The sequence below is a fragment of the Oryza sativa genome, chromosome 7, assembly GCF_034140825.1.
Source record: "Oryza sativa Japonica Group chromosome 7, ASM3414082v1".
Lineage (NCBI taxonomy): Eukaryota > Viridiplantae > Streptophyta > Magnoliopsida > Poales > Poaceae > Oryza > Oryza sativa.
This window is the reverse complement of record NC_089041.1, coordinates 6,349,207-6,421,295: the sequence shown is the minus strand read 5'-3', so window position 1 is coordinate 6,421,295 and position 72,089 is coordinate 6,349,207. Positions and strand designations below refer to the sequence as shown.

At 44.5% G+C, this 72,089-nt stretch overlaps 4 protein-coding genes and 1 long non-coding RNA gene across 8 annotated transcripts; all 5 read left to right on the top strand.

Annotated features, from left to right (window-relative positions):
- Positions 1–5,621: 5,621 nt before the first annotated feature.
- On the top strand, positions 5,622–6,420 carry LOC4342727 (seed allergenic protein RA5-like). The gene has a single exon (NM_001403035.1). The coding sequence runs from the start codon at positions 5,729–5,731 to the stop codon at positions 6,209–6,211; it is 483 nt and encodes a 160-aa protein (NP_001389964.1). The 5' UTR covers positions 5,622–5,728; the 3' UTR covers positions 6,212–6,420.
- Positions 6,421–25,635: 19,215 nt separating this feature from the next.
- LOC4342726 (uncharacterized) lies at positions 25,636–27,972 on the top strand. The gene is made up of 6 exons (XM_066312511.1): positions 25,636–26,441; positions 26,728–26,883; positions 27,089–27,187; positions 27,268–27,379; positions 27,524–27,624; positions 27,710–27,972. Exons 2-5 carry the CDS (start codon positions 26,774–26,776, stop codon positions 27,530–27,532), a joined length of 330 nt encoding a protein of 109 aa, XP_066168608.1. The 5' UTR covers positions 25,636–26,441; positions 26,728–26,773; the 3' UTR covers positions 27,533–27,624; positions 27,710–27,972.
- A 19,272-nt stretch (positions 27,973–47,244) lies between these two features.
- On the top strand, positions 47,245–49,405 carry LOC4342725 (chalcone synthase 2). The gene is made up of 2 exons (NM_001422062.1): positions 47,245–47,572; positions 48,054–49,405. The coding sequence occupies exons 1-2, from the start codon at positions 47,383–47,385 to the stop codon at positions 49,073–49,075; spliced, it is 1,212 nt and encodes a 403-aa protein (NP_001408991.1). The 5' UTR covers positions 47,245–47,382; the 3' UTR covers positions 49,076–49,405.
- Positions 49,406–52,848: 3,443 nt separating this feature from the next.
- Positions 52,849–62,680, top strand: LOC136357378 (uncharacterized). 4 transcript variants are annotated; one of them, XR_010742712.1, is made up of 4 exons: positions 52,849–53,438; positions 53,756–53,836; positions 54,967–55,081; positions 62,181–62,680. It is a non-coding gene; the product is annotated as an uncharacterized lncRNA (long non-coding RNA). The 4 variants fall into 4 exon arrangements; XR_010742715.1 differs by having other exon boundaries at positions 62,238–62,645; XR_010742713.1 differs by having other exon boundaries at positions 54,967–55,103; positions 62,181–62,639.
- A 4,170-nt stretch (positions 62,681–66,850) lies between these two features.
- Positions 66,851–67,594, top strand: LOC4342724 (alpha-amylase/trypsin inhibitor RA16-like). The gene has a single exon (NM_001422061.1). The coding sequence runs from the start codon at positions 66,968–66,970 to the stop codon at positions 67,439–67,441; it is 474 nt and encodes a 157-aa protein (NP_001408990.1). The 5' UTR covers positions 66,851–66,967; the 3' UTR covers positions 67,442–67,594.
- Positions 67,595–72,089: the final 4,495 nt, after the last annotated feature.

Below are 72,089 nucleotides of genomic sequence, written 5' to 3'. Positions count from 1 at the left end.
CAAGATAGAAAGACAAATCTTAAAGAAATGCCAAGCAACACTAGCTAAACACCCAGATTTGCATGTACGGCCAAGATATGGCCCTAATGGCACAAAGATGCAGGCACCTGAGTTTTTTTGTGCAGTTAAGGCATGCTTGCTAGCTTCCATCTCTTTGAGAAGGCGCACTAGACGTCGTGGAGCTCTGGCAGGTTGGAAGATCTAGCTATTGTCTGGTTGACACCCAAGCTCCAGGGGGTATTGGTGCCAGCACCCTCATTAGCTACTACCCGATGGCATTGCCAGTTTGTCAATCTTGACCATGGTGCACTATCAATATGGATGGAACCTGGGTCAGCATGAGATCTAGATAACCAAAGGCCATGTCTATGACTGAGGCGCATAAGCTTGGTTCCCAGTACTCCTAACCCTACAAGAACTCAAACCAACTCCACTTGTTGTATGGTACCCGTATCTATGTGTTCTGAAAAGAGGACGCGGTTTCGAAACACTTAAGGTCCTTGACTGCCCTTAATGTGCACTTCAGTATATGAGAATTTAGTTGCTCCTTTAGGAGTAGTTCCTCCCATGTGTTTTGGTTTGGTGGCAACCCTTCATCATCCGCACACGCAATCTTTTTGCACCCTTTATATTATTAGGGTATATTGCTACATTTAGGGATGAAACTGGTTCGGATAGTTTCCGTCCGTCCGGACCATTTTTCGGATTCGGATAGTTTCGATCAGAACTATCCGGAAATTCTCGAATTTGGAAACAAATTCGGATTTTTTTTTCTCGGAAACGAAAACGAATACAGTAAGGGTACTATCCGTCGGAATCAGAAAACGGTCGGAAACTATCCGGAATTTTTTTCGGATATCTGCAGACATTGATAAAATTTTAGAAAAAACATGTATATATACATAACTTTTTCATACGGAATTAGATAAAGACAAACTTTATATCAATATTGTAGAGCTCGATGAGATCTACAACTTTCTTATTGACTATTTTATTATTTGAGATCATTTAAGGGTTTAAATATTTATTATAATATACCATATTAATTTTTACAAATCTCAGATTTACAATTCAAACGACATCTGATGGAGATGTGTTCTATATCAAAGTTGTAGAACTCGACGGGATCTACCACTTTGTAGTTTATAACATTTGTATTTGAAAGCATTTAAAGCATAAAACAAATATTGCAAGTTTCAAAGATGTAAAGTAAAATAAATAGCATCTCCAATTTATACAATGGCAAGTAAGTTATACATCTAGTAAAAGGTCTTGAGAATTGAAAATGATAATCATATTTGCATATGGAGGAACAACCATTAAAATTGATTTTTCACATACGGTTGTGAGACCATCTACAAAATTGACGATATAAATGTTAGAGATGTTAAACAAAAATAATAAGTGATATCTCTTTCTTGATCAAGAAACTCAATTTGAGGGGCTTTTTATATACCGGTAAATATTCGCTGCCGTATTCATTCTGTCTCGTATTCGCCCCGTATCTGTATTCGATAATATTCGATTTCATTTCCGTATCTGAGTTTTTGATTCTGATTCCGATTCCGAAAAAAAATATGAAAACGAATATGATAAAGCTAGTTTCCGTCCGTTTCCGATCCGTTTTCATCCCTAGCTACATTCTCTTTATAGGGAAAGCCCTCTTCTAAGAAACTAATAGAAAAGGCTGACAATCAGCGTGAAGATCTGTTCCCTTGTTATTATTTTCATACAAATTGTATCAAGCAACTTTTACGGAACAAATATTAGGTTTTTTAATTCTTTTGTTCAATAAAAACATCAAGGTATTGAATGGTTTTGGAGGGAGTTCTTTTATTTGGAGGGGGGTGGGGGTGGGAGAGACACTGTGCGCTGACAACAATCACAAAAATGCTGCACCAATTTGAGGATGATCTTTATACTCTATTGAGCACATCCTCTTCAAAAGAAATAATCATGTACCTCCCTCAATGTATACATTTAAGCTCCACTAAAGATTTGGATTAGTTAAAAACTTAAATATGATAATCACCTCAAGATTGATCTACTAATTAAAACGTGTCTTGAATGTTCTTAATTATTACTACCAAGTTCCAGTAGAATTCCAGTCAATCTAGTTACTAGTTAGTACTACTCCATACTCATGAAGAAAATCGTTTAGAACAATGTTTAAGTCAAACCTTGGGAATATAAATCATGAATAACTCTCAAGATGTTGAGTTTGAAAATGTAAAAATTATATATTTAGATTTGTCTTGAAAAATACTTTCATAAAAGTATATATATATATCACTTTTCAATAAATATTTTTATAGAAATAAGAAGTCAAAGTTGTGTTTTGGAGACCGTGTCGCTGTCCTAAACGACTTTCTTTACGAGTATGGAGGGAGTCTAGTAGTATGGTTAATTTCGATGTCGGTGTGTATTCCTGCAATGAACTTCACCAACTGTCCTCCAGACAGGTGTGGACAAGCACCTCTCCTCGATCCACACATATGTCACGCAGTAGAGAACAACACCAAGCTTGCTCGATGGCCAAACACTGTAATGGAAGCTTCATTCCCGATGCATCCTACCCCTAACAAGTTCATGTTAGTGATATATATGTTTGCAACATATTTTTGAATAATCAACTTAATAAGATTTCATCATTGAAGAAATTAAATTTAGCTACTGAGCATGCATATAAGACAAATGGTAAGTCCTTATACATATTGTGTCTGTGGACATATGATAATGGATGGATAAATGGATGCAGTTCACTACCTTCCATATATAGTCTTTAGAACTATATATGGCCAAATAGGCCACCCGGGCTGCACACATGGCCCAGGCGTGGCCAGTAAGACTCAGACTGTGCTGGGCCAGCCTAAAGGCACAACAACCCATCGTTCTTCTCCACAAAATAAGTGTATTTTTCCTCCCTAAACTCTGTGGGCCGTATCCATATGGCTGGAAAGAAGTCTATTTTGTATTCCTCTTGTCTTTGGGCATTGTCTTATATTGTTAATTAAGTCTATTTTATATTTCTCTACTATTTTTTTTTCGATCGTGCCGTGTCAGGCCGGCCCACCATGCCGAGGGGAGCGGCCCAAGCACGACCCCAGTTGGGCCGTGCCGTGCTTGAGCTGGGCCAAATTGGCATGCCTTGGGCCGGGCCTCAGGCCATATTGCTATCTATATTCAGAACCCATCCACTAATTTGCTATCTGACTTTTTTTTTCCGTCTATATATTAACCGTGGCATGGTGCCCGGGGGTGGGGGGGGATACATCTCGATGCTTTGCTAGGTCGCTCTAGCTAGCTAGCCAGCCAACCGCTCCATTCCAATGGCTATGCATCCACGCCTCTTGCCGCCAGTCACCATGCACGGCTGCAATTAAATCTGCAAGTGAAACATTGATTGACGCTGACGATCATCTGGTTGCATCTACGTGTAAAAGAGAATGTGAGAAGCAGCACCAGCACATCACGTTCGTCGTCCGATCTTTCTTCATCCTTGCCACAGCTCAATCCAATTTGCCATATGTTGTTAGTGAGTAGTGACAAGCGAGGACCTTTTAGCTTACTTTGTTAGGTTTCTTTCTCCGATCCTCTTCTCAGAGCTTAGAGATTGAGCTTGGATCATTGGACGAAGCTGCATCAAGCCCATTTTGCCGACTCACTTGCCATATGCATCCATGATCAACTAATTGTTGAATGGTAAGATTTACACCAATATTTGTAGTTTTGCAGCCTTTGTAATTTATATGAGTTCAACCACTAATTAAAAGCATTACTCTTTTCATTAGTAATTTAACCTGCCCTTAATATCATGTCATTGAGAAAGTTTGTATCGGTTGGCAAAAAAAGGAAAAGGAGAGGGAAAACAGTGGATGATTTGATAGAATCATAGAAGAGGGCAATGGATAAATTTTAAGGTAATATTATAAAGCCTATTACGTAAATATTGTTTTTGACGTAATTCAAGTGCTAAGCAGTAACACCTTATATATCTATATAAATTATTATTTAGATGTTATATTAAGGGGCTCCTATTTTGATAGGAACATTAATAGCTCACTTCGACGGTAGAAAATACTCACCATACTTTGTGGAGAAAATATGAAGGAGGAGAAGAACCGTTCATCCTCACTTCATTATCTTCTTAATTAAAAGTATATAGTGTTTGTGTATATGCGCTGAATTCGGAAGTAGATTCAGAAATGTTTTCCATTGGTTACACCTTTAGACATTGTTTACAAATTGCTTGTTCAAGAAACAACCGAATTTTATTGTAGCACACAAGGACTAGTCTGCTCCCTGAACAGATAATTGGACTTGGATAGGGGCTTCTTTCCTGATGCATCCTAACCCTACCGCACACTGATTTACTAGCTAGAGGTTATCTTTCTGCATGAACAGAAGTCATCACTGCAGAAACTGAATTAGTTCAATGTGAGATGAACTGGTGAGGATCAGTCTTTGTGTATGGATGTACATAAATGGATGTGGTTCACCGCATTTCATGGGCTTCAACAGCCTTCAATTAGTTGATTTGATATATGATAGCTTTTCATTTGGAGAGTACTATTGGTGAAATGGAAGAGAGACAGTGGAGAAAAGATAATTGTTGCTACATATGACAACAGTGAGAGTCAACTTTTAGCATTTATCAAAGGAAATTTTGATGTATGGAGTGAAGAAAAGAAAACAAGAGTGATAAAAAAAATTATTTCGGTGCAGTAATAATTAAGAGGCTTTGTTGTGTCAACTATTATAGAAAGATAGTTTTTAAGTGATATTTATTAGATATATAAGAGCTTTCCTACATGCCTTACATTAATTCTGCAAGCTTGGTTAGTTTCTACCCTGCTCAAATAATTAAATATAATTAAATTATAACTAAATTAATACTTCGTTGTAAAAAGGATGATGTACTACAGTACAGTGTGTAGGCAAACACTCAAACTATAAATCATAAATAAACACAAAATATTCAGGATTTAAATCACCAAATATCAAATCCAATATAAATTAAATGTCTCATTTTGTTCATCACAAAATATATAAATCAAAACCATTGATTTCACAGGATTGAGCTCAATTTCAAGCAAGAGAAAGGACATGAAGACAAACTCACTCGATCACTTGTATTAATCGATTACCTTTTCTTTTGTTGTAATAGTTTTTTTTTTTTTGCTTTCGTATAATTATGTTCGATTCGCTTGGCTTTGATACGGAAAAGAACCCATACACTAAAATCACACGTTTCTTAATTTTGTGCAATCTAGTGTGTTAAAGCTTCATTGCTGAACACTTTTTAACTGCCAGAGCATATTTTCTAACAATATTTGTTCTGAGCTCTTCTTTTTCTTTGTCTTGCAAATTGGATCACTATACAAGCCATGGAAATAAAGATCAACAGATTTTGTTACCTTGCGTAACTCGACGTCTGTTGACAGTATACGCATTAATTTTCTTGCACGGAAGAATCAAAACAAGTTGAAAAAATGTGGTGCATACAGTCCACTTTAACAAACTTTTATCCATATCATGTCCAAATCGATTAGGTGTGAGTCACAATAAATGTTCTATGCAAACAAGCTAATCACAATTATGAACAGCAAAAAAAATTGTGTCCGTTCTTGAGATCACTTTAGTCTTTATAGCTATATATAGAAACCACCCATAGATAGCTATCCCTCTCATAAACAAATTGATAGTTAAGATTTTCTGCAACAAAAATATGGCTTCCAACAAGGTAGTGTTCTCAGTGTTGCTTCTCGCCGTCGTCTCCGTGCTCGCGGCGACGGCGACCATGGCGGAGTACCACCACCAAGACCAGGTGGTCTACACCCCGGGCCCGCTCTGTCAGCCAGGAATGGGCTACCCGATGTACCCGCTCCCGCGTTGCCGGGCGTTGGTGAAGCGCCAGTGCGTCGGCCGTGGCACGGCCGCCGCCGCCGAGCAGGTCCGGCGAGACTGCTGCCGGCAGCTCGCCGCCGTCGACGACAGCTGGTGCAGGTGCGAGGCGATCAGCCACATGCTGGGAGGCATCTACAGGGAGCTCGGCGCCCCCGATGTCGGGCACCCCATGTCCGAGGTGTTCCGCGGCTGCCGGAGAGGGGACTTGGAGCGCGCGGCGGCGAGCCTCCCGGCGTTCTGCAACGTGGACATCCCCAACGGCGGAGGTGGTGTCTGCTACTGGCTGGCGAGATCTGGCTACTAGCTAGGCTACTGTAGCTAGCTGTGCATGTATGTGGTGTGGTTACTAAAATAATTAGTGTTTTCCTTTTGTTTGGAAGCATATGTGTGGTGAATAAATGATGAACTCCGATGTTCCTCTCTATAAATCTTGATGATTCGCTAGCTATCCGTACGTCGTTGTTCTTTGATTTGATGATGAGATTGAAAAATGGAATGTCATGCTAAGGAGGGTGCCCATGTCGGTGGCCGGAATGGTGCCGCTGCAGGGCTGTGGTGGCCATAGGGTCGTCGGCATGGTGACCGTGCCGACGGTGTATTGCTATGCAGCCTGAAGATCCCCCTCTATAGTAAGGCCACTTATTTTAGAACGAAAAGAGTGATTCTAATTTTCACATCCACGATTGCTGCGTCCCTATGTATCTGAAGACAATCTATCTATCTATTCTATATCTATACTAATTGGGCATTTTCCAGAGCTCTCACGTTATACTAATTGGGCACTTTTCCAGAGCTCTCACGTCAATCAGATTAATCTGACCATTGATTAACTAGATCGTAAAATCATGACCGTAGATTAAATATTATAACTATGGACCTTTAATTAAAGCCCAACACGTGTCTGGGCCACCATTCAATCTATACAGGCTTCCTTCAAGGTCTACAAATTGTACCCATATCGGTCTCAGCAGTCGGACTCGACTCTGCACGCGACGAGATCACAACACGGCAGGCTACGTCGATCTACTTGACCCTGCAGCCGAGGAACTCCGTCGACCGGATGCATTGGCGAGGAAGTGTTTTATCGATCCAAGATATTGATCTCTGCAGGTACGATGGCTATTTAAAATACTCAAGTGAGCAAGATCTGATTCAATCTTTTTAGGGTTTCATTCAGTTGTTTCTTACATGTTTCTCATCTAAACTAACTATAAATTAATTTAAGATTAATTAACAGGATACCTTTGTGCATTGTAGATGTAATGATGAATCATCTTATATGCATCAGTCGATTGTAGATGCGATGGTCACCGATGGATAACCTAGATTCAAACAGAACTTTGGATTTATTGATGAATATGTAAACACCTGAATTTAATTATAGGGTCAACTCCCACATCATGTAATATGATATTCTTGATTTTTTTATTTTAATTGAAATAAAGAATTAATTATGTTGCTGATCTTTTTTTTATTGCTAATGAGAAAGTTCACTATAAATTAATAACAAGTTTTAAGTGGACATTTCCTTTTTCCAGATAAGTTAAACATATATCGCTAACAAATCTGCTCCATGCTTCATCCAAATACATTTGTTTAAGTGAATCTATGATTTCTCGAAATTTTAATTTAGCATACTAATTTAATGTATGATGTAAAAGTGCTAATTAAAATCGCGTATCTAAAAACAGGAGCATAGTACCAAATTAGGAGACCAACACAAGGACAATATAGGTAGTGATTAATTCCAAAATTCAAAATTATTAAAACATGGAAATGACTTATGCTTCAGATGTGTGACGATATATATTACTTTCGAATTTTGTTATTTTCAAATCTACCTGGAAATCTGCAGATGATCTCAGCAGTTAATTAGCAGCTCAAGCTACCTGGAAATCTGTAGATGATGCGCGTGATCATGGACTTCTACATATGTGCTATACTTAATTTTTGTTTGTAAATTGTGTGTCCATCTGAAACATAAAAATATGATACCCTTAGAATACTCTAGGGTGAAATGCTATAATGGGATATCCGTACGTTTGTGGATGAAATCTGTAACCCTAATATACCAGAAGTATTTATGCGCTATTGCTGGGAATTATATATTTATAGTAATGCCGTTAAGAAATACCAATAGCCACCGCACCATCGCCGCCCCAATCTGGTCAGGGTCGTGGGCATCGACCCTGCGACCTCGAGGGAGAAGGAAGGCCCCATTGTCACCATCCTTGCAGCTGCGCGGTTTTCGGCTGACCGCTCGGGCGGCAGCGAGGCGGAGGAGGGTGGAAGACGGGGGTGAGGAGGAAGGCGCTGGTTGCCGCCGACCGTGTCGGCCCTGCCCCTGGAGCGACACGGGGCCCCCGTTAGTCCGACATATGACAAACTTTTTGTGTATGGCTTTTATTGATGTCATGAACGAACAGAATGTCCAGGAAGCAGATGGACTAGGGAGTCTAAGGCGAACTTGGTAAGATCTGGAATGGACTGTGCTGCTACAAGGATGGCAAGGGATGCTATTTGACAGGTCATGAAACTAATACCTAGTTATCATATTTAACAAGCCACGTACGTACGTAATAGAAATTACTAAGAACATTACATAAAAAAAATAGAATTTCAAGAACAAAACTATAGAAGAGAGGAACGTCGTCCATTCCACCTTTTATTACTTATTACTAGCGGTCAACCCGTGCATTGCACGGGTTACTGTGAATGACAAAATATTAAAATTTCACTGGATAATGATAAAATATATTGTTAAACTCATAAGTAAATTTTGTTTAAAAGAAGTTGATACAAAACACTTTCATTTAAATTATAGTGGCCAAAAACATAATTAGTAATTTCTTATATAACCCATTCTAATATTTCTTCTATTACTTTATGTTTTTTTTGAAATTACATAATTTCAAAATTTAGTATTAGAAATATAGATTTATACTCGTTTTGCTGTCTCTTGTGAGCATTTTGCTATAAAATAGTTTAGCAATTTTGAATTAATATGTACAGAAACAAACTTGGTTTGGATTTAACCTTTTTCACGATTTGATGATTCCTATTGTGGAGATTATGGGTACCCCATATCCACACGGCATGGTTATCCGACTAGTAATAGGGGATAACATATATGTATGAAATATGTAACAGATCATGACTTGGGTATTACGTTTCCCTGTATATTATGGAACGGCCTAAAGTCCTGGCTTGATAAGATTGTAAAGTAGATTTAGGAAACCGATACCGTGTTGGTTAAGGTTTCTATCTTGTAATCCTGCCCCCCATCCTATATAAGGTGGGCAGGAGGCCCTCTAGGGGGCATATGACACAACCTGATCGTCAGATCTATACTACACCCGGCGGATTCAAATCCCCAAACAGGAGTAGGGTATTACCTCTCATTGAGAGGGCCTGAACCTGTCTAAATCCTTTGTCTCTGCATCCATCCACTTTTAGGTCTCGTGTGCTACCCCCTTTTATTATTGCCGAAATCATGTTTCGACAGTTGGCGCGCCAGGTAGGGGTTGCGTCGAGTTTCCTATCAACAAGCGCGATGGAATCAATTTCATGAGTCGCCGACTTCGTTTTCGCTTTGGGAGTTTTCACTTCCTTTCCGTCGACCACTTCTTCAAGCTCCTCTTCTCTAACTTGATCCAAATCAGTCAGGGGGAAACTCAATCTGATTTTTATCATTATTTATCGTATTGATTTTTAATCCCAGATTAATCTCTTGCTATTTTTTGTTGTTGTTCGCATATAATTACGCGGCACTATTGAGGCGATTGATGCTGGTCATGGACTCGAGGCGTCTCAGCTTTCCGGTCGATCGGCCGCGAGTCCACTCTGCCGGCTTGTCTTCGCCACCGCCATTGCTGATAACAACAACGACTTCACCGCCGGCCTGCCTCCGTCGCCGCCGATTGGTGCCTCCGCCTACACGGCTGGCCTATTATACCGCCGCTGTTGCGCGTCTACGACTTCACCGCCGGCCTGCCTTCATCGCCGCCGACTGGTGTCCTCGCCTGCACGGCTGGCCTATTATGCCGCCGCTATTGGGCGTCTACGACTTCACCGCCGGCCTGCCTCCGTCGCCGCCGACTGGTGTCCTCGCCTATACGGTTGGTTGGTCACACCACCGTTCATGGGCATCCACGTCTTCACCGACCGGCTGGCCTTCGCCGCCGCCGACTGGTGTTTCCGCCTGCACGGCTGGCCTATTATGCTGCCGCTGTTGGGCATCTACGACTTCACCACCGGCCTGCCTCCGTCGCCGCCGACTGGTGTCTTCGCCTATATGGTTGGTTGGTCACACCACCGTTGTTGGGCGTCTACGTCTTCACCGCCGGCCTGCCTCCGTCGCCGCCGATTGGTGCCTTCGCCTACACGGCTGGCCTATTATGCCGCCGCTGTTGGGCGTCTACGACTTCACCACCGGCCTGCCTCCGTCGCCGCCGACTGGAGTCCTCGCCTATACGGTCGGTTGGTCACACCACCGTTGATGGGCATCGTCATCTACACCGCCGGCCTGCCTCCGTCGCCGCCGACTGGTGTCCCCGCCTATACGGTCGGTTGGTCACACCACCGTTCATGGGTGTCCACGTCTTCACCGACCGGCTGGCCTTCGCCGACTGGTGTTTCTGCCTGCACGGCTGGCCTATTATGCCACTGTTGTTGGACGTCTACATCTTCACCGTTGGCTCACCTTCGTTGCCGTCGACTGGTGTTTCCGCTTACACGGCTGGCCTATTATGCCGCCATTAGTGGGCATCTTCGCTTTCACCGTCGACCGCCTTCGTCGCCGCCGACTGGTGTCTTCATTGTTATTGATGGACGACTTTGTTCCCTCATTGGCCACTTCTGCCATCACCAAGGGGAATATTACAAAGCTAAGTCATCATTTATTTTATTCTTTATATGACATTTTTCCTTTTCCTCTGCCTCACGACATCAATTGGTCTTCCATTGAGTAGTGAGTCGGGGGCTACAGATGTTATATCATATTTTTTATAATATTTATCTTGATTGCTTGCGACATAATCTGAGTACAAAAGTACCTATCGAGTTATGGAGTTCTATCTTCCTATGCTTTCCATTTGGTTTGCCAATGGATGGTTGCCTTTGGGCCGATTCCTAGCACCCGGGAGCTCGTTGGATGGACCGAGTAACGCAAGGTGCTAAGTATTATTCGGAATAAATCAAAAGCATAGAGATGAGATAAATTTATTTTCTGCTCTTAATAATTGCAAAAGTACCCGAGTAGTAAATTCTGATTCGTGAAACTTTGTTCTATTAATGGCGAACTCATGTCACTCATATGCATGTCTGGGAAGTGCCTAGGCCGACTCCCGATGCTTGGGGGCTATGACTAGTCGGACAGAGCGTTTAAACGTAATGAATCATCTGCTCGGGGAAATCAAAATTGACAAGAGGAGAAATACATATTTATAAATATTTTAAAATACTTGATTTTTTCTCGAGTATTATATTTATATCAGATACTACTCATCCTATATGTTTGTTCTGCAGGATCCAGATCCAGATATGCATAAAAGGGATTCATGGCTTTAAGCTTATCTCTTACGCTCCAGGAATGGATCAGTCAGAACATCACCACCGGCTCGCCTCGACCGCCGCCGACTGGTGCTTCCGCCTGCACGGCTGGCCTATTATGCCGCCGTTGTTGGGCGTCTACGTCTTCACCGACCGGCCGCCTCGTCCGCCGCCGACTGGTGCTTCCGCCTGCACGGCTGGCCTATTATGCCGCCGTTGTTGGGCGTCTACGTCTTCACCGACCGGCTTGCCTTCGCCGCCGCCGACTGGTGTTTCCGCCTGCACGGCTGGCCTTTATGCCACCGTTGTTGGGCGTCTACGTCTTCACCGACTGGCTTGCCTTCGCCGCTGCCGATTGGAGCTTCCGCCTGCACGGCTGGCCTATTATGCCGCCGTTGTTGGGCATCTACGTCTTCACCGACCGGCCGCCTCGTCCGCTGCCGACTGGTGCTTCCGCCTGCACGGCTGGCCTTTATGCCGCCGTTGTTGGGCGTCTACGTCTTCACCGACCGGCCGCCTCGTCCGCCGCCGACTGGTACTTCCGCCTGCACGGCTGGCCTATTATGCCGCCGTTGTTGGGCGTCTACGTCTTCACCAACCGGCTTGCCTTCGCCGCTGCCGACTGGTGTTTCCGCCTGCACGGCTGGCCTTTATGCCGCCGTTGTTGGGCGTCTACGTCTTCACCGACCGGCTTGCCTTCGCCGCTGCCGACTGGTGTTTCCGCCTGCACGGCTGGCCTTTATGCCGCCGTTGTTGGGCGTCTACGTCTTCACCGACCGGCTTGCCTTCGCCGCTGCCGACTGGTGTTTCCGCCTGCACGGCTGGCCTTTATGCCGCCGTTGTTGGGCGTCTACGTCTTCACCGACCGGCTTGCCTTCGCCACTGCCGGCTGGTGTTTCCGCCTGCACGGCTGGCCTTTATGCCGCCGTTGTTGGGCGTCTACGTCGTCACCGACCGGCCGCCTCGTCCGCCGCCGACTGGTGCTTCCGCCTACACGGCTGGCCTATTATGCTGCCGTTGTTGGGCGTCTACGTCTTCACCGACCGGCCGCCTCGTCCGCCGCCGACTGGTGCTTCCGCCTGCACGGCTGGCCTATTATGCCGCCGTTGTTGGGCGTCTACGTCTTCACCGACCGGCTTGCCTTCGCCGCTGCCGACTGGTGTTTCCGCCTGCACGGCTGGCCTTTATGCCGCCGTTGTTGGGCGTCTACGTCTTCACCGACCGGCTTGCCTTCGCCGCTGCCGACTGGTGTTTCCGCCTGCACGGCTGGCCTTTATGCCGCCGTTGTTGGGCGTCTACGTCTTCACCGACCGGCTTGCCTTCGCCGCTGCCGACTGGTGTTTCCGCCTGCACGGCTGGCCTTTATGCCGCCGTTGTTGGGCGTCTACGTCTTCACCGACCGGCTTGCCTTCGCCGCTGCCGACTGGTGTTTCCGCCTGCACGGCTGGCCTTTATGCCGCCGTTGTTGGGCGTCTACGTCTTCACCGACCGGCTTGCCTTCGCCACTGCCGGCTGGTGTTTCCGCCTGCACGGCTGGCCTTTATGCCGCCGTTGTTGGGCGTCTACGTCGTCACCGACCGGCCGCCTCGTCCGCCGCCGACTGGTGCTTCCGCCTACACGGCTGGCCTATTATGCTGCCGTTGTTGGGCGTCTACGTCTTCACCGACCGGCCGCCTCGTCCGCCGCCGACTGGTGCTTCCGCCTGCACGGCTGGCCTATTATGCCGCCGTTGTTGGGCGTCTACGTCTTCACCGACCGGCTTGCCTTCGCCGCTGCCGACTGGTGTTTCCGCCTGCACGGCTGGCCTTTATGCCGCCGTTGTTGGGCGTCTACGTCTTCACCGACCGGCTTGCCTTCGCCGCTGCCGACTGGTGTTTCCGCCTGCACGGCTGGCCTTTATGCCGCCGTTGTTGGGCGTCTACGTCGTCACCGACCGGCATGCCTTCGCCGCTGCCGACTGGTGTTTTCGCCTGCACGGCTGGCCTTTATGCTGCCGTTATTGGGCGTCTACGTCTTCACCGACCGGCTTGCCTTCGCCGCTGCCGACTGGTGCTTCCGCCTGCACGGCTGGCCTATTATGCCGCCGTTGTTGGGCGTCTACGTCTTCACCGACCGGCTTGCCTTCGCCGCTGCCGGCTGGTGTTTCCGCCTGCACGGCTGGCCTTTATGCCGCCGTTGTTGGGCGTCTACGTCTTCACCGACCGGCTTGCCTTCGCCGCTGCCGACTGGTGTTTCCGCCTGCACGGCTGGCCTTTATGCCGCCGTTGTTGGGCGTCTACGTCTTCACCGACCGGCTTGCCTTCGCCGCTACCGACTGGTGCTTCCGCCTGCACGGCTGGCCTATTATGCCGCCGTTGTTGGGCGTCTACGTCTTCACCGACCGGCTTGCCTTCGCCGCTGCCGACTGGTGTTTCCGCCTGCACGGCTGGCCTTTATGCCGCCGTTGTTGGGCGTCTACGTCTTCACCAACCGGCCGCCGCATCCGCCACTGCTGACTGGTGTTTCCGCCTGCACGGCTGGCCTTTATGCCGCCGTTATTGGGCGTCTACACCGACCGGTTTGCCTTCGCCGCTGCCGACTGGTGTTTTCGCCTGCACGGCTGGCCTTTATGCTGCCGTTATTGGGCGTCTACGTCTTCACCGACCGGCTTGCCTTCGCCGCTGCCGACTGGTGCTTCCGCCTGCACGGCTGGCCTATTATGCCGCCGTTGTTGGGCATCTACGTCTTCACCGACCGGCTTGCCTTCGCCGCTGCCGGCTGGTGTTTCCACCTGCACGGCTGGCCTTTATGCCGCCGTTGTTGGGCGTCTACGTCTTCACCGACCGGCTTGCCTTCGCCGCTGCCGACTGGTGTTTCCGCCTGCACGGCTGGCCTTTATGCCGCCGTTGTTGGGCGTCTACGTCTTCACCGACCGGCTTGCCTTCGCCGCTGCCGACTGGTGCTTCCGCCTGCACGGCTGGCCTATTATGCCGCCGTTGTTGGGCGTCTACGTCTTCACCGACCGGCTTGCCTTCGCCGCTGCCGACTGGTGTTTCCGCCTGCACGGCTGGCCTTTATGCCGCCGTTGTTGGGCGTCTACGTCTTCACCAACCGGCCGCCGCATCCGCCACTGCTGACTGGTGTTTCCGCCTGCACGGCTGGCCTTTATGCCGCCGTTATTGGGCGTCTACACCGACCGGTTTGCCTTCGCCGCTGCCGACTGGTGTTTCCGCCTGCACGGCTGGCCTTTATGCCGCCGTTGTTGGGCGTCTACGTCTTCACCGACCGGCCGCCTCGTCCGCCGCCGACTGGTGCTTCCGCCTGCACGGCTGGCCTATTATGCCGCCGTTGTTGGGCGTCTACGTCTTCACCGACCGGCTTGCCTTCGCCGCTGCCGACTGGTGTTTCCGCCTGCACGGCTGGCCTTTATGCCGCCGTTGTTGGGCGTCTACGTCTTCACCAACCGGCCACCGCATCCGCCGCTGACTGGTGTCACCGCCTGCACGGCTGGCCTGTTATAACGCCAACTGATGCTATCTTCTTCACGGCTGGCTACATCGCTGTCACTACTAATAGGCATCAGTATCTTCAACACAAGCTGCCTACGTTTGCCATGGCTGCCGACTGGTTTCTTCACTTCCATGGCCGCATGATTCTGCTAGTGTTGATTGGCCTTACCATCTTCATCACCGGTCGTCTCGTCTGCTGCTAACTAGTGCCCTTGCCTCTACATTTGGTTTATACAGCTACCACTACTGATGGACATCATCGTCTTCCGCCGTCGACTCGTGTTCACTTCATCACGGCAACACAACTTTGTCATCATGGTGGAGCGACTTCATCTTTATTATCTTCGGATTTCTACTTGGACATCTTCAACACATATCTTCAATCAAGCAATGACTACTCGACGACAAGAAGCTATAATTCTCGACTCTATGTTCAGTTGTTTCCCAACTAACCAAAGAGTCGGGGGCTACACAAATATAAGGCTCAAAATTTGACAAATTTTATATAAGCCAATGAGTCAACTCCAGGAGTCATTATCTTCATCTTTGCTTCGGAACAGACATTCTACTCCAACAACTTCAAATATTTCGGTTTGGACGAGTTGGACAACAACATCAACTCTCCTCCAAGTGAAGCATCTACAACAGCTATAACATTAATTTGATGGATTATTGTCACTAACATCATCTCCAGCACCTCTGCTTCATCGACCCTGACATCTCCGCTGTTGCTAATGGATGATTATGTTTTCGCCGACTTATTATTTCACCTTGACGGTTGACCTACTACGCAACTGCCGATAGAGGATCTCATCGTTATCATCGGCTGCTACATCGCTATTGACTGGATCACCGACATCGTCATCTTCATCAACATCTTGTTAAGCCTCTTCAACATAGCCTACTCTGCTGCCGTTGATGGGAAACTTCGTCATCATAGTCGGCTATCTCTGTTGCCGCTAATCATCATTACCGTCGGATGCGTTTGTCGCCGCCGATTATTTTCTTCATCTTCATGATTGGTGGGTTTCGCCATCACCGTTGATGCGCGTCTATGTCTTCATCGTCGGTTTGCTTTTGTCACCACCGACTGTTCTTTTGTTGTTGTTGGGCGCCTACATCTTCACTGCTAGCTGACCTGACTGTTGCCGACTGGTTTCTTCGCCTCCATGGTTATGCAACTTCATTACCTTTGATTGGTGTCACTGTTTTTACTACCACTGACATTTTCCGTTACTTCTGATGAGCAATTTCGTCTTCATGTTGGTCATTTCATCTCCATGCCGACTGCATCAGCTATTGCCAATAGACAATTTTGACTATGACAGAAGGACAAGCTATATGCTCAGGGGCTCATCAACTCAAGCGTGAGGATTATATCTCCAATTTGGACTTGTTCCGGATACATTCCACATGGATTCATAGTCATGAGTCTATTTTCTATGCTCAAAGACTGGACCAATTATTATTCCCCGTAAGGGCTATCAACCGAATACTTGCGCCAGTCGGGATTCAATTATTATATTACCCGGAAGATTTATTACTCGGGAGCATGTTATATGCGTCATCCTTTAAAGGGTGTCGAAGGCATATTTTTTGGCCTAGGCCTAATATGTCTGCAGCCCATATTTTCAGGTGTGGCCTATCACGTTCTTTTAGGGACTTAGGCACTTTTTGCTTAGGCCAAAGTGCGCGTGATCAAGTGCCCAATACCTTAAAATCCTTTTATACCACAGTTATTCAACTTTTTTAGGAGTTGGTACAATGCATCTTAAAAGGTGTCAAACAGTAAAGCTTTATATAGCTGTCCCGCTGACTTTTTTATATAAGTCAAGGTGCTGTTTGGGTTTTTAAGCAATTGATTGGATACAATATCATTGCTTTTTGCCACGTAAGTGTGCATTTTTATTGACCAATATTATGGCTTAGGCTGATTATATATTGTAGTCATTTTCCAGGCGGTTGGTAAATCCTTTATGAGTTTATTTACTCGGATTTTATACCACATATGCCATATATTTCCAGGTGTGGTGGAACCATGTGTCTTCTAGGGACTTAAGCACATCTGTTAAAGCAGTGTGCGCATGGCGTATGCCCAATACTTTGGAAATTTCTTTATTCACAGCATTCAAGCTTCTTTATAGTTGTTTTGCTATGTGAACTTTCAAAGATGTTGTCAACTTTAGGTTGTACGCATCATATTTTGCCAAGCAGTCGGTATATCACTTGGATTATATTATTCGGGGATTCACACCGCATATGCTATATATTGATATCAAGTCACTTGGTTGATTACAATTATCAAAACCACTCAGTTGGTACATCTATTTGATGCACCTGACTTTATTTTTCAGCCCTCCACAGTCTTTATATTTGGTAAAAGTACTCGGGAGATCATGGCGAGGATGATTGAAGCACTCGGCTTTGGAGTAATCTAGTTCGAGAGAAGATTATCTTTCCGACTGTGAAGGTCTCAGGGGCTACTGTGGAGATTATGGGTACCCCATATCCACACGGCATGGTTATCCGACTAGTAATAGGGGATAACATATATGTATGAAATATGTAACAGATCATGACTTGGGTATTACGTTTCCCTGTATATTATGGAACGGCCTAAAGTCCTGGCTTGATAAGATTGTAAAGTAGATTTAGGAAACCGATACCGTGTTGGTTAAGGTTTCTATCTTGTAATCCTGCCCCCCATCCTATATAAGGTGGGCAGGAGGCCCTCTAGGGGGCATATGACACAACCTGATCGTCAGATCTATACTACACCCGGCGGATTCAAATCCCCAAACAGGAGTAGGGTATTACCTCTCATTGAGAGGGCCTGAACCTGTCTAAATCCTTTGTCTCTGCATCCATCCACTTTTAGGTCTCGTGTGCTACCCCCTTTTATTATTGCCGAAATCATGTTTCGACACCTATATTCGTAGTTATTAAATATCAAGTTGTATTCCATGTGGAGTAGTCTCAAATATATATAGCATCTTCATAATTTAGTTTTAAAATTCCTAATTAAAAAATATTACACTCTGTTTGAAGTCTTAATTATTGTTTTATCGTGATTAAAAATTATTCCAAATTTTGGCGTGGGAAGATTATAGTAGAGGGAATCGTACTAATAATTTATATATTACTTGTAATAACCATAGTTTAAGCAGGAGTTAATGTAATTCATAGGGTAGAATGACACACAAGCATAATACTACTTATTTTCATATTAAATCATCTAAGCTAAGTGGAAAGAAAAGAGAAAAGAATCTATTCCTATATTTCTAGTATACATCTTATACATACATCCTAACTATAAGATTAACTAGCTAATACCCTCTTTTCGATGCCCTCCTGGTACTTCGAGAAGCCACCCCTGACTACCGAGTTCCTTACGACAGGTCGTCATGACCATACAACCGGAGCTAAATACGGAGGAGTACCCTCCCCAGGAAATTAACTTAGGACTATATACACACGCGGAGGAATACCCGTACTGACCTGTCACCATCAGCGACTCACCTCTCTTCCGTAGCATATAACCCAAATAATCATACCCAGTAATTTAGACACCACGCCTAATTACCAGATACTACTCTAATATCATCATCATGACATAGAGTAATTACATAAGCAAACACTATACCCGTACCATTGCATCTCCTATATAAGCTAGCAGTATAATCAATATAACTTGAATATAAAGTAAAGTTGGCATTCATATACTTGGAAAGTATTACAATACCAGAATTGAATAAAGAAGAATATTCTAAATAAAGTACAAGTCTTACAAAAGAAGAAAGGAGAACTGCTAGAGCCATGCCCAAACTCTTCCGAAGACTTCCAGACTCTGATTTCTATTCTATTCCTACTCCACTAGCTTGAGAATGCTAAACTAAGCTTGAGAGAGTATGAGAGAACTTTGCTCGAAGTGTGTGAAGAAAGTGAGGAGATGAAGGCCTTAAATAAGCAGGTAATGATGGTTATGACGGTTGGAAAGGTCGGTAATACCCTCCAATCGCCATAGGGAAGCAATCCACACCGTCTATCGCCAACCCTGGATCCATCGGCTGCACGGCGGGTTCGGCCGAACCAGGCGGTGGGTTTGTCCGAATGAGGGGACGGCCCAACCCAGCCCATTTTCGGCTGGCGGCCTCCTCTTCTGCTGTTCACTTCAGACTTGTGAATTTTGACCCAATTGGTCATGTCATTTCTGCATTCTTGGCCCACTCATTGATAAGTCTGATTCTCCTCATCGTCCGATTGATTGATTGTCTGTTGTGATGTTGATTCTCCTCCATTTTATGTTCATTCTCTGCAAGAGGTTAGTAATCCCAGTACTAGTGGAATATTTATTATTCTAACACAAATATGCATTGCAAGGATAACTAGCTCTCTATTATTTTGGTAGTATTGACGGTCGAAACTGATCGCTAACGACAGTCAACAGTGGCGTCGGAGCGTCAGGCTGGGCATGCAGAGGCGGCTGGGTGCGGAACGGTTGTGCGTGGAGGCGGTTGGGTGCGTATTGACGATCGTAATCGATCAGTTTTGCAAGTTAATATTACTAAAATAAAGGAGAACTAGTTATACTTGCAATGCATATTTGTGGTAGAATAAACTATTTTCAAGTACCACTAGGATTCTAACGTCTTGCAGAGAATAAACACAAAAGGGAGGATAGTCGACAACAAAATAGACGATCACTCAATCAGATGCTATCGAGAATCAGACTTATGGACAAATGGGCTGAGAAAACCAAATTTAAAAGATCCAACAAGCCCAAAATTCACTATTTTGGATAAAGGAGGCAGAGAGGAAGCGATCTACCGAAGATGGGCCAGGTCGGCCCAGCCCATGGTTCAGCCGAACCTTGCGTGGCGCCGTCAGATGCAGCGTTTGGTGGGACGGCTGGGATTGATCCCAATGATGGTTGGAGGGCGTTTCCGACCTTTCCAACCGTCATAAGCTGCCTAGAAAAGGCCTTCACCTCACTCCCTCCATGACACACTCAAGCAAGAAGCTCCAAGCTCTCTCTTAAGTTTAGTTTAGTATTCTAGTGCTAGTGGAGCAGGAATAAAATAGTTTCTTTAGTCCTCGGAGCCTTCGGAAGAATTCGGGTATGGCTCTAGTAGCTCTTCCTTCTTTTGTAAGACTTGTACAATTATTAGAATATTCTTCAAAATATATTTACAGTACTTTACTTCACTCTGATTATTGGAGTACCAACTTTCCAATGTATTATTTGAGATATAATTGTCTAGCTAGCTTAACTGGGAGATGCATTGGTGTGGGTATAATGTTCATTCGTATGATTGCTCTAAGTCATGACGATGATTGTAGAGTAGTATTTGGTAGTATAAGCGAGGTGCTTAGACTATTGAATATCATTATATGGGGTTATATGCTGCGGGTCAGTCGAGGTGGGCCGCTGATAGTGATAGCTCAGTATAAGTATTCCTCCATATTAGTATATAATCCTAAGTTACTTTTCTAGGGAGGTTACTTCTCCGTATTTAGCACCGGTTGGATGGCCATAATGGGTTGTCGTAAGAAACTCGGCAACCAGGAGTGGTCTCTCGAAACACCAGGAGGGCATTGTAATGGGGGTATTGGCTATATAATTATATAGCAGATAATATTAACTAAAGTTGTATGTATATTAGAGGTGTAAGAATAGATTATTTTCTTATTCTTTTCCATTTTGCCTAGACTTATTATTTATGAGAGAATGAGTTTTTATGCTTCGTGTCACTCTACCCTTGAATTAAATTAACACCTGCTTAGACTGATTATTACAAGTAACATATAAATATTAGCATAGTTTTCTCCATTATAATCTTTCCACGGGACTAAACAAATATGATACCCTTGTAATACTTCCGGGTGAAATGCTACTATAGTATATCCGTGTGCTTGCGTATATGATTTGTAACCATAATATAACATAAATATTTCTGTTCCATTGCTGGGCATTATATTTCTAGTAATGTCGTTAAGAAATACCAACAGTGTGGGGGTGGCGACGGCGCCGGACATGGCTTCCCTGGCCAGATTTGGCCCCTTCCTGGGATGACGGTGGCAGCCAAGGAGGCGGGAAGGGAGATAGCAAGCGGCGGGGAAGGGGGAAGACAAGCGGCGGAGTGGAGCAGGAGCGACGGTGAGGCCAGATCCATGGCGGGCGCTGCCAGATCTGGAGGGGGCGAAGGTGGAGGAAGGGGAGAACGAGGTGGCAGGCGGCGGGGGCATAGGAGAGGTGGTGGTGGGGCAGCGGCGACTACGCTGGGAGCCACCAGAGCTGGCAATTGGCAGCCGTAGGAGCAACCAAGCAAGGGGCGCGAGATGGCGCCGGAGGCGCCGTCGCGACATGAGGAGGTGGTCGTGGCCTTAGACACGGCGGCGACATCCCTCACAGTTGGCAACATGCAGGGGAGTTTTTGGGCATTGGCGTCGACTCGTGCTCCACTAGTGGCTAGACATCCTCTTCTTCATGGAGCTCTCCCCCCCCCCACCCCCCTCCTCCTATGGCCAGCCTCAGATCTGGTCACGGGAAGATCCACGAGGAGGGTGGAAGCCGATACTACAGAAACACAAATAGGTGCCGGTTTAAGATCCGACACTTTTGAGGTTCCACGAATCAAAAAAAAATCCGGCTCGATGCATCGGCTAGTCACGACGAAGGAAACAAATGCGGATTTCTTTTTTCTCGGAAAATAAAACGAATAGAGTAAGGTACTATCCGTCGGAATGGGAAAACGTTCAGAAATTTTGTCCGGATATCCACATACATAGATCAAATTTTAGAAAAAGCACTTATATATACATAACATTTTCATACGGAGTCAGATGAAGATAAACTTTAGATCAAATTGTAGAGCTTGATGATATCTACAATTTCTTGTTGACTATTTTATTATTTGAGATCATTTTTGAGTCTAAATATTCATTATAAAATACCATATCTATTTTTACAAAACCTCATATCTCCAATTCAAACGACATCTAATGGAGATGTGTTCCATATCAAAATTGTAGAGCTCAATGAGATCTACCACTTGGTAGTTTATAACATTTGTATTTTAAAATGTTTAAAGTATAAAACAAACACTACAAGTTTTGAAGATGTGAAATAAAATAAATAACATCTCTAATTTATACAATAAGATCTTGATAAGTGATATGGTAAGTAAGCTATACATGTAGTAAAAGGTCGTGGGATTAAAAAATAAATAATCATATTTACATATATTTACATGTGAGTCTCTTAGGGGAATTGCCTTGAAAATCAATTTTCACATAAGGTTGTAGTACCGCCTCCGAAATTGTCGATATAAATGTTTGAGAGGATTTTTATATACCGACAAATATTTGTTGCCATATTCGTTCATTTCATATTCACTAGGTATCTTTATTTGATAATATTCGATTTGATTTCCGTATCCGGTTCTCGATTCTGATTCCAATTCCGAAAAAATCTAAAATCTAATATGATAAAGCTAGTTTCCGTCCGTTTCTGTTTCGTTTTCATCCCTACATACGTGCTTCTTCTGGCCGTATATAATGTGCCGTGCCTTGTTAATATAACCCCTGTTATCCAACGTGCGCATTAAAGCTATCTAAACTTGTGTTTCAGAAAAAACTCCAACATATATGCTTGATCAGGCAAGTCTAGTGTTGCAGCGTCCGGAGGCATTACTTTTAAAAATATCTGTTTGAAACTATATATTTGTTGCAACGTCATCTTTTGCAGCCTCCGTGCACTACAGGAGAATGCCTCTTCTCTCCCAGTTCGCAACCCCTGTAGTCCCGGGTTACAAACAGGGAGAAGAAATCTGACACTAAGGATGACGATCTTTAGTCCCAGTTTAAATACTAGGGAGTAAAGATGCATCTCTACTCCTGGTTGTTAACACCAACCGGGACTAAAGATAGCGACTAAAGATAGCGATCTTTAGTCCTGGTTGGTAACACCAACCGGGAGGAGAGATTTTTTTTTATTTTTTCTATTTGCTTGTGGATAATTGATTTTAGTTACTTGCACTTGTTTTTTCAGCCGAACTCATCCACAGATCATCTCCCGACATCCCAAATCATCCACAATCCCAAATCATTCACAACAACAAAATCATCATCCACAATCCCAAATCATCCACAACAACATATATAGCCAACAAAAAATCATCCACAAATTAAGAGGGAAAAAAAGGAAAAGAAAAAGAAAAACATCCGGCCGGCCGACCCTCCGCGTGCGCCCGGCCGCCTACCGCCCAGCAGCCGCCGCGACCCCTCTGTCACGCCCCTCCACGTGCGCCCTACCACCTGCCACCCGGCGGCCGCGCCTCCCTCAGCCGCCGCAAGCCCGCCCTGCTCGCTCGCCCACTGCCGCGTGCGAGAATAGAGAGAGGAAAGGGAAAGGATAAGAAAAGAGAGGAGGAGAATAAGGGAAGAGATGGTTGCTAGAGGATAAGTACGAGGAATTATATACTATGCACCGATTTTTAATTCCGGTTGGTGTTTCTAATCGGGAATAAAAAAAGTAGGGGGCAAACACTTTTTTAACCGGGACTATGTTTAGTCCCGGTTAGTGTGTTACCAACCGGGACTAAAGATCATAAAATGGTTATGGGCTTTTCAACCGAGGCTAAAGATGATTTTTAGTTATGATTCTTTTTGGAACCGGAATTATTGTGGTTTTCGTCCAACCCAGTAAAGATCGGTTCTTCAATAGTGGTGGTTGCTTGATCTCTGCTCTGTCTATCTCTCTCTCCGTGAACTTGTGACCTTGACCAAGAGAGGAGAGAGAGTGGAGATAGTTGTGGACAGATTTGAGCCCATTGGTGGTAGTTGAGGCGAATGGAGAACAGAGGATACACTTCTACTATTTACTAGTGCACTACCTTCGTGTTTGTTTTTTTACTGGTCAGAGACCCAGGTTTGCGTCGCCCACAGTCATCCGTCGTCATTTGCACGGCTCCAATCTTACCCGACATCACCTTCCTCGACTCTGCTCTGCGCGGCATAACCGGCATTGTTTATCGCTGTGTTGCATTGTGTGCTATTGGCCTGATCACAGTGCATGCCCATATGGCCATATGTGACAAGCCTTCGTAGGATGGAACATGTCTACTATGCCAAGCTTCGGGTTGCCGCTAGCTGCATGCGTCGTCCCCTTCGGACCGCCACTACAAGTTATGTGTGGCTTATATGACACAGGTTATAATGTCACTATATCATCTAATTTATGACATTTTATTTGAAGCATTTTAACTTAATGACAATAAAAAGTTGTGTGTCACAATAAGTGTCATATAGCTAGTCTAGTGTCATCCAGTGACAATATTTACTATGTCATAAGACCTATTTATGTGTCACAAATTATTTATTGTATTATTTTAAATATTTTTGTCCATGTAGGCAAGCCTTATTGCCACATCAGATTTTCTTTTCTCATTTTCAGATGGGCCAACCTGGTGCTAGCCCAACAGCCGCTTACCCGAAATGGGCCAACCCGTGCGCTAGGCCGAGCAGCCGCGCCTAACTCAGCAAAATGGCTAAAAAATGTTAGGAGTTAGGAGTCGAACCCGCAAGCTAAAAATTGTTGGGAGTTGCGTGAAAAAATTGTCAAAAACAAAGTTATATGACTTATCGAAATCTACCAATTTTATTTTAGTTATTTCTCCATCTGAGTTTGATTGATCTATATAAAATTTGAATTTTAAAATATAAGAAATTCAAATATATATTTTTTTGTGTAGTAAATGATTTCAAATGAAAAAATTGTCAACAAAAAATTTGTATAACTTATCAAGATCTACAACTTTTGTTTTGGTCATTTTGCTATATGACTTTGTTTCAATAATTTGAATTTGAATTTCAAATTATGACTACTTCAAACAATATTTTCAAATACTAAATGATTTCAACTGAAAAAGTCATCAATAACAAAGTTGTATAACTCATAAATATCTATAACTTTTATTTTGGTCATATCTTCATCTGGCAAAGTGATATTAACATTGTTCACAAAATTTACAAATCTCTCTTATAGTTTATAAAACCATATTAAAATTTTGTGAACAATCTTACTATCGCTTCGTCGAATGAACAAATGACCAAAATAAAAATTGTAGATTCAGATGGATTATACAACTTTGTTGTTGATGAATTTTTCAGTTGAAGTCGTTCACTAATAAAAAAATTCTATTTGAAGTTCTCAAACTTTGAATTTCAAATTCAAATTGTTCAAATAGAGTCAGATGGAGAAATGACAAAAATAAAAAATTTCCGTCTCGATGATTTATACAACTTTAGTTTTGGTGACTTTTCCATTTGAAATCATTTATTAACCCCAATTTTTATTCGAAATTATCAATTTTTGAAAATTCAAAATTTGTATTGTTCAAATGAACTTATTTGTAAAAAGGACTAATACAATAGTTGTAGATCTCGATTAGTTCTATAATTTTATTATTTATGATTTTTTCATTTGAAACAAAAAAAATCGACCTAAAATTACATTTAATGTTTTCATAAATTGAAATTAAAAAAAAAACATATGATCATTCCTGTTTCGGCCCAAATGGCCCAACTATTTCTGACCGTCCATCTTCGATCTAATGGTTCTGATCGCCGTCCCTAACCCTAGCCCTATATAAAACCCTCCTCTCCACCCCTCCTCTCTCTCTCTCTCTCCACCCTCAGCCGCCACACTCCCATCCATTCTCCTCTCCTTTCCTCTCCTCTCCTCTCCGGCGGTGGGTATCGGCGATGACAGCGTGCGGCGGCGTCCTCCTTCGCCGCTTACCACGCCGCCTCTATCTCCGCCGCCACCACGCTCGGGAGCGGTGGATCTGCTAGATCCCGGGCCTAGGGCGGCTAGATCGAGCGGCGGCAATCCCCGGGCGGCTCGAGGACGGCGTGCGGCTGCATCGACGGGCCCAACCGCTAGCCGATTCCAAACCACGTTGGCCACAGCATCCTCGCGCCGCCCGCTGACCACCCCCCCTTCCTCGTGCTCCTCCGCGCATAGCAGCAGCCGGGTCAGAGAGAGTGCCGACACGGCGTGGACGCGTCCGCAAATGCCAGTGCTGGTCCTCACGCTGATAGCTAGTAGGCCCATTAGGCTTGTTTAGTGTAAATGAGACCCAAATTTCCCCATCTGAGTCATCTGACCATCTCCTCCAACCTCCGCCAATCCCCATCCCCAATCCCCATCGGCGGACGGGGGCTGCTGTGGTGCGCGCCGCGCGGGAGGGCAGGGTGAGGTGAGGAGGGCGCGGCCACCAGGCTTCCAGAGCTGCGGCTGTGGCATCTGCTCCGGCAAGGCGGCAGCACGACCAGCCGCCATGGCCCAAATGGGCAGGCGCGCAGCGCAGGAAGAGCAGAGACAGAGGCAGGGTGGGATGAATGGCACAACAGCAGTGCAGGCGTGCAGCACCCAGCGACGACAGCAAGCAAGCGACAAGCCAACAAGCCAAGCATCCATCACTCCATCAACAGGTGCCTACATATGTGAACATTAATCAATCTTTGGTACTATATCTATCTATACTCAGTACTGTACTTCCTATTTGTGATGTATTGTTGAAAGCATGAATCTTAGGAAGTTGAGGTATTTTTTGAGTACCTACTCTTCTATCTAGTTTACAAATAGATGATGAATCATCAACTTATAATTAGTTCTTGTTTACCGTGCTTAATGTAGACTTGTTGTGATAATATTGCATCGTATAATAACATGCATTGAGATTTTTCGTTATGTGCTAACTTCTGTGGTAATTCGTAGGCCACACCTAAAATTTTTTCCGTCCTCCGCCACTGGTGTGGCTGTGATGCATCAAGCGCCGGTGGTTGATATGGCCGAGACTTCTGTGCCGAATCTTGGCATGAAGCCCAAGATCTCTGAACGGACAAGCAACACCAAGGCCACAATGGGCACAAGGTGAGCTTGTTTATTTCTTGTATTAAAGAAAGCTGAACGGTTCTGCTCGTTCATAGCTTGATGTCACATTCCTTTTAATCTTAGAGCAAGAGATGCTTTTGTATGATTAAGGATGAATCTGGATTCGATTTTGTATGGAATAACTCTTCATTTTTGTGTGCAATATGTGGACTAAGGCTAAGGCTAAATAATACTTTTGATTAAGGATGAATCCTTACGGATGCTGCCGTCATGCACGTTGTCCACCTGTGCGTTGTCATGCGGCAGATAAACGGGCTGGAGCAGCAATACGTATGAACATAAGGTATTTGCTATAATCGTAGGCTTTAGTCCAGACATGATAATTTTGTTGTTGTCCTGAAATTTATTATCTTTATTTTATAGTTGCTGCTCATACAATACATGTGAGGATTCTACCATTAAATGCACAATGACCCAATTTGAGGATCAGTTTAGCACTATAAAACCTGATGGGATTCAAGTCAGATGCCGTAAGGTACTTGTTCTTTTTTGCACTGGACTTCGGACAACTCTGTCTGTTTCTATCAATGAAACTGCGGCCAATGTTTTCTAACGTAAATGCAATGCCCCGCGGGGGTTTACTTGAGTCTACTAAATTTTGCTTACTCATGTATTATAGGATTCATAGATACATTATGCCACTGGGGTACATGTAATTCAAGTACAATAAGAAACTACTCAATTGTTTGGCAGCAATTTTGCATCATCAGATGCTGAATAGTAAGCACTCCTACTCAATTAGGTTCCAGATGATATTTTGGTGACACTGAACTTGCGACCATTGTGCTTGTGGGATGTTATTTAGGTGCTGCTGTGCTTCTGGCCGTTGTGCTGTTGCTGCTGTGCTTTTGGCCATTGCGCTACTGCTGCTGTGATGCTATTGCAGATGTGCTGCTGTTGCTCTCGCAGTAGCAGGAATATGAAATTTGAGAGTTTGGATATGTACTGAATTGGTGGATGGATGTAATGATATTGCATTTCAAGACTTCTGGAATGTGAAATGCATGTGACATTGCAATCATTTGTGGAATGTTAATTCATTTGAATCTGATTTTGTATGTGCTGAAATATAGTATCTGGGCTGAATTGTATGGGCTGAAAAAATATCAGTTGAGCTTTGTGGGCTGAAAAAATTATTTGGGCTGGAAAAATATATGGGCTAAATTGTGGGGGTGGAAAAATCATATGGGCTGAATTGTGCGGGTTGGAAAAATCATATGGGCCGAATTGGTGTGGGTTGAAAATTTGTACAGGCTGCATTCATAAACAAACAAGCAAAAAATATACTGGGCCAGCTAGCAACAACCCCAGAAAAAATATATTTGTGGCCCATGAGCTACATGGGCTTTAGCAGGCCGAATCTTATTTTGTGACTTTTTTTTTAACCATGTCAACTGTTATGTCAGCTGCCACGTGGCAAGCCCCAGGATTTTATGACAATAAAGCATTGTCAAATGCTTGTGACAATAAATGTACAAACGTCACATACTAAATTTATGACGTGGCTTTTTGACGTTTGGAATTACGTCAACTGATTTCATATATTATGACATAATAAAATGTTAAAAATCCACACACCTCTTATAGTGCGTGGTATCGCTGCTCATGCTTACTTGGCACTGCATCTACATGAAACTGTTGTTGTGGCCCCTTTGGCGATAGCATCACCACTCTCGTCAGACTTTCACCATCATCAACTTTTATCCAATACCCCAAATCACAAATATACCGGCCGATGCATTAAGAACCGGTACTAAAGCTATTTATAATCGGTTCTAAAAGCCTAGGTACCTAGAAATATATATCTTTAGCCCCAGTTGGTGTTACCAACTGATATTAAAAATACATCTTTAGAACCGGTTTGCAGCACCAACCGGTACTAATTTTTGTGGATCTTTAGTCTTGGTTACTGTTATCCGATACTAAAGATATTTTTAGCACTGGTTGATAATATCAATCGGGACTAAAGATATTTTTAATACAAGTTGGTTGTTACCAACCAGTACTAAAAATGCCTCTAGAGTTAGTTCAAAATGAAAATACCTTTATCCAAGTTAAACGTGTGGAGTAGGTAAGATGGTAACACAGATAATGGTTGAGATGCGAGATCTTAAGTTCGAATCCCACATCCTATATATTTTTTATTTAGTATGCATCTTTAGATCTTAAGTCTCGGTTACTATAACCGAGATTAAAAAGAGTTTAGAATCGGTATTAAAGATCATTTCTCTAGTGTGTGGATTGGTTATAAGTTTTACGCTTTCTTTAACCACTCTTATTTATTGTAGTCTATTAGGGATTATGGAATATCAAAGTTCTGGATACATGTGTAGCTCACGATTCAATGACAAACATAGTTGTCGGCAAGAATTCTTAGAGTGTGTTTTCAGGTCAAAAATTAAAAGTTTGGTTGAAATTGGAACGAAGTGACGGAAAAGTTGGAGGTTTATATGTGTAGAAAAGTTTTGATGTGATGAAAAAAATTGAAAATTTGAAGAAAAAATTTGGAACTAAACAAGGCCTTAATTTGCAAGGAAAATTTACAATGTGAGCTACCTCCACCAGATGAATCAAATAGGTCCCCGTTATCTACATGTGCATTTTGCCTATATTTTTCCCGCATTTCCCCAACTGCTCTTATTCAAGCCAGTTTATTAGCTAATTTGGTGGAATATCAATTATAGTATGGTACGTCGAACTTTGTAAGATGTGAAGAACTTGTCAAAGTTCTGGGTAGGTGTGTACTCGCTGAAGATGCCATTGTCTCCGGGTATCACTACTTGCAAGGACAAATGACAATTAATTGATGAGCTACCGCCACATGATTTTAACGCATGTTTTCAAACCTCTCTTCGTCGTTGTTTATTACGGAATTCTAGGAATCTCAAAGTTCTGGATAGATGTGAACGTACGTAGCTCTCAAGATTCCATTGCTTAAAAAACAGGGTTATATATGCAAGAATCCTTTGCACGTTACCCAGATGCGCAATGCCTATATATATTTATTACGCATTTCTTCAACTGCTCATATTCAAGGTAGTTTATTAGCCAATTTGAGATAATATCAGTGATAGTATGGCAGCTCGAACTTTGTAAAATGGGAACAACTTGTCAGAGTTTTGGGTAGATGTCTAGGTCGAACAAGATTCAATTTGTTTCACAAATACGAATCGGATTCTTTATTAGTTTTTACGAAATTGATAATACACAATTCTGAAATTACGGACTTTCCATTTTTAATTTGAAATAACTAATTTAATTTGAAATTTTGAAACCACAAATGTGAAGTTGTAACTAACGTGTGCGCTTCTTTTAGCTAGAGTCAGTATAATAAAAAAAATATAAAACCTACATATTTAAGCTATGATTAAAATTTAAAATATATCTCTATACTCTATAATACCCGTGCATCGTACGGGTTAGCGGCTAGTGTAACTAATGCATGGGCTTTGGACCATGTGTAGAGCTATATTTTGCATGAAAACTTGCACTTCTCTCTTTTTTTTTATATATATCTCCTTTCTACCTAAGCTATAGTTGGCTTATACTCTCACTGGAAAGTTGACGTGCAACTTTTATAACTTTTACTACCTCCGTCTCAAAATGTGGATAGGTCTTATCTCATTCTAAGTTACTAGACGGGGGAGAAGTACATTGTTTTTTTCTATTATAATATATAAAATAAATAAATATTTTTTTACTTTTAGTACGGTACTTTTTTTCTATTATATATATATATATATATATATAGACACACACACATTATCCTATTGTATTTAAACAATGACATGCTCTTTAAAATATATGTTTGACTATGTATAGTCAATGATATATTTTGAAGACCATATCATTATTCAAAACGTCATAATTAACCGGAGGGAGTTGCCAACTATTAAAATTGCTCTTAGGCAACTTGGAATATCAAACGATGCAAAATGTGAAGATCTTGTTAATGTTCTGGGTAGATGTGTAGCTCAAGATACCATTTGTTTAACAAATATAGTTATCTGGAGGAATACTTTCCTAGGACAACTTACAACTAATCTTGTTACTCCCACTCGATTGGATCATATAGCTTCCGGTTATCAACATGTGCGTTGGCTATATCTTTTTACGTGTTTCTTCAACCACTCTTATTTAAGGGAGTTTATGAGGCAATTTGATGTAATATCTGTTGGCGGATGGCATGAGGCTCTTCAACCAAACCTGCCGAAACCCATGGCGAAGGCTATAGAGCAAGAACGGCGCAAGGCGAAGAGTCGTACAAGCGCCAGGCCAGAGGCGTCTCAGACGAAGGGTGCAAGGCGAAGACTATCTGCCGAAGGAGGATGACTTCGTCTTGACAAGTTCGCCCCTGCGAGGGCCGAGGAAGCCTTTTTGGCCCATCAGGCCGGCGATCGCCAGACGGCCCATCAGGGGCCCATGAGCCCCTATAACATTATGTACCCCTGTAAATGCCTCTTTGGTAAGGGTAATCATGTAAATTCCCCTGTACAACCTAAACCCTAGTAATAAGAACCTGTAATGGGGCTATAAATAGTCCCCTAGGGCCATGTAATGGGGGATCCCCAAGGGAAATTCAAAATTTAGTACACTTCATTTTTCCAACCATTGTTGAGTAACCACGTCTTTCGACGTATGCAGTTGTCGTTTTGACAACAGCTGGTGCCGACCGTGGGGACTCCGAGCGAAACCACTGAGAGCGAATGCCACCGAAGAGGGTCGTGAAGGAGAAGGTTATCAGGCGGAAGGAGAGCGACGCCGGACCGGACATGGCTGCCGAAGAAGGAGCAGAGCCTTCGGCGTCCGTGGCCGAAGATGGAGAAGCACAAGCGCCATCACAACCGCCTTCGGCCCCCGCGCCATCAGAACCGTCTTCGGCCCCCGCAACGTCAGTGCAAGTGCCGAACACGGCCGACGTGGCGAAGGCGGCTACGGCGGAAGGGCACTCCAGACTAGGGCGGAGATCCTTTCGACAAACCAACTGGTGGTGCCCCAAGCCGCCCCATCGCAGCCGGCGGCGGCCCCAACTGCGCTCACCGTTATACAGGCCCAAATCAGCCTGGACCCCGAAGCGCAAGCTGAAGCCGACATGGAAGCCATGCGGCAGAACATGACACGGCTCCAAGACATGCTTCGCCAAATGCAAGAACAACAACAAGCATACGAGGCGGCAAGGCGGACCAAGGCCACGTCGGCTCTAATCCTTCAGTATTCGGCAGGCTATGCCCCACCTCAAGTCCGGCCGCAAGTGGTGACCCAGCCCTCTCCGCCACTAGCCACACAGGCGCCGGTGAACTTCGCCGGGCAGCATCAACCACCTGGCCAAGCGCCACAATCAGTGGCGGAAGGGGCTTCGGCTCTGCAGGCGCAACTCCAAGCTTTCCTTCAGCAACTCAACCAACCCCACTACATTTCAAGCACAACCCCATCGGCTCACCCGGTGGGGAATACAAGTCATGGTGCGCCCAATTGATTGCCACCAATTCAGCCAGGCTTGGAAGCTTCGCCGTGGAATCAAGGACCGCAGTTCGACTTCGTCAACACTGCTCAGGTGCCAACTGTTCGGCAGCAAGTTCCAACTCTAGGCTTCGGAACAAACCAAGCACCAATCCATGCTGCCATGATGTGGTTGCAGCCAATTTTTGACCCATCCGTGGCGGCTCAGCAAGTACCACCAGTTGGGCCAGTCTGCTTGAGGGCGAACTAACAAGAAAAATCGCCAACAAGGAGCCGCAGATGCTCGAGCACCTACTTCGCATCATTGACGGGTTCACAAGGAGTGAGGAGGATTCTAAACGACGACAAGCTATACGTCGCCGCTGCTCAAGCTCAAGCACAAGTTCAAGTTGCCGAACCACCTCCCCTCTCTGTTCGCCAGTCTCAGCCGGCGATCCAGGGACAGCCGCCAAGGCAAGGCCAAGCCCCCATGACTTGGAGAAAGTTCAGAACAGATCGGGCGGGCAAGGCTGTGATGGCTGTCGAAGAAGTGCAAGCCCTCCGCAAAGAGTTCGACGCCCAGCAAGCAAGCAACCATCAGCAGCCAGCCCGCAAGAAGGTCCGAAAAGACCTCTACTGCGCCTTTCACGGATGCTCTTCGCACACCACGGAGCAATGCTGAAACATTAGGCAACATGGCAACGCGCAAGACCTAAGGCCACAGCAGGGAACAACTGTCGAAGCACCTCGTGAAGCAGTTCAGGAGCAAACACCCCCAGCCGAACAACGCCAAGATGCACAGCGAAGGGTAATCGAAGTGATTACAAGAGCTGACCCGCCAAGCCAGTTGTCGAAATGGCAGAAGAAGATGTAGATCCGCATGGTCCACAGCATCACTTCGGCGGGTGAGGGGGCGCCACAGTACGTGAACCAGCTGATCTCTTTCGAGCCAGAAGACGCTGAAGGAGTCCTGTTCCCGCATCAAGATCCACTGGTAATCTCAGCTGAGATAGCCGGTTTTGAAGTCCGACGAATCCTGGTCGATGGAGGGAGTTAGGCCGACGTGATCTTCGCCGAAGCATATGCTAAGATGGGCTTGCCAACCCAAGCTCTTACACCGGCACCAACGTCGCTCCGGGGGTTCGGCGGAGAGGCAGTGCAAGTTCTTGGCCAAGCACTTTTGCTGATAGCCTTCGGCTCGGGAGAAAACAGGCGCGAAGAGCAAATACTGTTCCAAGAAACAGAGTCCGGACAGAAACCGGTCTACTTCGTCTTCGAAGCACTGCAAGGAGCAAAGACAAGGTACATTGAAATGGAAAAGCTCGCTTACGCTCTAGTGATGGCTTCGCGCAAGCTTAAGCACTACTTCCAGGCCCACAAAGTCATAGTGCCATCACAGTACCCCTTGGGCGAAATACTCCGAGGCAAGGAAGTCACTGGCCGGCTCAGCAAGTGGGCGGTAGAGCTATCCCCGTTCGACTTGCATTTTGTTGCACGCTCTGCTATCAAGTCTCAAGTGCTAGCTGACTTCGTAGCTGAATGGACACCAGTATTTGCCCCCGACCCTGAGCCCACCGAGCAGTTCTGGGTGATGTGCTCTGACGGTTCGTGGTCGCACAAGGGGGCAGGCGTTGCGGCAGTCCTCTTTTCGCCGAATGGTGTGCCGATTCGGTACGCAGCAAGATTGCAGTTCGACACAACCAACAATACAGCAGAATACGAAGCCGTTCTCCTGGGCCTGAGAAAGGCGAAAGCATTGGGAGTCCGGTGCCTGCTAATTCGAACTGACTCCAAGTTGGTAGCAGGCCATGTTGACAAATCCTTCGAGGCAAAAGAAGAGGGAATGAAGAGGTATCTGGAGGCTGTTCGGTCCATGGAAAAATGCTTCACCGGCATAATGGTCGAACACTTGCCTAGAGACCAGAACAGGGAGGCAGATGCCTTGGCGAAATCCGCTGCTTAAGGCGGCCCATATTCGCTGGGCATCTTTTTCGAAGTCCTGCATGCTCCAAGTGTGCCCATGGACTGCTCCGAAGTCATGGCAATCGACAAGGAGAAATGGGGTGAAGACCCACATGACTGGCGAACCCCATTTGTGAAACACCTTAAAACTGGCTGGCTTCCGGTAGACGAAGCAGAAGCGAAGCATTTGCAGCTCAGAGCCACGAAGTATAAGATGGTTTCGGGTCAGCTTTACCGCACAGGGGTACTTCAACCCTTACTTCGTTGCATCTCATTTGCCGAAGGCGAAGAAATGGCAAAGGAGATACACCAGGGGCTATGCGGCGCGCACTAGGCTGCAAGAACAGTGGCCTCCAAAGTATTTAGACAAGGAGTTTATTGGCCCACTGTGTTGAAAGTCTGTGTTGAGCAAATCAAGAAGTGCGAAAGTTGCCAGCGTCATGGCCGAAGCCAAGCCGCGCCCCAGTATGATCTGCAGCCCATTGCGCCAGTATGGCCCTTCGCCAGATGGGGACTAGACATCATTGGGCCGTTCCCAGTGGCACGAAACGGGTATAAATTCGCAATTGTAGCTGTGGAATATTTCTCTCGATGGATTGAAGCCGAACCGCTTGGGGCAATCACTTTGGCAGCAGTACAGAAGTTTGTATGGAAAAACATTGTTTGCCGTTTCGGAGTGCCAAAAGAGTTCATTACTGACAACGGCAAGCAGTTTGACCTGGAAATCAAGCTCGCGTCGGTCGCACACCCGCAGTCAAATGGGGCGGCCGAACGCACAAATGGCAAGATCCTAGAAGCACTGAAGAAAAGACTTGAGGGGGCGGCGAAAGGCAAATGGCCAGAGGAATTGCTATCGGTTCTCTGGGCCCTTCAGACGACCCCCACAAGACCAACCAAGTTTAGCCCGTTTATGCTTCTTTATGGCGATGAGGCAATAACCCCAGCAGAGCTAGGGGCTAACTCACCAAGGGTGATGTTTTTCGGGGGCGAAGGACGCGAAGTATCGCTCGAACTCTTGGAAGCAGTAAGAGTCGAAGCGCTCGAGCACATGCACAAGTACGCCGCAAGCACTTCGGCAACTTACAACAAAAAAGTTCGACCCACGGAGCTCATGCCTGGTCATCTCGTCCTAAGGAAGAAGGCGAACCCAGTAGCAGTTGGCAAGCTTGAATCAAAGTGGGAAGGACCATACCTCATCAAGCGCAAGTCCAGGACGGGATCTTTTCGCCTAGCGACACTCGAAGGCGAGGAGTTCGACCATTCCTGGAACGCCGCCTCCCTCAAGCGCTTCTATGTCTAGAATGGGTGGCACCCAAATCGCCAACTTGTAAAAATGTACATACTATCATGTAAGCCCTTCGGCACTATGTAAGCCTTTCGGCAAAGAAAAAAAAAGAAAAAGAAGAAAGAGAGAAAAAGAAAAAAAACTGGATGTAGGGCTATTATCCACCATGGAGGCCCGAACCAGTATAAAATCTCTGTGTCCTCCGCCTTCTTCTTACTTTTCGTGTGATTGATAATTTGTGGAAAAACCCCAAGGCAAACGCCTGATCAGCGAAAAAGGCCAAGGGGGCGAAACGAATCGGCCGAAGCATTGCTCGCCGAACATTGAAACCGCAACAGCTTGTCTCGGAAAATAAATAGCCGAACGACGTTACGACCGATCAGTATAAAAGCAAAAGCGTTTCTCTCGACACAGAACGCTACAGATTAAAAACGAACGACGAAAAGCTGAAAAGTCAATACACCTATTTCGCTAATATATGCAAAGGGGCCGGCATGTTCCGACCTAACAAAAGCACAAAATGTGACGATGCGAAAAATAGCGAAAAGGAAATAAAGCACGTTCTTTATTAGCTTCGAAAAAAAAATAATCAAAGAATACAAGGTTTACAACCCGATACAATTCATTTTACAAGTAAATTACATCTTCGCCCCAGTGATCATTATCCCTCCCTAAGGAATGGTCGGACGAACTAGGTTCGTCATCACTACTAATATCATACACAACCTTAAGAGGAGTAGGGGGCGAAACACAGACTAAACTGTAACGACGCTGAAAGATCGATTCCTGACGTTTAGTCTTCTAATGGTTTCGCCAAAAGCGAGCCATATCTTCCAAACGTCTTGAATGAACAAGATCGTAATCTTCTAAGGTTCGCCCGGGGTGCACACGTAGCCAGTTGGCAACCTTGATAATCTTATAGCTACGACCGTTTATCTCCATTTCGCGATAAACATGCCGAAATGGACATTGCGTCTTCGGCAGCCCCTTCAATGCCACAAATTTCTCGTTTTGACTTCGCCAGCTCCCAGAAGGGGGCCGAATGCACGATTTTCGGCGGACCCCCTGGTAGACAGTGCAGAAAAGGCAAAACACATCTTGAATGGTAAGAGTAGGCGAAAGAAGGGGAAGGTATGGCATAATGCGAAACGAGTGAAATAAAAATATGCCAAAGACTTCGATCATCAAAAGGTAATTAAGATTATGTCATACATTCCAAATATACCAAAAAGCCTTTTTTAAGGTTTAGCGGCAGTTTGCCGAATATACAACGGTTCGCCACATCTAGCGAACACCAAAAGAAAACTATGAAAATCTAAGAGAAGGGTGGAGGGCCTCACACCTCTGGGTGGTCCTGGGCATCGCCTCCACCCCCTCCGGCCGCCGCGCCTTCCTCTTCACAAAGGTCCGCCGCCTCTGCTTTCGCCAGCTGCTCCAAAAGGCGCGCCTTAGCGGCGGAGCGGCCGTCCTTCTGCCAAAATTGTTTTCGCCACGCACGAAGTGCAGGTGAAATGTCTTGTGCACTGATTTCCCAATCCCCCTTCGCGTACTTGGGGAACTCGGCGATGTGCTCGCAGCCGAACTGCTGCAGGAGGCCCATGGTAAAGGCCGCTGACACGCGCGCACAGCAGTTGCCGTACGCGGTGGCGCAGTCCGAAACCGATCCGCCGGCCTGCTGGGTCCACTCGGAGAAGTCGAAGGCTGAGGCATCCTCGGTAGGGACCCCCCGCCCCTTCGCGCCCATGTCGGTAAGGGCGAGGCGGAGGGTTTGGCAAGCCGTTCTCGCAGATTCGGCGGTCTTCGCCATCTCCCGCGAAAACCGCTGCGACTCCTCCGCGGCGCTCGCTTCAGCCCTGCTAGCCTTCTGGCGAAGAGACTATCTTCGGCTCAGTAAGGTTGTAGTAGTCGATGAGCACCGCCGAATGGGCCTTCTCTTTCTCCAGTTCGGCCTTTAAGCGATCGACTTCGGCCCTGACTTCTTTCCCTTTCTCCAGTTCCGATTGGAGCCGCTTGTTTTCAGCCTTCGCCTCCTTAAGAGTGTTGGCAAGGGCCTCCATCTCCAAATTTTTACGGCCTAGTTTGTCATCCTTGGCCCGAAGACGGCTTTTGAACTCATCAAGTCGGGCTCGCACGGTTCGCTCCGTTGAGCAGTGAGCCGCGAGGATCTGGGCGCAGAATACGAGCGGCGAAGAGAACAAGTGTCAATTGTAAAAACAAGATAAAGGAAGGGTAAAGATAAAAAAAGGGGGGGGGAACGTACCCGAACAGCCAGGCTTTTTATAGCAGAACACCCTTCGTCGAACTCATTCAGTTCCGTGAACAAGCTCGGGGCACTGGCGGGCAGTACAAGATTGCTTACCCCCTCCAAAAAAGGAAGGAGGTCCGCTCGCGTCTCGAAATCGCCAGGGGCGAAGCGGGGTACCGAGATCGAATATTCCGAAGCGGACGTCTCAGCGACAGCTCTCTTTCCCTTCACCTCAATCAGCGGCGATGCAACCGGCTGAGGCGGAGGATTGCCGAATACTTTCGCCGCGGCCGTCACAATCCTTTCCGCAGAAGCTGAAGCCCCAGCGGCGGTACTACCGTCCACTCCCGCGGCGTCGAATGGAGGAATGGGGGCGGCCGAAAGATCCAGGCTGCGACCAGCGGGCGAAGTCAGAGTCCCGTCGAAGGACTCGTCGTCGCTAAAAACGCGAGCGACATCGACGAGTCCTTTCTTCTTAGCCACCTTTTTGCCAGGACCTCCCTTCGCCGCTGCACCTGAAGAGAACGCAACTAGGGCCTTCGCCCCTTCCAAATCCTTCCGATGAAGGGGGGAGCTGTTCGACTCCACCCCGGTCTCGTTGTGACCGGGACTTGGGGTAGGAGTGTAGCCGGGGGTGTCGACGCAGTCTTCGACCGCCTCGCTCGCGGCCTTATCAGCCACAGCCTCCACCTCCTCCTCTTCATCTCCTTCCTCCTCGCCGTCACGTTCTTCGGCATCATCCTCGTCGTCAGCGTCGGAGTCAGACGAAGTAGGAACCCTTCGCTTCCTGGGGGCAAGCTTCACTTGTCCGCGCGTCCGCTTTCGCGAAGGCCCTGCCTCGTCGTCGACCTTTTGGGGATTCGCCCGGGGAGGCAGTTCGCCATTGTAAACCCGGTTCGCCCGCCCAGCCGCTTGATGCGTTAACAGCTGACTATACTCGACGGCCGAAACATCGCCGATCATCCTGCAGGCTTTGGCTTCGGCCTGGTCGAGGGTCAACACTGTAAAAGTAGAGTGTGAAGCTATGTCAAAAGTCAAATAAGGCGAAATAACAAAGCACAGCAGTAAATAGCAAAACAACAGTCTTACTGTTCGCCCCCTCAGGAAGTATCAGGTTCGGCAAACCGTCGACCTCTTCGCCTTGTTCAACCGCGACTTGCCATGACTGGGAGAGGGGAAAAATTCGAAGCATACAAAATTCCTCCACCAAGTCACGGCAGCTAAGGCGGGAGCAAACCTTCCGTAGTAGAACGAACCATGCCTCCATGGTGCCGTTCACAGCAATCTTGGGCCTCCGGTTCGGCGCAATCGCCTTGCGCCGGCACCGGAAGGCTTTCGCTGATTCAGAAATAGCCTCGAAGGGGATGGTGTGGTAGAACCACCTCGCCATCCAATGGCGGTCCCACTTCGACATGGCAGCGTTCACCGGCTAGAGATCGGACCGCTCGGGGCTAACGTTGAAGTTCACGCTCCCGAACACTGTTTTTTTCATTCCAGCCGGGGTAATCACCGTCTTCGAGTTCACGGTGGCGAAAAATATGGCGCCAAAGAGCTCGGTGTTAGGCTCAAACCCGGAAGTCCAGCACGCCCAGTCAAAGATAGCGATCTGAACAAGCGCCGACGGGCTCAGCTGCGGAAGTTCCACCTGGAAGAGGCGAAGGATTTCCGGCAACAACACGTTGCAAGGAAACCGTAGCCTTGCCTCAAAAAATACGGCGAACACCACTGTCCGATTGTCGACAGGTTTCGGCACCACGGTTTTCCCTGGGGCGAAAGCCTGCCCCTCAACCAACGCTCCGGAGCTGACCATCTTCGCCAGCTCGACGTCGTCTACAAGAGAGACCCCCAGAAAGGCGGTGCTGTTGTCATCGACTAGGCCGGGATCTGGCCCTTTCGCCGAAGTAGGGTTTGGCTTACGTGGGGCCATGGCGAACGGTGCGTTTGCGGTGGCGAAAAACGAGATTCGGCGAAACGCCTGAGGGGTCGAAAGATGCTGTGAAAGGAAGAGACGGAGGAAGAGAGCGCTCGCGGTAAAATGGAAAGTGGGGCGGTGAAAAGGAAAGAGAAGCGGGAATATATAGCCCACCCAGGCGACCGTTCGCCTAACCACTAGTAATAAAGCGCCACGTGTCGCAAGGGTAGGTGAAATGGTAAATTCCCATCGACCGAGCGGCACAGTGAAAAGCCCACGATAGGAAGGCTTCCGTTCGGCCCAGGAAAAAAGAATATATATAAAAATCAATCGCAGGAGGCGAAGCGCGGCAAAATAATACCAGCCGCACAAATAACAAACTTCATTCGCAGGAATAATGTAGGTTTCGGCAGGAGCATCGGTCGAAAGGGGGCGCCGCATACCATACCACATGGTTTGCACGGTCTCGGCCGAAGCTCCAATCTCACCCTTGCCCGTGAGGGGCTTGTTGGCGGATGGCATGAGGTCCTTCAACCAAACCTGCCGAAACCCATGGCGAAGGCTATGGAACAAGAACGGCGCAAGGCGAAGAGTCGTACAAGCGCCAGGCCAGAGGCGTCTCAGGCGAAGGGTGCAGGGCGAAGACTATCTGCCGAAGGAGGATGACTTCGCCTTGACAAGTTCGCCCCCGTGAGGGCCGAGGAAGCCTTTCCGGCCCAACAGGCCGGCGATCGCCAGACGGCCCATCAGAGGCCCATGAGCCCCTATAACATTATGTACCCCTGTAAATGCCCCTTTGGTAAGGGTAATCATGTAAATTTCCCTGTACAACCTAAACCCTAGTAGTAAGAACCTGTAATGGGGCTATAAATAGTCCCCTAGGGCCATGTAATGGGGGATCCCCAAGGAAAATTCAAAATTTAGTACACTTCATTTTCCCATCCACTGTTGAGTAACCACGTCTTTCGACGTATGCAGTTGTCGTTTTGACAACAATATCAATGATAGAATGGTACCTTGTAGCTTGTAAAATAGGAAGACCTTGTCAATGTTTTTGATAGACGATGTGTAGTTCAAGACTCCACAGCACACCTATGGAATAGGTCATCCATGTTGGGTGGGTCCCTTCTATGTCGGCAAGGAGCCCAGTTACAGATTATTGGTCAGTGATGTCAAAACTCATCTGTGTCGAGGATGAGTGTCATTAGTAACAGGTCCAGACTAGAGGCCTGTGGTGAGTGCCTGTAATGGTGCTTTTGTGTCGAGGTTTATTATGTCCCGTCAAATGGGAGGTCTATATGATGGGATGCAAGCCCCTATCATGGATGTCCCGTTCACGACGTCATGTTCTATAGTGGTAGCAATTTGCAAGGGATCGCATGTAAAAATAAGTCTATTTACCAATACGGTCATCTTAAGGGGCCACATACCAAATAAATTTTCGTATGCGTGTCTCTTAAGTTGTCCGCACGCGAAAATACCCTCTTCTTCACAGATTTTTTTTCCCGTGCTCTCTCTTTTCGCTCTCACCACTTAAAACTTTTCGTCTCCTCTCCTCTCACTCTTCCTCTCCTTATGTCTGTTCCTCTCCTCTCCTCTGATACTCTCTTGTCTTCCTCTCCTCACCGAGTGTGCGGGAGCAGGCGGTGGGGTTGGGAGCAGGCGGCGCCGCCGTTGATGACAAGGAGGTGGCCAGGAGTAATGCCGCCTAGCGTGGATCTGGCGGTGGCGACCCATCCCCACGCGGATCCAGTGCCGGTGACGACGATGGGCGGCGGGGGCGGCGGATCTGACGGCGACGACGAGAGGCGCACGGTGGATCCGGCGCGGAGGACGGTGGGCTCTGGCAGCAGCAGTGGCGCCGCCCTGCGTGGGTCCGACTGATGACAGCGGCGAGCTAGGGTTCGGCCGATTCGGTTTTTTTATTTTTTTCGCTGATATTATTTTCGCATGCAGCCGATATAGGTGACCACATACGAAAATACCATTTTCGCACGCGGTTGCGCTGGTCGCATGCGAAAATCCGATTTTTTGTAGATCTTTTGGCGCATGCGATTGTGCTGGCTGCATGTAAAAATGATTTATGTAGTAGTGGGACGTAGCTCAAGATTCCATTGTTTAACAAACAGGGTTGTATGCACGAATTCTTTGCTAGGACGATTTACAAATAGTTGAGCTAACTCCGCCCGATTGGATCAAATAGCTTCCCGTTACCCAGATGTGCACTGCCTATATATATTTTTTATGCATTTCTTGAACTGCTCATATTCAAGGTAGTTTATTAGCCAATTTGAGAATATCAATGATAGTATGGCAGCTCGAACTTTGTAAAATAGGAACAACTTGTCAGTTTTGGGTAGATGTCTAGGTCGATCAAGATTCCATTTGTTTCACAAACATAGCTATCTGCAGGTATTCCATGTCAAGTCAATTGACAATTAATTGAGCTACCTCCACTCAATTATATCATATAGCTTCCGGTTACCTACTTCCTCCGTCCCATTTTAAGTGCAGCCATCAGTTTTCGTGTCCAACTTTGATCATTCGTCCTCTTTATTTTTTTTATAATTAGTATTTTTATTGTTATGAGATGATAAACCATGAATAGTACTTTATGCATGAGTTTTTTTAAAAGTTTTTTAAAAAATCAACTAAGACAAACTATATTAAAGTTGGGCACGAAAAATGATGGTTGCACTTAAAATGAGACAGAGGAAGTACATATGCATTGGCTATAATTTTTTGGCATTTCTTCAACCACTCTCATTTACTGTACTTCAGAGTATTTGAGCAAGTTTAATACTAGTAGATATAAGTGTTGAATATATAAGCACGTAATGATTTAATTTGTTCCATAAATACATAAATAAATCATGACATTGTCGATGTAAACTAGTATAATCACATCATAGGATCTATACATGTAAACAAGACAGTAAAGGATGAACAGATCGAAGATGCGAAACATGTTGATACCGATGGTTTTGGAAATCCGGTTGCTCGGCAGGAAGAATTCACGGTACCGTCCCTTAACGGTAGCGCACAGCACGCGAGCGAAGAGGAAGACGAGCCGTATGAACGAATAGGGAGCAGTCGCGTGGAGCGCTTCCCAAAAACCCAAAAATCTTATTGCTACCTTCTTCTAGTGCAAAACGTAGAAGGCGCAGGTTTCGGAGAGCTGCTCTCCCGATTGCCATTGAGCACCGGCGAGTGGGATGGAGTAGACTACAAACAACAACGTAGTACGGAGGAGGAGGCCAACCCAAGATTGATTCCACGTATGTTGCGAGGAGGTGGCGGCTCAAATTATATAGAGATATCAGGACACTTGATCAGGGCGCCTACACGATCTCCACTCTGCATAACCGAACCGAACCAGATAAGTCACGCGTAACTTATCCGAACTCCACACCGTTTCACACATCGGATTATTCGGAGTGTTTCCAAAAAAAAAAAATCTGAATTTTCCGCAGCAAAACGGACTCCACACCGTTTCACTCATCAGATTATTCCGAGTGTTTCCAAAAAAAACAAATATGAATTTCCCGCACATGCCTCAAGTGGCTAGGAGAGCATCCTCTCCTAGAATGGGCTAAGACCGATCTATTAATTCAAACAATAAGTCCATATTAAACCCGAGTTAAACTGACATGTCAGGAGCACGTGTTCCCCCTGTTCTCTCCGCCTCACATGCCTCAAGTGGCTAGAAGAGCATCCTCTCTTAAAAGGAGGTCTTCCTCTCATTGAATAGGCAAGGCGGTACTAAACTCCCCATGCATGATATCCCATGAGGTGGGCTTTTATGATTTTCCAAAGAATTAAACTTCGAATGGGCTAAGACCGATCTATTAATTCAAACAATAAGTCCATATTAAACCTACCATATATATATTTTAGTTGTAATGTTGCCCTATTTTTGTTTTCCTCTTTTTCCCTCGCCTATGTAACTAATGCATTTGCTTTGGAGCATGCGTAGAGCTAGATTTTGCATAAGAGCTAGCACTTCTCATTTTTTTTATCTCGTCTTGGCATAAGCTATAGTTGGCTTACACTCCCTCCGGAAAGTTGAGGTGCAACTTTTATAACTTCTACTAACTCCGTTCCAAAATGTGGATGGGTTTCATCCCATCCTAGATTATTATATATAGCAAATCTATTCTACACCCCTCCCCTAGAATAACTATTCTACACCCCCCTCCCATGGGCCAATCCCATCTCCCCCACCATTCATATGGCCCAAATCTCCCCTCCCACCTCAGTCAAAGGCTAGTCAAAGCCTCCTCCCGCCGGTCAAACCCGAGTTAAACCCGCCCATTGACTCCCTCTCCCACCCACCACTTTGCTGTTCACGTCTCGCAGGAATCCCGCAGTAACATAACGGTTATCGTGTAGTAACAGGACAACTTTCTCGCAGCAACAACATCGAAAAATAGTTTTGTTAAGCACTTTTTTACAGAAATCATGGTGCAGACGAATTAGAAAAATACTATATAATGTGAGAGATATTGCTCTCTAAAGATTGAGATTTACTTTTTTTTAGTTCTCATCACGCTGGAACGGCGTAGTAACGTTACGGTCAATGTGCAGTAACACGACTACCATGTATATTTATTTGTGTGATAGGACGATTGAGTCGAGATCTGCTCCCTCTAATTCCTCTACGCCCTCTCCCATCACCGATGCGCCTCTCAGCTGGCAGGCTTCGCAAGGCCATCGTCAATCATAGCCAACGACATGATCACCGATGCTGACAAGGCTCGGCAGGCGCTGCCGATTGCTACGGCCTCCTGCGTACTCAGGAGCGGTGGATTCACCGCCTGTTGGTGGGCTCTAGGCACCCGCTGACAACTTCAACCTCCAGTGGACTTGGGAGTGGCAGATCTGCTGCCGATAGGGTTTGTTAAACGATGACGACAATTGTGGTCTCCTAAAGGCTCATAAGCAACCGGTCCACCGGAGGTTGCCTCACCCTGCCTTATCCCCTTTCTTCCTTCGCATCCACCACACCACTACCACCTCTAGCTAGATCCAGATCAAGGTACATGGCAGGAGCGCTGAGATGGAGGCTGATGATCAAGGCAGTGGGAGAAAGGGGCCAATGCTGAGCTCGATAACGGCAAGCTTTGCTGCAGCCTTGACCTATGTTCACTTCGCTTTTATTTCGCTATGAGATAAATGTGAATTTGTTATGGAATTGCGTTATATATGTGTTGAGCATTGTTATGGTGATGTGGAAGTTTACTCTCGACTTTGGATTTGCGGTGTGTCTGATATTGATTTGCAGTGGTGTGGATCCGTAGAAATGGGACGAGCAGGAAATGGCACTGCATCTGGATATTTTTGAGCTATATTATTTGTTTTCACCGAAAATCACCTCCCAAGTTGCTCGGCTTAACCTAACCACCTGCAAAAATTGATTTTTACATGTGGTTATGGCAATTTGGTAGAGGCGCAGGTGGCTCATCCGCATGTACACATATTTTTCCGCCTATAAGTCCATCGAAATTTTGACTAATTATTAATCTTTTAGAAAAATTATTTTGAAATAAACCGTGTAAAAATCTTCAGCAAAAATAACATGAGCTCAGGGGCCGTATGGCATTGAGGTCCAATAGCTCAGCATCGTCCCTGATCGATGCCGCTAACCCCGTCAGGCGTTATTCAGCTTAGAGGGCGATTGGAGAGGATTAAGGGGGAATAATTCCAGACTATAATAGGTGTGAAATAAATCCCCTCCAATTCCTCTCTCATAAGGATTAACCGAATAAGGCCTCACGGTGATGCGCGAGAAGATGCAATGGATTGACCACCATAACGCTTGGCGCTGACCTCGTATACTCCAAAAAGAAGAGTGGGTACGTCATGTACATCCACAAGTTGACAAGTTGTGTGGTGGTTACATTGTTTTGCTATATATCTTATGCACACATATCACCTAAGTTTGAATCTCACGTACGATGGTTAGGTGGTTAGGTTCTTAATTTGAATGGTTAGTTATTACTAGCGCGCGCGCACAAACACTGAAAAATATAATTTTTTAAATTGTGAGTGTATATTTAGTCATAAGAATTTGATTCATACCAAAGCAATAAATCAACTTAAATTAAACTTTATTTTACAATCCATTATTACATACCTAAGTAATTATATATAAGTTTAGATCCTATATACCTACAATCAAAATTTAACAAAAAGATATTCAAATTTAGTTCAAACTTGTTTGAACTAGCTAGTAAATAAGTTAATGTTCATAACTAAACATTTTTTTAAAAAAATCAGACTCATTAGCATTAGGTACATACTCAATTTTTAATCATGTTGGCCGGGCCCCATGAAGCCCCAGTTAATTTTAATATATATATATATATATATATATATATATAAAGTTAAATTTGAGTTGTTTTGTTGCTAGGTATAGGTATGAATCGAATACTTATAACTAGATATATAGAAAATTTTGAAAAATTTAGACGAATTTGTGTATTTCATATTATGGTGCCCGGGTGCCCATATATGTCCTATGTGTGTGTATGTAAACCGGAGTTGCTCAAAGTATATATACTATAAAAAGAGTGTGCTAAATATATTCAATTAAAAAAGAAACACTTATCATAGAAATGATAATTTCATAGGATCAACTCCGACACAATAATTTTCTCATCAATTTAAGATTCCATGGTTCAATATAATTATGCTTTAGATTTTATATATGTTCTGTGAGGATAATTAGAAGAAAATCGCGAAGTGAGTATAGCTCAACTTGTTAGGTTTTTTTGGTAGAACCAACCCACCCGGTTTTATGTCCTAGACTTTGATACGCGGGTGTTTGTGATTACGGCTAACTATTGTTGTAGTAGTAGCCAACGTACCTGTCTACATCGAGGCACTTGTGGTCAATTTGTAAATCCCAACATATGTCGTCTCAGTCTTTCAAAGGTGCTCGTAGAGGTAGGGTAGTGTGCGTGTGTGCTCGTAGGGGTCATTGTGCGCATATTATGAGCGTGTGCATTTGTACTGTTTTTCTTAAAAAAATCATAACTCGTTAATAAGATAGCAGGTTCATAATATATAGAATGAAATAATATGTTTTTTTTCCAAAAAAGGTCATCCACGCACAAAAATGCATATGTTAGGCTAGCAAAATTTTAAGAAACTTTAAATAAGATGTCCACGTTTGTGTGCGCATGCTTCCTTCCTGTTTAGTTAGATTACAAATATATTTAGTTCAAGAATTACACCAATATATTCGTATATATATTAAAGTACTGGTTTTTGCAGCTGAAAAGAATATATCTTATGAGATCGAATTGAAACTTTTGTTCAAACTTCAATGAATCTTAATTAAACACGTTTTCAGAAAAAAAAATAGTATCGTCACACAAATTCAACGGAGATATATTATTGTTAGGAAAATTGGAAAAGGGTACAACGTTCTGGCAGACAAACGTGCAGCTCACCCCTATAAATAACTTAGCTGCGACCATTTGTTCGAATCAGCCGGGCTGAGAGGCAGCAGCTAGCTAGCGCACATGCATTTTCGTTGTGGCGAACAAGCTAGCTGCTAGTACCCTCAGTTATACCAAGATATACACTACATTCCTAGCTAGGTACGATTAGCCGCCGGTGAGTGGGGAGATGGTGACATCAACAGTGAAGTTGGAGGAGGTTAGGAGGATGCAAAGAGCGGAGGGGATGGCGGCGGTGCTAGCGATCGGGACGGCAACGCCGGCTAACTGCGTGTACCAGACCGACTACCCGGACTACTACTTCAGGGTCACCAACAGCGAGCACCTAACCAACCTGAAGGAGAGGTTCCAGAGGATGTGTAAGCACTAATGAGTAATCAGTTAATTTGCATCTATATTATACTAGTACACATACTGTATCTAGTCTAAATAAGTGAAAGGTGAATCCCTTTATAGAAATTAAAGTACTGCGCCATCACTTCTATTATAAAAACTGATCATGTTTTTGTCGGTATTTTGGTATGTCATTTTTATTTGAGTCGGTTTGTAATTTCGTTCGCTTTTGGAAATATAGATTCGTGTTTGAGTCAATTTTATTGTTTGTTCATTTTTTGAAATACAAAAGGAGTCGTATAAGAAATATTTCTTAAAAAAACTCGCACATTAACTTGAGACGATAGTCGGACTCCTAATTGCAGCTCGTGATTTTCTAAAAAAATTTAAGCGAATTTCCAGAGTAAATTTCACCCTATCTAAACCGTATAACAATAATAATTAATAATAATTAAGATTAAAATAGCGCAGGTGCAAATTAATATCGCGCATCCATGATATATGCAGGTGAAAGCTCGCAGATACGGAAGAGGTACACGCATCTTACTGAGGAGATCCTACAGGAGAACCCTAGCATGTGCGTGTTCACGGCGCCGTCGCTGGACGCGAGGCAGGACATGGTGGTGGCGGAGGTGCCCAAGCTGGGGAAGGCGGCAGCCGAGGAGGCGATCAAAGAGTGGGGGCAGCCGATGTCGCGGATCACCCACCTCGTGTTCTGCACGACCAACGGAGTGGACATGCCCGGAGCCGACTACCAGGTGGCCAAGATGCTGGGCCTACCCACGTCGGTGAAGCGGCTGATGATGTACCAGCAGGGGTGCTTCGCCGGTGGCACGGTGCTGCGCGTGGCCAAGGACCTGGCCGAGAACAACCGCGGCGCGCGGGTGCTGGTGGTGTGCTCGGAGATCATGGCGATGGCCTTCCGGGGGCCGTCCGAGTCGCACCTCGACTCCCTCGTCGGGCACGCGCTCTTCGGCGACGGCGCAGCGGCGGTGATCGTCGGCTCTGACCCCGACGAGGCAGCCGATGAGCGGCCGCTGTTCCAGATTGTGTCGGCGAGCCAGACCATCCTGCCGGGCACGGAGGACGCCATCGTGGGGCACCTCCGCGAGGTGGGTCTCACCTTCCACCTGCCCAAGGACGTCCCGGAGTTCATATCCGACAGTGTCGAGGGCGCGCTCACCGACGCCTTCATGCCGCTCGGCGTCCACGACTGGAACTCCATCTTCTGGGTGGTGCACCCGGGCGGTCCGGCCATCCTCGACCAGGTTGAGGAGAAGGTCGCCCTCCACAAGGCCCGCATGCGCGCCTCCCGCAACGTCCTCTCCGAGTACGGCAACATGGCCAGCGCCACCGTCCTCTTCGTCCTCGACGAGATGCGCAAGCTCTCTGCCGACGACGGCCACGCCACCACCGGCGAGGGCATGGACTGGGGCGTCCTCTTCGGCTTCGGTCCTGGCCTCACCGTCGAGACTATCGTTCTCCACAGCGTCCCCATCACCGCCGCCGCCCCTCTTATTATGCAGTAATACTACTTAATGGTACAACTTCTGGCGTAAACTTTACTACACTACTTTGTTTAATTATTTTAATTGTTTCGTGTCATCGTTCCTGTTCACGTCGATCAGGCTTCAATTTCTACATCAGTGTGTGTTTCAGTGTTTGTAACTGTTGTGACCTAGCGGCCGTACGCGTGATCGATCCTGGGATGGCACGATTTCTTGTGAACTCTCGGGCGGCTTTAAAGTACACGTTATGTCATATATATGCATGTAATTGGCCCCTTGTTTGCCCATTAATAAGTGGAGAATGATAAACACCAGAAAACGGCGCAGCAAGCAAGATCGCAGCCAAAAAAATGTCTCAGCCTTATTTGTCTTGTGTTCGTTCTTCCATGCCGTGGAGTTCATACCAAACCATTAATGGTGTACGTATTTTCTTCTTCACAAATACTAATTAACGGTCGTCTATTTTTGGTCTTGGTTTCAAAAGAAACTACAATCAATTATTACACAGCGATTATAGGTCGAATATGGTTACAAAATTATAAAATCACAACTCGAATAGAAACAACAAAACTACCACTTACACTACCAGTACTCAACCAGCCTAAAGACAACAATAAGAACCCTCATCCATAGAGCTGGTTTAGTTCCCAAAACAAAAATTTTTACAGTGTCATATCGATTGTTTGGACATATGCATGGAGTATTAAATATAGGCAAAAATCCCAATTACACAGATTGCGTGTAAATTACGAGGCGAATCTTTTAAGCATAATTGCGCCATGATTTGACAATGTGGTGCTACAATAAACATTTACTAATGACGGATTAATTAGGCTTAATAAATTTATCTCGTAGTTTTCTGACGGAATCTGTAATTTATTTTGTTATTAGATTACGTTTAATACTTCAAATGTGCACTGGTGGAGAAAGCGTTTGTAGTCCCGGTTCGTAACCCCCCTTTAGTCCCGGTTTTCAAACCGGGACTACCAATCCGGGACTAAAGTCGAGCTGACCTTTTTTTTTTCATGGCCCTGTTGCTGCATGGTTTATATATATATATATATATATATATATATAAAAACCATGCATATATATGTTTTAATACATATATATATGCATATAATATATATATATATATTATATTTATATATGTTTCAGTACATATACATGCATAATATATATGTATTTATACATATATATGTTATGCAAATGCATAGGTATATATATATATATATATATATATATATATATATATCTATATATATATATATATATATGAAAGCACTTAACATTTTATGTGCATATATATATGACTAAAATATATATTTACATTAAAGAAAATGTGTACATGCATATAGAAAAATAGACATGTATTAATTACAATCTATTATGATGTCCTAGCTAGCTACGATTTCGACGTAGTAGTAGTCGTTATCTCAGAAGCTAAGGACCTATGAATTGTATTTCTGTCGTAGTAGAATTCACCCTTGGGATCAAGGATTTGTTCATTGATAAATCCCATGAGTTGTTCTTGAACCACCGCGATAAATTCCTTGTGTGTGATCAGGTTATCCCTCATGCGAATAAACTATATTAATGTATGAAATTAATTAGTAATTAAACAACAAATCGATACGTACGCAATGAAATTTAGAATTTATTTGTACGTACATCGAGCTCTCTTGCGGTGATGATTTGGTCTACAAGGCAGTGGCAATACTCGCACACGTAGCAGCTGCACAAGTTAGTTCCCTGCTTTTGCTTTGTGCACTATAAATAAATGATAAACGGTGAGAGATCTAATTAATATACACTTGTATGTATTTGAATTGGAGATTCAATATAAATGTAAAGCATGTGTACTCACAGGAAAATTGAACTTCCGCCTAAGTCTTTCTCTCCATTTACTGCGGACCAAATGACGGAATCGATACCAAGCCCTACATGGAGTTTAAAGCTATGATTCGTAGTAGCAATTAATTATAACAAGATTCTTAATTAACATAGGAACTTATGACAGTACCTGTCTATAAGTTCGAAAACCTTGTCAAACATAGACTCTTTTTTATCCATTGAGTCATATACGTTGACGGTGCAGGCCTCCAGGTTGAAGAGTAAAAAGACCCAGTGGAATCTGCAATGTGCGTGGGATGCATTACATATGAAACACTTAGCATGTTCGTACGGAATGAAATTTGGTATAGGAAGACAGTAAAATTAAACTAACTCTGTGTTGTACGGTAATAGTATGAACGTCTTGTAATGCTGCGCCTTCAAGAGATGGACGAGATTGTCCTCTGTGGCTTGCGGATACTGGTCGAGCATTGCGACGTTTACTTTCCGAGGGTCGATGAATCCAGTATCGAAAACCCCCCGCCGCCGGGCCCTTTGAATCTCCATTCTACAACAATAAAAGGAAGTATATATTATATGTAGTCTACTTATATACAAGGACCTAACTAATTAAAGGAAACATAATAAGAAATCTAACTGAACGATACTTACAAAATCCAGCAACTCATAATAGAGACGTCGAGGGCATCCAGCTGGTATAGTTCGTAGATACCCTTGAAATTGATCCAGAGAATGTCATCTCCTTGCAAGAAGTCCGTGTCCCTGATCCTCGCTCCGATCATTTCTGTACCGGTGGCGCTCATCTCCATGTACAGTTGATGGAACTTGTACATTTGTGTGGGTAGGGACTGCAGCTGCTCAGGCTTGACAAGCGGTTTACCGAGTTCGTACATGTATTTCACTTCCGCCTTTTTGATTGGTGCACCTCGTAGCAATTGATCCGTAGTTAGCCCGGTGTCATTAATAAATTCTTGTATTCCAAAATCTTCATGTTCGTTCACGTTCGTTCGTTCGTTCACGTTCTCGTTCATGTTCGTTCATTCGTTCTCGTTCACGATCGTTCGTTCGTTCACGTGGCGGCAGCGGAGCGGCGGCGTGGCGGCGCGGCTGCGGCTTGGCGCGGCGGCAGCGTGGCGGCGCGGCATCGACGTGGCGCAGCGGCGGCGTTGCGCGGTGGCGGCGTGGCGGCGCGGCGAGGGCGTGCCGCGGCGGCGTCGTGGTGTCTCGGCGTCGTGCCGCCGCGGAGGCGTGGCGCAGCCCGGCGTTGTGGTGCGCGCAGCTTCGTCGGCACTGCCGGCGCGACGTCGTCGCCGGTGGTGGCAGCATCGAGGTCAGGGTTGGTGTCACATCCTGATTTTTGTTTCAGGATTTATAAATTATTTAATAAATTATTATTAGAATTTATATTAAATGTTCATTAATTTACAAGTGAAGTTAAATGTGGGAAATAAAATTTCCTAAATATAAAGCATGGATGGATTTAATTTTTATTAAATTCTCCATGGTTAATTATACTCTCTGGAATATTCTCGGATTTTTCGGAGCTCAATTCGTAATTTTTAATCATACAAAGAGCATTTAAGTAATTACCCACATATTAAATTAATCATTAAATGGTCTAATTGTAATTTTTTATGTACTTTGAGTGTCCAAGTATTTTCAGGATTTTTCTTGAAATTATTTGAGCATTGGAAGTATTTTTAACAATTCAAAGATCATTTAAGTGATTATTTTAATTGGAAAAGTAATAAAATCCTCCTCCTCAGCTTGGGCCATTTTCGGCCCATTCCTTCCTTTCCTTCCTCTCTCTTCCACCGGCCCAACCCGAGCCTGCATCCTCTCTTTTCTTCTCTTAGCCAAAGTCTGGTATTGCTCCCTCTTCTAAACAGGCTGAGAAAAGAAAAGCCCGGCAAGAAGTCTACTTTTCCTCCCTGCGCTACTGTTCATCTTCCAGCTCTGGACAGAGCCAGAGCAGAGCCGTGCCGTGCCTGTTGCCGCCGATCCCCTTCCAAAATCTCGCCTCTCGTTGCTCCTTTTTCTAAAATTAGTTGAGGGGAAATATTCCTCTTATCCTCCTCTATCTTTACCCCCAAAAATCGGAGCTAATCGTTGAGTATCTTATCCGAATCGAACTCGTTTTCGAGTTTATCTCCAAAACCGAGTTTTTGATTTCCCGGATCGATTTCTTGCGGGAGGAGTCCGATCTCTTCAATCCAAGGCTATAAATAGGACCCCCTAGTCCTCCTCTTTCGTGTGCCCCCTCTCCCGTGGTCTCCCGTGCCTCGTAGCGCCGCCGCCACGTGCTCCACCCCGCCGTCGTCGCCGGCCGAGCTCCATCCGCGTCGTGCCGCCGCCTCCGTCGTCGCCGCCGGCCGCCGTCACCGCCGTAAGGTACGCCGAGGTGTGGAGAAGCCCGGCCGCTCTCTCCCCGCTGTTGCCGATCACCGGAGCCCCGTCGCCGCCGTCGACCGAAGCCGCGCCGCCGCTAGACCTCGTCGTCGGCCGTCGTCGTTCGTCGTTTGGTTCGAGGGTGAGTACCGTTGGGTTCGTCTCGTCGTCCTCTACGTGTACATGTCCTCCAAAGTCGCAGCCGACCATCCAATCTCCGGCGAGGTCGCCATCTTGGTCCGGCTATTGATGAGGTCATCATGACGTCATCATCGTTTTTCTTTTTCCTGTTTTTCTAATAGATTAAATCTTCGGAAATTCATAACTAAATCATCGTAACTCGGTTTTGAGTGGTTCAAGTTGCTAAATTCATCTAAAATCATGATCTACATGTTTGTTTACTTTATATGTACTGTTTATTTGGTTTTTATTAGCCTTTTTCTTCGTTTTGCGTGTTAGCTTGTCGTTTCCGTCGTTGCGGAGGTTCGTGAGTGCGCCGGAAGTATTCAAGAAGATTAATTGAAGACCGATTATTGCAAGGCAAGTCACACAGATCCTAAACACAATCCTTTGAGCATGTTGATCCTATATTTAAATTCTCTATTTATTTCAACTGTGCATTTATTTTCGAATGTCACTGGGTGGTGTGAACCTATTCCTTTGTTATGGCCTGTTTGCATTGATTACTTTATTCCTTGATACCTTGGGTTATTATAACTTGACTAGTTGGGCTTTATATATTGGTTCAGCTAGATATTAGTTATGATTGCTTAGCCATGCTTAGAAACATTAGCACACTATTGGGATAACTTATGACTCACTATTATTTAATGATGGCTTAATGATAGTTCACGATGGTCAATCGTGATTGGTTAATTAATTACTTGCCAACTAAATCTTGATAATGGTGGGTTGTGAGCACATGGTTTTGAGAGTCGTGCTCATGGCAATTAAGGACCGGTTCGCGAGCTACTGTTGTGAAACATTAACCGTGCCAACCACAAGCCAGCGTGGGCAACGGCTTTACCTTTCGTATAGCATGGTTCATTGCAGAGCACCAGACTGAGAAGTGGCGGAGATAAGCCCACGGGGGTCGCTGGGGAGTCCATGCCTCTGGTTTTTGAGGGGGTGATTATGATCCAGGAACGGTGCACTGTGGTGGGTTGTGTTATGCAAGGGGTAATGTCACAGCTCCTTTCCGAGGTACCGTGGTGGTACTGAGGCACATTGTGACATGTCGTGGGGCTGTGTCTTGTGGGTACAGTGGTACACCTCTGGCCAGAGTAAAACTATTCGAATAGCCGTGCCCGCGGTTATGGGCGGGTTGAGCAATGTTTTTCGTGATTAGTCTCACACCTCTCACAATAATTATGGATGTTATACCTGGTAATAATTTGCTTAGCTCCTGGTTTGGAGTTAGATCTGTACAGCCGGGTATGGTTGTTCAGGATGGTTGGGCCTGTGCAGCATGGGTATGTTGTTCAGTGTTGATTAAAATTTCTGATTAATTACTCCACTGTTTTACTTCTCTTAAATGTTTTGCTAAATGCTGTTTTTGCAAATGAGCCTATATTATGCCATCCTTTGGTATCCTTGTGCACTTGCATATTTGCTGTGTGGCTTGTTGAGTATGTCATATGCTAATTCTTTCAATAATCAATCAACCTCAGTTGAAGAAAATGATCCAGAAGGAGAAGACGTTTGGCTTATACCCCAGTTGAGCTGCCTGTGGGAGTGGAGCCGGAGCTTCGCTAGATTTTATTTTCCGCTGCAGTTTTCTTCATGGTGAGGACTAAGTGCCTCTTAAGTAAGTATTTATCGTTTTAGCTAATTTGATGAATCTGTATATTAAATTGTCAGTTTGTGTACCTCGGCTGATTCCTGGACGAGGATTTTATGCACAAATAAGTTCGGAAATTACTAGTGAATTTCCGGGCGTGACAAGTTAGTCATCATCGGCGCGGCGGAGTCGTGTTCGGCCGCGACGACGTCGGCGGCGGCGTCGGCAACGAGGCGGCCGGCGGCTGTTTGGGGAGAGAGAGAGATCGAGGTCGGAGAGAGAGAGGGAGGTGGCGGCGGCTCTCACCCCAGAGATGCGACGGCGGCGGAGGCGGCAACGACAACGCGCGCGAGACGACCGCGAGATACGACGGCGGCGTCGGCGCGGGGATGCTCTAGGTAGTGGCGGCGAAGGAGAAGCCGAGAGAGAAATTGATTGGGGAAAAAACTTCTAAGTGTTGGTGGAGAAGACGAAGGCGCGCATCGGGAATATATATACCTCTAGATCTTTAGTCCTGGTTGATGAGAATAACCGGGAGTAAAGATATTTTCCCGCTATTTCCAATTTCTTTTTAAACCCAGTTAGAGTTAAGAACCGGGACTACTGATAAGCGCACTGAATATTAATTTCCATTACATATGTGTTTCTAAAATAGAAAATAATGTGTTCAAATTAATGACAATTACTTCGAAAAATTATTGTTGTCTGTAGTACATTAAGTGGATAAAACGTAGTAAGCAAATACTCCTATATGATTTAAAATTAATAAAAATTCTAATAATCATATATACTTAGCATATGAATGATATTAAATTAATTGTTAAAAACTCTAATTAACATATGTATATACGTACGACATGCATGATTTAAAATTAATAAAAATTCTAATAATCATATAAAATGAGCATATGAATGATATTAAATTAATTGTTAAAAACTGTAATTAATATATGTAAATACATACGACATGCATGATTTAAAATTAATAAAAATTCAAATAATCATATATAATTAGCATATGAATGATATTAAATTAATTGTTAAAAACTCTAATTAACATATGTAAATGCCACATGCATGATTTAAAACTTTTAAAAATCCTAATTATCGCATATAACTAGCATATGCATGATTTAAAATTGTTAAAAACTCTAAGTAACATATGTAAATGCCACATGCATGACTTAAAACTTTTAAAAGTTCTAATTATCGCATATAACTAGCATATGCATGATTTAAAATTGTTAAAAACTCTAAGTATCATATGTAAATGTCACATGCATGATTTAAAACTTTTAAAAATTCCAATTATCGCATATAACTAGCATATGCATGATTTAAAATTGTTAAAAACTCTCAGTAACATATGTAAATGCCACATGCATGATTTAAAACTTTTAAAAATTCTAATTATCGCATATAACTAGCAATTACATGATTTAATATTGTTCAAACCTCTAATCATCGTACGTAATTAACATATGCCATACAACAATTGATTTATATGGATAATCAATACATCCAAAATAGATTACATCGTGTACACAATAATTACGGCAATACATCGAAGGTGACGGTTGACCGCACGTACTTTCTCCTCATTATTGTTCCCTCCTTGTGATCGCTACGTGAGTAAGGGGTGTCTTCATTTGATAGAAGGATGCTAGGGTCAATCGTCACCGTGAAAGGGGGTTGCCCATCCAACTGATCGTAATCCTCGTCAGTTTTGTCCTCAACTCCGACAATTTTTCTTTTGCCTGGGAGAACCACGTGACGCTTCGGCTCGTCAGGTCCTCTGCCCTTCTTTCCTTTGCTAGACATGTCCTTCACGTAAAAGACTTGCGTTACATCATTGGCAAGGACAAAATGTTTGTCCGAGTATCCAACCTTGTTAAGGTCAACCGTTGTCATCCCACTGTCATCAATCATTACACCTCCACCAGTCAACCTAATCCATCCTTGGAATGTCGTGATCGACCCAGATGGTCCCCCCGCCAGGAAGGCCAGTTGTGTGACGCCCCACACTCTCCGAGACCGGGCCCCGCCAGGAAGGCCAGTTGTGTGACGCCCCACACTCTCCGAGACCGGGCCCTCTCTACATCTAGCAGCTTCCCTAGGACATAGACTACCCTCACAGACCAACGCTAGTGTTTTCTGCACACTTTGTCCTCACTCGTGCACACTACTAGTGAGTGTTTTCTGCACACTTTGTCCCGAAATTGCTCCAGGCCAAGCACGCTTAACCTAAGAGTTCTTTCGAGACCGGCTTCCGGAAAAGAAGTTGCAACTTGTTGATATGAGTATTCTATTAATCCTATTAAGCCCTAGGCCGGGATGTCACAAGTTGTTGGTTGATCGTCTCGTTACCCATGAGATGTTGTCGTAGCCACGCGGGGAAAGTATCAATGTGATGCCGTGTAATCCATGCATCGGACTTACCGATGTTTATGACGCGAACTAGAGCCAAGTGCTCCTCGATGTAAGGAGCTACCAATGAAGATTGTTGCAGAACCGTGAAATGGGCTTTACGGAATAAATTGTTGTCTACCGCCATTATTGCTTTCCTTCTGAGAGATCCCTCTCCCCATAGTCTCCCTTCATGTCGTGATTCAGGTACCTCGATTGGGCAAAGGTCTTCAATAAATTTTATGCAAAATTCGATGACCTCCTCTGTTCCATACCCCTTGGCGATGCTTTCATCTGGACGAGCACGGTTACGAACATACTTCTTTAGAATGCCCATGTACCTCTCGAAAGGAAACATGTTGTGTAGGTACACAGGCCCGAGAATACTGATCTCTTTGACAAGGTGACAAAGCAGATGCGTCATTATATTGAAAAATGAAGGTGGAAATATCGACTCAAAACTGACAAGACAATGCACCACATCATTCTGAAGGGCTTCTAATCTATCCGGATTGATGACCTTCTGCGAAATTGTGTTCATGAATGCACATAGTCTGGAAGGATACCCCTTATTACAACTGGTAGCAGTTGTGTCATCAACAGGTGACAGTCATGAGACTTTAGGTTTGTGAACTTCTTCTCCTTCGTGCTTATTATTCGCTTGATATTCGTGGAGTATCCAGACGGTACCTTTATGTGCTCCAAGCATTCAAACATACTTTCCTTCTCTGCCTTGCTAATAGTGTAGCTGGCTGGACTCAAGTAATGGCTTCCTTTCTCCTTTGGTTCTGGGTGAAGGTCGCCGCGTTGTTCCATATGGTTTAGATCATTACGTGCTTCTAGTGTATCTTTCGACTTTCCATATACACCTAGGAAGCCAAGAAGGTTTACGCAAAGGTTCTTAGTGAGGTGCATCACGTCGATTGCGTGGCGGACGTCCAAGAATTCCCAATAGGGTAACTCCCAAAATATAGAGTTCTTTTTTCACATCGCCGCGTGACCATCTTCGCTCTCTATAGGCTGGCTTCTATGCCCCTTTCCGAACACTACTTTAAGTTCTTTAACCATAGCAAACATTGTTTTACTGCTGCGATGTTTAGGCTTCGCACGGTGGTCCGCCTTATGTTCAAAGTGATTGCCTTTCTTCCGTACCGGGTGGTTTGCAGCAAGGAATCGACGATTACCCATGTACACAACCTTCCTACAGTGCTTAAGATACGTACTTTCTGTTTCATCCATACAGTGAGTGCAAGCCTTGTACCCCTTGTTGGACTGACCGGAAAGGTTGCTAAGTGCAGACCAATCGTTGATGGTTACGAACAGCAGCGCTCGTAGGTTAAACTCCTCCTGTTTGTCCTCGTCCCACACGGGACACCTTCCTTTTTCCACAACAGTTTAAGATCTTCGACCATTGGTCTTAGGTATACATCAATGTCGTTACCAGGTTGCTTGGGGCCTTGAATAATAATCAGCATCATTATGTACTTCCTCTTCATGCATAGCCAGGGGGGAGGTTGTAGATACACATCGTAACGGGCCAAGTGCTATGGCCGCTGCTCATCTCTCCAAAAGAATTCATGCCATCCGTACTTAAACCAAACCGTATGTTTCGTGCGTCCTTTCCAAAGTCTTTAAAATTTATTTCGATGTTCCGCCATTGCGAAACATCGGCGGGGTGTCTCAGCATCCCGTCCTGTTGACGCTCTTCAGCGTGCCATCGCATCATTCTAGTATTCCCCTTGTTCCTGAACAAACGCCTTAGCCGTTATATTATAGGGAAATACCACATTACCTTAGCAGGAATTCTCTTCTTTGTTAGCTGCCCGTCAACTTCTCCTGGATCGTCTCGTCTAATCTTGTATCGTAGTGCTTTGTAAACAGGGCATGCTTCTAAGTTCTCGTACTCCTCACCGCGATATAGGATACAATCATTCGGACATGCGTGAATCTTCTGAACTTCCAGTCATAGAGGGCAGACTATCTTCTTAGCCTCGTACGTTGTCTCGGGCAATTTGTTTCCCTCCGGAATAATGTCCTTGATGAGTTTCAATAAATCGCCAAATGCCTTGTCACTAAAACCATTTTTGGCCTTCCATTGCAAGAACTTCAGAGTGGTATCCTAACTTTTTGTGCCCCTGCTCGCAACCTGGGTACAACAACGTTCTGTGGTCCTCTAACATCTTGTCCAATTTATGGGCCCCCTTTTCACTTTTGCAGTCCTCCTTGGCGTCTTGCAACATCTAACCAAGATCATCCGCAATGTCGTTACCATCAACATCCCTTTCCTCCTCGTCCGTTTGATTTCCTTCAAATCCAGCGTATTGACCAAAGTCCGGAATATTGTCGTCTTCCACTTCATCTTCTTCCATTTCAACCCCTTGCTCTCCGTGGGATGTCCAGCAGTTATAGCTTGGCATGAACCCCGACTCAAACAAGTGGAAATGAATAGTCCTGGATGCAGAATACTCCTTCTGATTCTTACACTTATTGCATGGACAACAAATAAAACCCTTATGCCTGTTAGCTTCGGCCATTCTCAAAAAATAACGCACGCCGTCAATAACCTCTTTGGACCACCGGTCAGCGTACATCCATTGCCGATCCATCTACATGAGATGAACAAAAATTGTACACAAATAATTATTCTTACAATAATGACAGTCATACAATAATTATAAAATAATTACAAACTCTTTCAACAGTCATACAATAATGACATATCATTATTCATACAAAAATTATAAAATATTACACCAAATAATTCTTATTTACTATTTCTAAAGTTTTAAACTAATATTAATGTGTTGTACTTCTTTTAATTTTCATTTTAGTTTGTTTTCTATTATTTAAGATTAACTTTCACTATATTTTCCTTCTCAACTATTTTATAAAACCTTCTTTAGCAAATAAACTAAATTTCTATATATTCTTTCTTCCCCACACAAATTTTCTCTCTCATCAACTTACAACTAAATTTTGGAGACAAAAAAGTGTGCAAAACATAGCTCCAAATATAATATGACAAAGAAAACATTGGAGAATGAAGTTGCTAACCTTTTAGGCACCTCCGATTTGTATATAATCACCAAAATAAATTCACTAGAAATTTTGGCATGACCTCCCCTCTTTTTTGAAGAAATTTTGAAGCTTGCTCGGGCAGCTAGAGGAGGAAGAAGACGAATATCTAAGGGTGAGACTTTAGTCCCGGTTAGTGTTATGAACTGGGGCTAAAGATCCCCGTGATCTTTAGTCCCGGTTGGTAACACCAACCGGGACTAAAGATACTTGTTACCAACCGGGACTAAAGATCCCGGGGGGGGGGGGGGGGGGCCTGACAGGCCCTGACTCAACCGGGACTAAAGATCAAATATGCCCGTTACCCTTTTTAACCGGGACTAAAGATCATCTTTAACGCCTGTTAACAGTGAAATTTGGTAAACCCGGAGTAGTCATCGGCTTAGAGTCAGCATCGGCTTCGAAGTCCTGCGATTAGCCGATGAGAGTTGTCAAGTCGTTAGTTGTCGGATTCTTGCTATATTCGGTTAAGGAAATTGATCTACTAAAGGAAGCTTATCCAGAAAAGACCGAGTTCAAAGAGAATGCGGCATGGCAAGTTATCTATTAATTAGAAATAGTTTGTTAGTTTCCTTTTATCTTTAGGAAAGTGTGTTTAGTGTCCTATAAGGACTTTATCTTTTCCTTTTATCTTTAGGAAAGCTTCTTTCTTGTCCGACAAGGACTTGTATCAACCCATGGGTATAAATATGTACACCCAGGGTCTATGTAATCTATCTCCACGATCAATACAATTCGGCGCATCGCCACCTTTTACCTTTTCTACTTTATTTTATTGTCCGGCGGGACTTGGCACCTGACGCGGGGCTGCATCGGTGTTCGATCTCCGGCTAAGGGGTAAGTCCAATGTTCCGCCAGCCCAGGCAATTGTATCGTCTACATCGGCGTCGTTCAAGGCTGCATCAGTACATTCGACCTCTTGGATTGCTCTGGTTTGGATGATATACTTGCCTACCTATTTATCATATGTCTCTGTTAATCTAGTCTTAGCATATCAATTTAGCTCTATCGACTACTTCTCGTTTTAGGGTTTCTGCCGGTATCGGCTAAATCCCGTTGCTAGATTAGATTAGCTTAGACATCTACCACCCTGAAAACTCAGTCAACGGCTTGATTGTCTAGATATTATGTTTCTTTTCATACTTAGTGCTGTATCAGTTAAGTTTGATCTACTATGTCGTGCTTAGAACCATAATATCTAGCCTGCTTCTTGATTGCCAATAAGGGTTTCATCGGGGTTTCAGCCGGTGAGTTATCTGGATGTTGCATCGGCTCATAAGAATTGCATATACATATAAGTTGGATTTAGCCGATGACAACAAAGGCTTCACTGTTTAATCTAATCTTGTGGATGTCATGACATCGGACCTCCAGCTGATGTATGCTCTAACCTTCATATCAATGCTTATTCTATCATATCAATGCTAGCCGATTGGTTTATACTGGACTATATTATTGTTATATTTTATTATCAGTAGCCGATTGCCTTTATATAGCCGATTGCTTAAATCCTATCGCTATCGGCTGGTATCGGCATCGGCTATTATCGGCATCGGCTGGAACTACTCCATCGGCTTGTCAGCCGTTCGGCTGTTTTGATCTACTATTTGCATATCTTGTCAGTTGCAGGATCAAACTGACTGGCACGCCCGCATCTCATCAATTTTTGGACCTGCACAGGAGCTAAGAAGATCTCCCAGGCTGGTGTGTTCGATTTTTTCGTCAACAGTCCTGGTTTTTATTGCAACCGGGACTATTGTGGAATTCGGCCGACCGACGAAAGATGGTTTCTCCACCAGTGGTGTGTCTGTATATTCGATATAACAACCAATCTCAAAAATTTTCCCCAACTAAACAAGGCCATAGTTGGCAAGAATATGCATAACCCTCATCCATAGATGGCAATAAGAACCTCTTGCACAAGTCTTATATTATCTTAGAATATATTGCTCCCGTAGATATTATCTTACACTAAATTGTATCCACTTGCCAAGTTGATATACCGTGAATGCAATTTACTCCTAAAATAATTAGTGTTTCCTTTTGTTAGGAAGCATGTGTGGTGAATAAATGATGAACAACTCCCATGTTCTTCTGTATATGTCTTGATGATTCGCTAGCTATCTGCCGTCGTTCTTTACTTCTTTAAACTTTGATATGACGAGAAATATGGAATGTCATGCTAAGGAGGGTGTCCATGTGTCGGCCGCATGGTGGCACTACCTGCAGGGCTGCGATGGCCAGAGGATCGCCAGCACGGTGTATATGTTGACGGAGTATGGCTATCGTTACTACGAAAACCCCTTTTTGCATACGGGCGAGAAGGAGCGGTTGCCAACCGCATGGGCAAGAAGATCTGCCAAAATGACGCTCTTCGCATGTGGCCGGCGCAACCGCATGCGAAATGGGATTTTCGCATGTGGTCGCTTATACCAGCCGCATGCGAAAATAAAATCACGGAAAAAAAAACCAACAAACCCGAACCCTAGCCCGCCGCCGGAGCGCCGTATCCCCGCTGCACGCCATCACCGGATCGACTACCCCACCACCCGCCGTCGACGCCGACCGCCGGCCCCACTGTTCGCGCGGGTGAGAAGAGCCCTTGGCGCCGGATCTGCGCGGGACGGCGCCGCCGCCCGCGTCGCCGCCCACTCGCCGGATCTATCCGCCGCCCCCGCTGTGCGCCCGCCGTCGTCGTAGCCGTAGCCGCTCCCTAGGGCGGCGCCGCTGGATCCGCCGCCCACCGATGCCATCTCCGTCCCTGCTCACGGTCACCGGCACCCGCTCTCAGAGAGGGAGGGGGAGAGAGGGAGAGGACAGATCCGTGGAGATAGAGAGAGAGAGGGGGAGAGTAAAAATAAATAATGGCAAATTTTGCTACATGACACTTGTTATATGTGGTTTTAGTTCTAGGACACTGCCCAAACTCACTTTTGGGGGAAAACACTCCATAAACGTGGTAATTTGCCAGTGGACACCGCGCCGATTAAAATAATACTTTCCGGTTGGAGAGGAGAGAGAAATCGCGTGAAATGTCAAAAATCGATTAAAATAATACCACCGCCGCCGCCAAAGAGATCAGCCGACGTGGGAGCTTGCGTCGCCATCGCCGTCGCCATGGGGTGTGCGCCACTCTCGCCAGCCGCCCGCCGCCGCGACTCCTATCGCGCACTTGGTCGCTGCCGCTGCCACTCCGCTTGGCCGACACTGCCGCTCCACCGGCCACGCGCTCGTCCACCGCCGCTGCCACCCCGCTCCACTCCGCCAGCCGCCATCCTCGCCATCTTTGCCGTGACCGACGCCACCCCGTGCAAGCGCGCTCTGAGAGAAAGCATTATTTTAATCGGCGTGGTGTCCACTGGTAAATTACCACGTTTACGGAGTGTTTTCACCCAAAAGTGAGTTTGGGCAGTGTCCTGGGGCTAAAACCACACATAACAAGTGTCCTGTAGCAAAATTTGCCTTAAATAATAGAGGGGGAGAGAGAGAGGAGATGTGTTGAAAAAAAATTGAAGTGGTGGAAGGGAAAAGAGAGTGGAGGGAGATGAAAAAAATTGGGGTGGCATTTTTGCATGCGGACCACTTAAAAGGTAAGCATGAAAAAATCTAAGTAGATTTTTGCATGCGAACCTCTTAAGGGGCTGCATGTAAAAATATGAGAAATTCGAATCGAATTTTATGGTTCTAAATCAACTCATGTGAAAAAGTTGTCAAAAACAAAGTTGTAGAAATCATTGAGATCTACCATTTTTCTTTTGGTCATTTCTCTATCCGAGTTTGATTGAACTATCTAAAATTTGAACTTTAAAATATAATAAATTTAAATAATTTTTCAGGTAGTAAATGATTTCAAATGAAAAATACATCACTAACAAGGTTGTATAACTTATTAAAATATACAACTTTTGTTTTGGTCATTTTTCTATATGACTTTGATTCAACAATTTGAATTTGAAATTCAAATTATGACAACTTCAAACAACATTTTGTAAAACTAAATGATTTCAGTTGAAAAAAATCATCAACAACAAAGTTGTATAACTCGTCAAGATCTATAACTTTTATTTTGGTCATTTCTTCGTCCGACAAATTAACAGTAACATTGTTCATAAAATTTACATATCTCTCATATGGTTTTATAAACTATAAGAGAGATATGTAAATTTTGTGAAAATATTACTATCACTTCATCAAATGAAGAAATGACCAAAATAAAAGTTATAGATCTTGATGAGTTATACAACTTTGTTGTTGATGACTTTTCGACTAAAGTTATTTACTGCTTCAAAATATTATTTGAAGTTTTGAAATTCAAATTTTTAATTTATAAAACGAAGTCACAAGGAAAAATGGCCAAAATAATAGCAAAAGAACACAATAACATGATAGAGTATGATTTTAGAAACATTTAGGAAAAAGAATCATCCAATTTAGAGTTCATACGAGTGAGATAAACTAGTTTCAAATTTTTAAATTTTCAAATTTTATTTTCACATACGGCTTCTTAAGACGCCCGTATGGAAAAATAGATTTTCCTATGCGGGTACTTAAGTGATCCACATGCAAAAATGAGCTCATTTTTGCATGCGGACCTCTTAAGTGACCCGCATGGAAAAATCAGTTTTTCCATACGGGCGTCTTAAGAAGCCGTATGCAAAAATGAAGGTCGATTTTTGCATACGCCATCACTTATGGTCTGTTTGCAAAAATTCATGAAGTCTAGTATAGAAAAATCGTTTGTGTATTAGTGTATTGCAAAACCTGAAGGTCCCCTCTATAATCTTATTTTGTAACGAAGGGAGTAGCTTGTTACTAGCTAGCACTAGCCAGCCGACTAATTAATTTTCACATCCACGATTGCTGCGTCTCCATATATCTGATGACAATAATAAGTAATAAAAAGTGGAATGGACGATGTTCCTCTCTTCTATTATTTTGTTCTTGAAATTCCCCTTTTTTTGTAATGTTCTTAGTAATTTCTATTACGTGGCTTGTTAATTGTGAAAGCGGGGACTAGTTTCATGACCTGTCAAAAAGCATCCCCTTTGCCACCCTTGTAGCAGCACAGTCCATTTCAGATCTTATCAAGTTCGCCTTGGCCTCTCTGGTCCAACTGCTTCTTGGACATTCTGTTCTTTTTCATGACGTCTGTAAAAGCCATACACAATAACTTTGTCATATACTGCATGCCAGCAAAAAAATAAATTACAACGAAGTATACATATAGAAAAAATGGCTGCGATGACTACACAAATATGTCAATTGTGAAAGCGTGAACAAAATATAAGTAAAGCTATTGATATATATGTTACTTCCCGTTCATGGAAAAATGCTGTTTTGGATAGGAGGCAACAAAATCTTGATTTCTTTTTAACTCACTAATATACACAAAAATAAAATATGAATATTTATTATTGTTATATTTAACTGTCTTTTATTAATATAATTATCAATACGAATGACAAAAACCTATGAACTGGTGAGAATTAATGTGTCGAGATGGTACGTATGACGAGTAAAAAAGGAATACAATGAGTTGTTTATTTTGCAATAATTAAGATCATCGATCAGATAAAACAAATACACTTTGAAGGACATTAAACTCACACCCAAGCTAACAACCCTCTTGTTTTATTTTGTTTCCTTTCTCACAAAATAACAAACTCTTTCTTGCCCCTCACTTAAGACCTATATTTTGATATCCCTTATACTTTCTTTAAAAAAAGGGCTGGCACAAACTGCAACTCGACAGGATTATAGCACAAATTATTTGTAGCCTTTAATTTGTATCATTTTTTCACAAAGTGATTTTGCGTACGTGCTTCTTCTAGCCATATATAATGCCGTGCCTTGTTAATATAACCTGTTATCCAATGTGCGCATTAAAGCTATCTATATATGAAATTTGTGTTTCAGATAACTCCAATATATATATGCTTGATCAGGCACGTCTACTGTTGCAGCTTCCAGAGGCATTACTTTTAAAATATTTGTTTGGAACTATTGTTTTTCTTGTTCAACAATTTGGATCACCATATAAGCCATGGAACTAAAGATCAACAGATTTTGTTACCATGCATAACTATGCGTCGCGTCTGTTGACAATGTGTGCATTAATTCAATTTCTTGCACGGAAGAATCAAAATAAGTTGAAATAATTAAAGAGTGTGGTGCATATCAATCCCCTTTAACCAACTTTTATCCGTGTGATGCCAGATTAGGCGTACGAATAACAACAAAATTTTCATTCAAAACCACAAGCTAATCCCTCATGAACAGCCAAAAAAAATTGTCTCCATTTCCTGAACCACTTTAGTCTTTATAGCTATATATAAAACCACCCATAGATGGGAGAGCTTCTATCCCTCTCATACAAATTAACAATCAAGAATTTCTGCAAACAAAAAAAAATGGCTTCCAACAAGGTAGTGATCTCGGCGTTGCTCGTCGTCGTCGTCTCCGTGCTCGCAGCAACGACGACAATGGCGGACCACCACCAAGAACAGGTGGTCTACACTCCCGGCCAGCTATGTCAGCCAGGAATCGGCTACCCGACGTACCCGCTGCCGCGATGCCGGGCGTTCGTGAAGCGCCAGTGCGTCGCCCCCGGCACGGTGGACGAGCAGGTCCGGCGAGGCTGCTGCCGGCAGCTCGCCGCCATCGACAGCAGCTGGTGCAGGTGCGATGCGCTCAACCACATGCTGAGGATCATCTACAGGGAGAGCGGCGCCGCCGACGCTGGGCACCCCATGGCCGAGGTGTTCCGCGGCTGCCGGAGAGGGGACATCGAGCGCGCGGCGGCGAGCCTCCCGGCGTTCTGCAACGTGGACATCCCCAATGGCGTAGGCGGTGTCTGCTACTGGCTACCGGGAACTGGCTACTAGCCTTCTGTATGTAGCTAGTTATTGGCTGTTCATGTGTGTGATTTGGTTACTAAATAATTTGTGTTTCCTTTTATCTGGAAGCATGTATGATGAATAAATGATGAACTCAGATGTTCTTCTGTTTATATCTCTATGAAGATTTCCTTGCTACGCTTCATTGTTTTATAATTTTCAAGGTGAGAAAAAATGAGTGTCACCATGACACTATAAAAAAATGTTTGTGTAGACCGCCGATAGCTAGTTCGTTTACATGGGCATTTTCGAGGCTGACTATATGGCCTGTAACGTTGAAATTCGCGAGATTTGTAAATATATACCGACAGCCGTGGAGATCAATTTCAACATTGCGTTCTCTTAAGTACTCGCCCGTGCAAATGAATTTCCAGATTTTAATTTTTATAGGTGCAAACTAAACTTGAAAAAAAAATTTAGTAGACATGGATGTATGATAATGCGTGCATGTCATTAGGGGTGAAAACGGTACGGAAACGGACGGAAACAACCTTTATCGTTTTCGTTTTCATATTTTTTTTCGGAATCGGAATCGAAATCGGAAACCCCGAAAACGAAAACGGAAACGAATATTATCAAAACCGAAAACGGAGCGAAAACGAACCGGCGCGGATACGGTAACGAAAATTTATCGGAATACATAAACCCCTCAAACTGAGTCTCACAGCAAAATATATTCTTCTATAACTTCATATAATTTGCATAACAAATATTCTAAAAGAATACAGCAAAACAGAATGGTATAAGCCTATAAGGTATACACAATTCAGGTGCTATACTGCTATCAGCCTATCACTCCAGGAAATGGGTTTGAGAACAACAACAGAACATCAGTCCATCAACACTTAGTTCATCAATTGTTGTAGCAGGGTGCAAACACCTTTTCCTCCAATTCGGTCAAAACACTACGAGGTTTTGCAAGACCTAAGTATCCAGAAGGGAAAACACTCATTTTGAGTGGAAACTACCTTTCCAAGAGGAAGAACACCTTCCCAAAGGGAAAATACCTTCCCAGAGGAAGAACACTCATTCGAATAGAAAATACCTCTTCGGGTGAAGAACACCTTTTTAGGGACATTCCATAATCGCTAATACAACTACACATATTTTGGACAAGTTACAATTTCACAGGTGTTTTCCAAGGATGAAAGAGAAGGCAAAGGGGAATTCAAATTCCCAGGAGGAAGAAGACGGTCCAGGACGGAAAAGGCATTTTTCCCAAGAGTTCGAGGAAGAGCACTACTCGAACAAGAGAAGATGCCAAGGGAAGATTCCGTGGGGACCACCTTCAACCACTCTCGCCAGCTAGCACCTAAAAGACTAAAAGACCCCTGGAGATGTACTAGAATGCCCCCACAGACGCTGATGTGGCAGGGGCATTAGAGTAAACTTACAAAGACCCACAGGGGTAAAAATGTAATCTCACGTGTACGACCACTGGTTATAAAAGCCAGTCAAAAACCTGTAGCAGGACAAGACATCTTGAATACAAAAGTAATCCTCAAAAGTTGTGTTTGCTGTTCGAGCTCGTTTCTAAGGATAGGCGGGAAAACACTTCTTTCCGGCCTATCCCCGATCTTGTTCGTGACCTAAGGTCACAACAGTGGCGCCGTCCGTGGGGACGGAAAGTCTCCATTGAATTGGGCTCAAACAGTAAATGCGACGTTCTCAACGACAGAAGACTGTGCCAGTACGCTATACAGGAGCTTTTGCAAGCGCGACAGCTGCACTCGAGAGAGAGTGGGAAAAGGCAGTGGAAGAAAGTGACTTGGCAAGAGCAACGGAAACACTTGATAAGCAGTGGGCAGAGATGGCCAAGACATCCACAGCAGCAGGAGGTAATGAAACAACTCAAGAAGAAAGAATTGCTGGTGCGGTGGTGGAAGAAACAGGGAAAACACCCATGAGTGATGTAGAGCTGGCTGAATTGGTCCAAGCGCAAGGGGCTGTCATGGTGAGTAAAGGACAATATGAGGAATTGCAAAAAGAGTTACAAAGATTGCAAACCCTACACAATCAGACAGTAGGAGCAGGAGGATCAAGTGATCAGTGTGCAATACCAGGGGCTAGGGAAAAGCAATCAGATCAGGCAAAAGGAGATGCCCAGGGGGAGAACAAAGAAGGAGAAAGTACCAAAGCCACCCAAGCTCAAGATCTACCACGAACCCAAGCTCCCAGTCAAGTACAAAACCCATCTCAGGCTCAAATTCCCATTCTTACCCAGAATACACCTCAAGCTCAAATTACCATTCCTACTCAGAACCTAGCTCGAACCTTGATCCCTAGCCAAAACCAAATTCCCATTCAAACGCACATTTCTTTCCAGCCGCATATTCCAATTCAAACTCAAATTCCTAACCAAGTACAATATCCTCAAACACAATTACATCAAACCCACCCAGTTCTTCCCAATCAAATCCAAATCCCCCAACCTCATATCCTACAAAGTAATATCCCACGAACACAACTCCCACAAAATGATATACCACAAATACAAGTTCCACAAACCCAAATACCACAGATTCAAACATCTTTGCCCAACTTCACACATACGCAATCAACAAACACTCAAGCAGCTCAAAACCATCACCAAGTCCCCCAAGGTTTTTCCCCTTTCCATATGCAACAACCAGAGATGATGCTTGAACAAGGGTACATCCCACAAATGGCCAACCATATACAATATGCAGGTCAAATACCGAACCAGGCCTTTCAATTCCAGCCCACACAACCCTATTTTCAACCGACCAGAGCAATAGATACAAAGAATCCCTTAAGTCAAAACCTGCAAATGGCACCTTGGCCAATAAACTTCAAGTTGTCCAACATCACAAAGTACAAAGGAGACACAGATCCCAATGAATACCTCAGAGTATATGAGACAGCAGTTGAAGCAGCAGGTGGAGATGATACCACGAAAGCTAAGATACTCCCAACAATGCTAGAAGGAGTACATTATCATGGTACACTACCATTCCACCAATGACAATCTATTCATGGGAACATATGAGAGACACCTTTCGAGCAGGATTCATTGGGGCGTATGAAGAACCAAAAGAGGCAGATGACTTGTATGCCATGAAGCAGCTTCCAGGGGAAACATTGAGAAGTTTCATCGTGAAGTTTTCAAGGGTAAGATGTCAGATCAGGCATGTAGATGACGAAATGCTCATAGCGGCAGCAAAAAGGGCATTGCTACCCGGTCCTCTTCGTTTCGATCTTGCTAGAAATAGACCAAAGACAGCAAAAGACTTGTTTGAAAGAATGGAAAGTTTTGCAAGAGGAGAAGAAGATGAGTTGAGAGTGCAAGAGGAAGAAGCCGTCTATACCGGAAAGCCCTGGAAAAGGTTCAAGTATGACTATAAACAAGATCAGAAGAAACAGGTAAATTTTATCGGAGATGGATCCAACAATGAAAGAGAAAAAGGAAAACATCAATGGGACAACACTCGCAGAGGGAGAAACAATTGGGGGCAATCTGGAAAAGGTCGAGGACAATGGTGGAATTCAGGCAGAGGTAGAGGACGATGGTGGAACAATGAAAGAGGAAAAGGAAGAGAAAATAAACCTGACCAAACCAAATTTTGTCAAACACATGGACCAGGAGGTCATTCCACAGAAGAATGTTACAGTAAGTTTTGTCATATACATGGTCCAGGAGGTCATTCCACAGAAGAATGCAGGCAAATGACTCACTTGTTGGAAAAACACGTAAATCGATATGAGAACAAGTATGAAGGAGCTCGTGATCAACGAGGACAAAACGCCATAGAAGCACCGCAAGTTATGAAGATAGAGGCAATTGAAGAAGTGCCAAAGAGAGTGATAAATGCCATAACTGGGGGCTCTTCGTTAGGAATTGAGTCAAAAAGGCAAAGAAAAGCATATGTCAGACAGGTAAATCATGTCGGGACAAGCTATCAGTCAAATCCACCAGTATACTCAAAAACGGTAATTTCCTTTGGGCCTGAAGATGCAGAAGGAATACTTTTCCCTCATCAAGATCCTTTAGTGGTCTCAGTGGAAATAGCACAATGCGAAGTGCAAAGAGTGTTAATCGATGGAGGAAGTTCAGCGGATGTGTTGTTTTATGATGCTTTCAAGAAAATGCAAATACCAGAAGATAGGTTAACAAATGCATGAGTACCTTTACAAGGTTTTGGTGGACAACAAGTACATGCAATTGGAAAAATATCTTTACAAGTGGTCTTTGGAAAAGGCACTAATGTGAGAAAAGAAGAGATAGTATTTGATGTGGTCGATATGCCATATCAGTACAATGCAATTCTTGGAAGGTCAACAATCAATATTTTTGAGGCCATAATACACCACAACTACATATGTATGAAGCTCCCAGGACCAAGGGGAGTAATAACGGTCCGAGGAGAACAGCTTGCAGGAAGAAAGTATGAGCTTTAAGGAACACCAAGTGTGAAAGGAGTACATGTGGTTGACCAAAAACAGGGAGAATACATAAAAATACAAAAGCCAATTCCTGAAGGGAAAACAAAGAAAGTACAGTTGGATGAACATGACCCTGGAAAGTTCATTCTGATAGGAGAAAACTTGGAAAAACATGTTGAGGAAGAAATCTTAAAGGTAGTAAAAGAAAACATGGCTGTATTTGCATGGTCAC

Coding starts and splice junctions, on each gene's coding strand:
- LOC4342727 (NM_001403035.1), top strand. CDS start 5,729: ATGGCTTCCAACAAGGTAGTGTTCTCAGTGTTGCTTCTCGCCGTCGTC.
- LOC4342726 (XM_066312511.1), top strand. CDS start 26,774: ATGCATCAAGCGCCGGTGGTTGATATGGCCGAGACTTCTGTGCCGAAT. Junction 26,884..27,088: donor AAGGCCACAATGGGCACAAG/GTGAGCTTGTTT, acceptor CTTTTGATTAAG/GATGAATCCTTACGGATGCT. Junction 27,188..27,267: donor GCAATACGTATGAACATAAG/GTATTTGCTATA, acceptor TTTATTTTATAG/TTGCTGCTCATACAATACAT.
- LOC4342724 (NM_001422061.1), top strand. CDS start 66,968: ATGGCTTCCAACAAGGTAGTGATCTCGGCGTTGCTCGTCGTCGTCGTC.
- LOC4342725 (NM_001422062.1), top strand. CDS start 47,383: ATGGTGACATCAACAGTGAAGTTGGAGGAGGTTAGGAGGATGCAAAGA. Junction 47,573..48,053: donor GGAGAGGTTCCAGAGGATGT/GTAAGCACTAAT, acceptor TGATATATGCAG/GTGAAAGCTCGCAGATACGG.